At 46.9% G+C, this 72089-nt stretch overlaps 1 protein-coding gene across 4 annotated transcripts; it reads left to right on the top strand.

Annotated features, from left to right (window-relative positions):
* The first annotated feature begins 35469 nt into the window (after positions 1-35469).
* Positions 35470-52479, top strand: LOC144683624 (methyltransferase-like protein 27). Of its 4 annotated transcripts, none has more exons than XM_078546832.1 (6): positions 35470-35972; positions 36207-36326; positions 41450-41578; positions 49257-49395; positions 49701-49793; positions 52000-52479. In XM_078546832.1, the coding sequence occupies exons 2-6, from the start codon at positions 36207-36209 to the stop codon at positions 52200-52202; spliced, it is 684 nt and encodes a 227-aa protein (XP_078402958.1). In that variant the 5' UTR covers positions 35470-35972; the 3' UTR covers positions 52203-52479. The 4 variants fall into 4 exon arrangements, with proteins under 4 accessions (XP_078402958.1, XP_078402960.1, XP_078402961.1 ...); XM_078546834.1 differs by having other exon boundaries at positions 35827-35955; XM_078546833.1 differs by having other exon boundaries at positions 35884-35997.
* Positions 52480-72089: the final 19610 nt, after the last annotated feature.

The following is a 72089-nucleotide window of genomic DNA, read 5'->3' as shown; positions in this document are numbered from 1 at the left end:
GCCCACCTCCTGCCAGATCAAGGGGGAACCCTAGCAAGGTGCCAATGACCACTGCTCCCTTCTTTCTAGTGAGTCTGCTAAGATAGAGTAGCTCAGCATGTACAGTTTTTAGGTGCACCTCTCAGCGTATTTCCAGAATAAATGTTGCTCAAGTGTTGCTGAAGTATTGACTAGGTGTCCCAGAAAATCTCCTGGTGTCTTTCAGAGAGATTCCATTTCACTGCTTCTGCAGCAAGTGACCATGAAACAATGAGAATCCCTTTAAGTAGCACTTGAACTTGACATTAATGTTGGGTTTCCTCCCTGTCGGTCACTGTTAGGAGAAACAACAGCCACCAAAATAACATGGTGTTTCTTTACTGAGCATGAGCGAACATTTTAAGCTGTAAACAAGCCTCAGGTGACCTTCCCTGGTAGGGATTCTTTCTTACTTTAAACATGGACGTCAAAGCCCACTTTGGCCACCTCAGAGAATTGCTAGTGCCTGCACTTGTTGCCAAAATTGCCCACACAGTTTTTTGGAACACAGACTGGCCATTCAGCCAAACTACTCTGTGCTGGTGTTTAGCTTTTATATGAACCACTTTCTACCTCATTTCTAACCCTATCACCATTTCCTTCTAATCCCTTCTCCTTCATGTTCGTATTTAGCTTCCCTATAAATCCATCTGTGTTATTATATGCAACTACTTCCTAGAGTCTTCTACAGGCTAGTTATGACTAGTAAAGGGAGGGATGGGGCTGATTAGGAACCAGAAAGAGACAGACAGCCAGGGCTAATGACTCCCTCCATGGCTTGCTGCATGGACAGGTCCATGGCCAGGCCCAGGAACAGACCCATGGGGAGGTCCTCTAATCCACGCCTTCCCCCACCACCCACCCCCCATTAACGTAGAGGTGCATATGCTCAAGTCATTGAAGGTGGCAGGGCAGCTTGAGAAAGCAGTTAAAAAAGCAGGCAATGTTATGATCCAGAACACCAGGTGGTGTAGCATAGAACTGGAGCTAGTATTTCCACATTTTTATAAGCATTTGTTTACAGAATGTTATGATGTGGCAGGGGATGTGTGCCACATGGACCAAATCCACAAGGGAAACTTGGCCACACTATCAGAACGGTTTTGCAATTCGTATTCATTATGAGAAGATTTGTGCACTGAATTCAGAAGTAGAAAGTCCACTAACGCCTTTAGAGATTTTAAAAATTAAATTAAACATTTAACAAAAGAAAAGAATTCAAACACGGACATAAGATTTCAGTTACTTAATACTATACCAAATCCCAAAATCCCTAATTAACCCAACTCCCAGCTACGCATCCCCTTTAAGGCAACAGTCCAAGTTAGTTTTTAAATTTAAATAAGCAAGGTTATCACATCATCCCTCGACAGTGGAATTCCAAAGGCTTTTAACACAACTTTAGATACTGGACACAGCAGACTTCTGCAAAAGTGGCTAAAGGCTTTTTCCCAAGGCTGCTTTACATGGTATATCTTTCAAGATGTTACACGGCCACCCCCCACATAACCTTCTATCCTTCTTTATGTATGTTTCTCTCTCTTTAATGTGTAAAATCCCATTGTTCTATATATCTTCGGAAATTTACTTTTCCCAAAGTATAAAAATCTTTCATGTTGTCAATATGGCCTCTTTCCTTTTGGGAAAAATAAACATAATGGCCTTGCCCTATTTATCTTGTTAGCTGTAAGCACCCTACCATCCCTTTGAAAATCAAACAGCCCCTTCACTTGTCTAAAAATGCAAATGTTCTTTACACCCTATGTGTGGAGCCATCATCCTAGCATATCCATCTCCATTTCAAAAGTCTATTTTACGCCTAACTCTTTTGACAATTTCCACCTTGCAGTCTATCTGACTCTAATTCAATTAAATCAGTCACACAGACAGGACCATCCACACTCACAACCATAAAACTACCTTACGATATCCCACAATGCTATTATGAAAAATATGATAGTTTCGTAACAAGAAATACAAATTACAAATGTGCACCTCCTAACTTCCCTCCCCAACCAAAGTTTCAGTCAGTTCCTATCTATAAGGGGACGATTGAATCACAAGTTAATGCCCGTCACATAGAATTAAATACAACTAGGCCTGAATTTTCGCTCTTGCATCAGGTATACAGAGTTGGGAGAATTCCTCACTCTGCAAACATGACTGCTGAAAAAGCGGCCTGGAAGTTCGGATTTTCAATCGGAGAGGGCCCTGCTTTATGGAAGTTGGGCCCACCGCCCTTGGAAAGAATTTGTAGGCAGCCACAGAGACTGCCGTGTGAGGAGGTAGGCTGGGTAGTTAGCCGGCCTCAGTGTTCCGACACTGTGTCCCAGCTTTGAGAAAAAGAATGAAACAAAAAACAGCTCTGCAGCACTCACCCCTCACACCTCCTTACCCCCCACACACATACCCCATGCCCCATCCATGAAAACCAATGCTGTCCCATGCCCAGCACCCCCACCTAGCCTCCAAGGCCCTTCATACCCTCCATGCCAGCCTATGCCCCTCTGTCAACACCTCATGGGCCTTCATACTTCATGTCAGCCTATACCCCTCCACCCAACCGCATGGCCCTTCCTAGCCCATGTGGCAACTTAATACCAACTCATCCCACCCCATTCCCTCATCCACAACCCTTTTTCCTTACACCCTCCATGTCAACACATCCAGTATCCAAAATGGCCAAACTTCAGGGCCCATGCTGAGATTAAATAAAGTTCTTAAGTGTTGATTGATGAATTCACTATTTAAAAACATTCTCATTGATAAAAACCCATACACTACATTTAGCTTTCTTTATTCCCTTATAAGAGCAAGCATTTTTATTCATAACTATACTTCAAAGACTTTATAGGCACTTGGAACTGTCAGTCAAACAATGAACTGACAGGCATCTCACAGTGACTATTATAGGCTGTTGTGCAGCACTAATCCTGTAATGGTATCCCTCAGGCTTGAGTCCAACAGACAGAATAAAATAGCAAGCACTTTCTTTTCCTTTCAACACTGCAGGCAGTTATTTTTAAATATATAAAGGACAGGAGGAAAATGCCTTGACAGCTCCCTTTGGTAACTGCCTTGATAGTTGTAATGAGCTTGACATTTTCAATGAATTTATCCACTTTTTATGCATATTCATGTCTAATTTTAACAATCCAAAAGGGCACCTTACCTCTCCCAAAAGGCACCTGACCTCTCCCAATGATGCCCTGGGACAATATCCAAAGGAGTACCTTACCTCTCCAGCAAGGAGAATTCCGATATGTTTAGACCTTCTCCTACCAGGCCTAATATGCATATATCATATTTCCCACTCCCTCCTTGTGAAAATCAGATGAGAACTGAAGGTAGATGAATCTTAATTTGTGCAGCTGTCTCTGTGAACCACGCATGTCCAAAACTCAACCCACCCTTGTTCCTGCTGCAAAATGTGGTGGGCGCTGGGTTCGGGTCAGGGCTTCCAGTTTCAAACCTCCAGCAGCACTTTTGCAAAGACTGGAGCCTCTCCATCTGCATGAAAATTCAGGCCTTAGCATGCAATTGGCCTGTAGGCTCCTGGGCTTTATAAATAGTGGCATAGAGTATAAAAACAAGGAGGTTATGATGAACCTTTATAAAACATTGCTTTCACCACAAATGAAGTATTGTGTCCAATTCTGGGCGCTACATTTTGGGAAAGAAGTGAAGGCTTTAGAGAGGCTGCAAAATGATTTATGGGAATAGTTCTGGGACTAAGGGACTTTAATTATGGGAATAAATTGGGAAAGCTGGGGCTTTGAGCAGAGGAAGTTGAGAAGAGATTTGATAGCGTGTTCGAAATCAGGAGGGATGTAGACAGAATAGATAAAGAGAAACTGCTCAGAGGACACTAGTTTAAAGTAATTGGCAAACGAATGTGGAATGTTCTATCACAGGGAAACATTGACAGATGATAGATCTTTAGATTATGAAAGCATTTCACAGGGTAAATAAAGATAAGATGTATCCATTTGTGGTTGAGAATGAATGAAGGGACACAAATATAAAATAGTCACTAATAAATCCAGAAGAGAATTCAGGAGTAGCTTCTTTATAGGAGAATGGTTAGCCTGTTATCCCACCATAACCTTGTTCACTGGTGCCCTCCCCCAATTTTCCCATTTACTCAGTTGCCATAAAAGTCCAGCTGTTTCATTCATGTCCATAAGGGAATGGGAACCTGCTACCCCTGTGAGGTTTGGCTTATTTATTTCTCCAACAACCTGTCACGACTTCTAATTCCGGGCTCTAACAAGCCAATCAGTTGTAAACACACCATAGATTGCATATTTAAGTGCCAAGGGAGTGGGGGCTGCGGACTTTGGAAGTGGACTTTAGAGTTAACATGAATTAATAGTATCCGGAATGATGCCCAAATAGCAATAGCCTGAATATCTTTTGTGAAACAAATAGAGAGGCTGGTGCACTGAAGTCATTTGTTGCAAACTAATTTGTTTGAATAAAACGTGTCAATTGGTTTAGACTTGTCTGCTCAAAGCAGTGTATTTTTTTAATGAAAATGTAAGAAATATAATTTATATTTAAGTTACAGAAACTGATGAGATTAGCCACCATTGACTTCCAAGGCTACAAATCTCAGCAAAAACAAGCATCAAAATCATGTAAAATAATTAAATATAAATGCTGCTAAACTAAACTGCAATATGAAGTTAATGTCAAAATCACAACAACCTCAATAGAAGGCAATTGGTTAGAGCATTCTGTTAGGTAACTTGGCATAATAGATTGCACATTGGCAACTGTAATTACATGGATCAGCATGGCTGAATGGGGAACTAGTGAATCAGAACAATGGAGGGTTGCCATTGGTGGAAGGGAGGAAAACCAAGAACAGAGATTATCACAGATTATGCCTGTGAAATAATGTCCAGCCTGCGAGTCATGGCATAGTGCCTAGAATGAGAGTTTTTCCTGTAAAAATATGTTGGGAGCAATTTTCCCCACTGAAGCATTGACAGTTTAAGTCAGGTCATATTAGGGAAGGCCAACAAACACACATTATTAGCTAAGTCCCTGGCTACTGCTGTATGGGGGTCCAATGTGCTCAGAGGCAGCTCAATATGTAGGTGTCACGAAGCTACTAATGCATATAATATTATTGGAAAATATTTTTCTTTTAAAATAGAGGTTTACCCTGTGGGTGTGTCTTAATTGGATTAAAGCCAGCTAGTCTGGGTGCTTTGATGTGTACTAGTTTTGATACATAACAGAGATAGAGTTCATTTGCATTTTTTGAATAGAGCATTCAAGAAGTGAGGTGAAAACTGATATCTATCTAGCAGAAACCCAGCAATGTGTTTATATTACTAATAAAATTGGTACTATGAAAGGGGTTTTATTGTTAGAAGAGGCTGGTGATACAATGAGAATTTACATTCAATGAGCAGTGGTAGGTATAACTTCAGTAGTTTTGTATGTGCAAAGCAGAGGCAATGTGAGAGCAAAAGGCAGCTGTAAGCCTTCAACTGTCTCCACAGGAACCAAAGTGAAAAGAAGTTCAGTTTGAATTCGTAAGGTGAAAATGCTTTGCCTGATGTCTGGTTAAGTCTGAGTTGCTGTTGCCTTAATGGAGATTAGTTTGGGAATTTGTTATAAGTTATGATAGTAGTAATTTGAAGCCATGTGTATATATATTTTAACCTGTGTAAATTAATAAAATGTTTCATTTAGTTTAATGTAAAACCTCGAAAATTGGTGGTCTGATTCCTGAATTTAGAGTCGCATCTCAAACGTAACACTTAAACTTATAGGTTATGACAGTTGTTTATAGTTTCCCTCAGGGATTTTTAAATAACTCCGCTTTACCAATTGCATCGGTCATAACAATGGGTGCATGTGTCCATGCTTCGTAAACACTGGCATACATCATACAGCAAAACCCCTGCTATTGACCAGAAAGATGAGCACTGTCAAAGGTAGCCTTCCGCAAGCATTACTTTTTCTAAGATTGCATTCACAGCCGATGTCCATGTTTCTGATCTATTTCTATATTAGCTCTCCCTGCGATAGATATTATTGCTATCTCAATTGTGACTTCAGTTATGGCTTTCACAGTTTCAATGTGTTAATGCTTATGTTTTTCCTCTTCTCTCCCTATCTACAGCATGTTTCACCCATCACTTGGAGACGAAGGGGTTGAGTGGGGAGGAGGTTTCGAAGGAGTTTGGAAGGCTGAACAATCACAGGGAAGATCATGGAACTAAACAGAAAGTCAAAGTTAGCCCAAGGTCAATCAGCAGTATCGTGTAATGATAAAGTACAGTTATTCATGTTTGCTCCCTTTTTTCCAGCAACAAACTCGGTGCAGCTTTTACTGAAACCTTTATTCTGAGTTTTATTTCTTTGGGGTCAATTTTCTATTTTAATTATGTATAGTTGCCATTTTCTCACAATAAAATTTGCACAGCTTTTACGCAAACTTTTATTCTGAGTGTTTTGTCTGGAACCACTAAACCTGCAGAATCACACTTATTAATCCTGAGCGTCTTCATCTACACAAAAACACATTGGAAGGGGACTGCGTACTTCCAGTTTTTGACATCAGTTGATGCGCACTTGAGTCCGCACAAGCAATAATTGTAACCAGCAATGAAGACCACCACATAACCTGAAAAAAATAACCAATTTGGGCTAGTACTAGTCATATCACCAGTACTACTGGCAGTTCCTACTGGTTTGTCCATATTACTGGCCCTATAACCAGTGTTACTGGCACCATCACCAGTATTACTGGCGCTTCCTTCTGGAGTGACCAAGATGGGGTCTTTAACTGCAGCACTTTATTTGCTCACCTTAAGCACAAAGCAGAGGTGTCAGCTGTGGCTCAGTTCATAGCACCCTTGCCTTTGAATCAGAGGGTTGTGGGTTCATGTCCCACTCCCGGAAACCAAGAACTGTGATTGTACTCGAAAGAGTTGCAATCTGTGACTGTTGATAACTCGAAAGAGTTTAAGCACAAAGCACTAAATTGATAAAGGAGTTTAAGCATGGTCACGCTGAGGATAATCAAACCTCAGATTACCAAATAAATTGGCTCTTAATACTCAATTAAGAGGATGCACGGCATCTTGTTGGATGCATGCTGCACTTACTAATGTCTCCTCACAGGAACTAGCTGAACAGGAGTGAAAGATGTTGCTGGTGAAGATTGCAAACACTGCTTAAAGCCATGCTCAACTTTCCCTGGTCATTTGTTGATTGAGATTGACTGATTACACTGCTTTGATGAGGAAGTCTACACACTGAGAGACTTTCTGGGTCACACTGTCAAGACCTCACAACACTCTATTAGCATTTATTCAGGAAATTCTCAGCACTTCACCTAAAACGAAAAACATACTATTGCACCTAAACGGAGAGTTTATAGGAGTTAGGAACACTGGGAGCTAGGAATGATTGGTCTTAGGGATCTAGCTAGGGGTCCCCCTTAGTCTTGGGGAGAAAGGAAGGAGGAGTTGAGGCCAGGCAGTGCAATAGCAGGAAGAGAGAAGAACAGGAGAATGAGGAGTGCTCCTGGTTCATGGTGACTGCTGCATACTCCATAATCTGTTGATCATAAGAGACCACCCATTACCAACAGCAACTGTGTCAGAGGATCGAATATAGGAGACACAAGAGGAAGGGGAAGCGGAGGAGGAAAAGGAGGTGGAAGTTGAAAGGAACCACATGGAACACTGAGGGTTTTGGGTAGATGGATCACACCTATTGACCAGAAACTGAACTGGACTAGCCATATAAGTACTGTGGCTACAAGAGCAGGTCAGAGGCTAGGAATCCTGTGACGAGTAACTCACCTCCTGACTCCCCAAAGCCTATTCACCATCTACAAAGCACAAGCCAGGATTGTGATGGATGGCTCCCAAAACACTAAAGAAGCTTGACACCGTTCAGAATGAAGCAGCCCACTAGATTGGCAACATATCCACAAACATTCACTCCCTCCACCACCGACGCACTGTAGCAGCAGTCTATACCATCTACAAGATGCACTGCAAGAATTCACCAAGGCTCCTTAGACAGCACCCTCCAAACCCATGACCACGACCATCTAGAAGGACAAGGGCAGCAGATAGATGGGGACACCACCACCTGGAAATTCCCCTCCAAATCACTCACCATCCTGACTAGGAAATATATCGCCGTTCCTTCACTGTTGCTGGGTCAAAATCCTAGAACTCCCTTCCTATCAGCATGTGGGTGTACCTACACCACATGGACTGCAGCGGTTCAAGAAGGCAGCTCACCACCACCTTCTCAAGGGCAACTAGGGATGGGCAAAAAATTCTGGCCCAGCCAGCGAAGCCCACATCCCATGAATGAATTTTTAAAAATCTAATTGAAAGCTGCTTTGGAGACATGCTCTCTGTCAATGTCTTATTAGTTACATTGTTAAGGTTTAATGTCAATTAGATTGTTAAACAGTGATGGGTATTGGAACACCTTTAAATGGGGACAACTGGGACACTGGTGTGTGAACCGGGGACACAATCTCAGAATAATGGGCAGGCCACTTAAGACTGAGAAGAGGCGGAATTTCTCCATTCAGAAGGTGGTGAATCTTTGGAACTCTCTACCCCAGAGGGCTGTGGAAGCTCAATCATTGATCATGTTCAAGGCAGAAATTGATAGATTTCTGGAGGTTAATGATATCAAGGGATTTGGAAAGTGTCGTCGAGGTAGACGGTCAGCCATGATCTAACTGAATGCCGGAGCAGGTTCAATGAGCTAAATAGCTTACTCCTGTTCCTATGTTCCTATTGTTGTGGTATCTTTGACAAATGGACCACAGGAGGCTCAGTTACAGGTCACAATTGTTTATTCGAACAATTGCAAGGAGAGAACCATCTCAAGGCAGCTTGAGATAGCACTTTGCCAAACTACAAGCTTTCAGCTTATTTATACACTACTGATCACGTACAAGGACAATGTTCAAGTTCCAATCTTATCAGCATATAGATTATATCATACATGCTCTTTCACACTGGCAGTGATCTCTCCCTCTATCTAGACTGGGGTCATATGTTCTTTCCTTATCTGTTGAAGAGCGCACTTAATCTATGCTGTTGTCATCCTCTGACTCCAGTCCACCTCCCAAGGCCTTTCTGTTGTTTACAGGTCCTAAGGCTGTGCAAGGTTCATCTGGCAACTTTTAACTGTTAATGTGCTTGATAGCACTGACTGCCTGGAGATTTTAACTAATTCATTCCCTTTCAATAAATTCTTACTGTATTTCACCTAACACTATGAATAGTGTTGACTGTGAACTAAATCAATAAACTCTGCATCAAAGAATGATGCTGTGTCTTAGTTTTAACTTCACCCACTGGCGTTGATCCAGTTAACATCGGTAGCAGAGAATGGTTAGCCTAAAGGTGGCGTCTGGAAACTAAGTTACCTTTTCAGGCAGAAGATTGTAATTGGAGTTACTTTGGAGAAGAATGGCTGAAACCAAGTGTAAAGTATCAGGGTGTGATTTCCCACCATTGTTCTGTGCAGCTGAACCTTATGAACAGTGGAAGAATGAAGTGGATTTATGGACATGGGTTATGTCCTTACCAAAGAAAAAGCAAGGTATGGCCTTGGTGCTTTTGCTTCCCACCAGAAGCAGGGTCAGGTGCAAAGTGTTTTCAGAGTTAGAGGTTCATCATTAGCACACTGAGGAAGGTTTGGATAATCTCTGAACATGGACAAAATTTATAAGAAAGATGATCTATTAAATGCAAATGAGGCTTGGTCAGGCTTTGATTTAATCTAGAAAGATGGACCATTATTCCATAGAAGAATATGTTGTGGATAAAAACCACTCAGAGTCTGCAGTAAGCTCAAAGTAGCAAATTTTATTACAAACATGCAGGGGGATGCTTCAACAAACTGAAGCAGCTCAAAGACCATCAGTAAAGCAAATTATTTATACAATAATTTCAGAAAGTACAGACACATTGAGCAGAATCATTCCAGATTTCCAGAAGTGCATTAGCAGGTGGATTTTCACGCTGTATTGCCCCATTCCCAGCACGTCCCGTCTCATTAAAAATGTACTCTCAGGAAACACGCTGGTCACTGGTGGGAAAACATTTGACTTTCCCACCCCTTCGTCACCTCAGGCCTTCAGTAATCTCGGTGTCTTACTTAAAGGGTGCCCCTGCACAGAGCTAGCTCTCTCTAAGGAATCAGAAGCTACTGGCAAGTCATGGCTGCTAAGGGAGGAAACATGCTGCCCCCAAATTTAGCGACGCCTCCCTCAGATGCCTACCGGATGCTGTGGAGGCCTCTGTGAAGTCCTCTACCCCCACCCTGGGTGAAGACCAGCAAGCAAGGTCACCAATCCAGAATGGGAGGCGGTGGCAGCGTTGGTCAGCGCCAATGCCCTGCAAAAGAGGACAGTCATCCAGTGCCGAAAGGGGATGAATAATCTCCTCCGTTCCACCAGGGTAAGTCACTCTTCTCACCTCTCTCAATTCACACACTCACAAACCTATCACACATCCACAGGGATCTCACTCACTGCCAGTGCAAGGGACATCACCATTCACTCTCTCACACACACTTTCATCTGCCCTGCAGGTCATGTTCTCATCCTGTCCATGGCACCACTCACCACCTACACATGCCAAGCATCCTTATCATCTGGCCTGGCAGGCATCCCGCTTACACTCTCTCCATCTGTCTTCATGCAGGCAAGCTGGCAAACCACAAAAGGGAGAGGTCGCAGACTGGTGGAGGAACGCCTGACATCAAGATCCTCACAGACTTTGAAAATAGAGTCATCCAGCTGGCTGGTGATGATCTGGACCGTTCCTGTTCTGATGGTGAGGTCAGCGGTGCTCGCCCAAGTAAGGATCTAGCAGTGCAACATCCATCAGACAACCATGTTGTGAGTCAGATCCCCTGTTCCGCAGTCCCCTGCCATGCACTAATTATCTCTCCTTGCTTTCACAGGCACATCTGGGGGGCAGCCAAGGGGTCCACAACCCAGGTCCTTGACATAAGCCTTGAAGACAACTCAGAAGAAGAATCTGATGACACCCTAAATGAAGGCCTGCCACAGCGCTCACCCACACCCTCCACCAGCACAGAGACACACACCTCAGCGGGACTTAGTTCTAGAGTAGCCTCAGGATCACAATCTGGTGAGTACATCGCACTGTCTGATCCACAGCAGGTGGTAGCAAGGACTTCCCAGCTTTCTGGCACAGTATCACAGTATCTTTACAGTGCAGAAGGAGGTTATTCAGCCCATCAAGTCTGCACTGGCTCTCTGAAAGAGCATTCCACCTAGTCCCACTCCCCTGCTGTATCCCCACTCGGAGGACTACTGGATAGCAGAAATCTGCTGAGTCCGAGTCAGATGATGAACCTCTGGATTCGGTCATGTCACAGTTGCTGGAGCTGCAAAGGCAAGCTCGGGAACATCAGGAAGGGATGTCCGCTGCACTCCTCAGGGTGCAAAGCACGATGGAGGAGTCCGTCCGCCTTCAGTCTGATGTGATAGCGCCAGCATGCCAACGCACCGAAGTCAACACTGGTAGGATGGTGGCCGCCATGGAGACCTTGGTCCAGGACATCGGTCCTGCACTGCTGGGCTGAACTCCATCGCTGATGCCATAGTTGGCCTCCAACATGATCGGGGTGTGGAACAGCTCGATCTCATTTTGGCTTCCCCTTCTCCTCAAGGAGTCAGTAAGAAACCCTGGGGCACCTGCAGGGAGGAGGATCAGTAGGTGCACACCCCGGGGCCATCCAACCAGGTGACTCTGGGAGTGTCCGGCCCATCCGAATCCCCTCTTCCTGTGACCCCAGCAGCTCCAGCTCCACAGGCCGAGGAGGGTGTCACTGCCACACAGCAGAACCCTGAAAGCAGGCATTGGCCCTCCAGGTCTCAGGGAACACCCGTCAAGGTCATCACAGAGAGGGCATCACAGTCAGAAGGCTGCCTCCACCTCCACTGTGGATGTTGGGGGGGCACCAAGATGTCGTGGCAAGATTAGAAAGGTTAAGACAATGATGGGCAGCCTAGACACGGGTGTTAATCACTTCTACATAATGTTCTCTATTGTAAATAAACTCCTAAGAATGTCTCCCTGCCTGTGGCTCCTTGTTCTGATGAACAGTGTTCGTATCATTCAGGTGTGAAACCTTTCTGCACAAGATAAAGGCAGGTGTCTCAGTCCAGGGCCTCTTCCCTGTGCAGTGTGTAACCTTCAGACCAAAGTGATGGTCCGGCCTCACACACCCTGGACACATTAGTGATACTTGCACCTTGACGGTGCTGGTCATTGCTGCCAGAATGCCGTGGGCAGGCGCCACAGAGTTCCATCATTCTCTCTGTGTGCTCTCAGCACCTTTAAGTTAGGGCTGGCCCCCCATCTCTTCAGCATCTGTGACCAGTGACACGGTGATCCTGAAGGGCTCAGGTGCTGGAGGCTGACAAAGGATCAGGTGCATTTAAAGTTTCACAGCTGCATCTCCACGATATGACCCTGATCACAGAGCTCAAGCGAGCTGCCCTCAGCCAGACAGGAGTCAGACATTCTCAGAGGCTTTGTGAATATCTATGGAGTCTCCTCACTGCATGTTGTCATCATCCTCCGGGAATCTAGCGACCATTATGGTCTCCACTGTGTCTCCATGACATGAGCCTGAGCTCTGAGGGTATGTGCACTGCCATCAGCCACACAGGAGTCAAATGTTCACAGATGCAAGATGAGGATGTCAGGACTGTCCTTGCTGCATCTCATCAACATCCTTCATGAATCCTATGGCTATGAGGGCCTCCTGAGCGCGCCTGCCTCATCTGGCCAGTGCGATGGCCTCATCTTCGGCATCATCGCCTTTGAGGACCTCATCACCCTCGTCCTCTTTGATGTCCTCCTCATCGTAGGAGATGTACAACTCTTCCATCTCCTCCTCAGCCAGGTCCTCACCCCCCCTCTGCAACACCAGGTTGTGGAGCACACAGCAAGCAACGATGATGTGTGACATAGTGTGGGGAATGTATTGCTGTGCTCCACTGGACCTGTCCAAGCACTGGAACCTCATTTTCAAAATGCTCATCATTTGCTCTACCAAGGTGCGAGTTGCAGCCTAAGCCTTGTTATACCTTCGCTCTGCTGCAGTCTGAGGCTACTGCATGGGTGTCATCAGCCACGTCCTCTGTAGTAGCCCTTGTCCCCGAGGAGCCAACCCTGCAGCCTCTGTGTACCCTGGAAGGCGCCAGGGATCTGAAACCTGCTGAGGAGTAGGAGTTGTGGGCACTCCCTGGGAACTGTGCACAGACCTGCAGGATGTGTTTGAACATTCAGCGAGTGGAAGCCTTTATGGTTGACTTAGTTGACTTCTTGTTGCCACGGAGATCTGAGCGCCATGTGATTGCAGTCGATGGCTCCCTGCCCCTGTGGAAAACCTGAGATCTGCACAAATCCCAGAGCTTTTGCTTCCTGGCTTTCTTTAACCCAGTCGGAATGCACAAAGTTCTGTGCCTTCGCGAAGATGGTGTCTGTGACCTCCTGGATACACTTGTGGGTGGAGGCTTGTGGTACCCCACAGAGGTCACCTGTGGAACCCTGAAAGGAGCCACTCGCGTAAAAATTAAGCATCACGGTCACTTTCATGGCCACTGGCAGTGGATGCCCTCCATGTCCCCGTGGCGCCAAACCCTGCAGCAGGTAGGATATGTGACCGACCAGTTCCCTGGGCATGCGCAGTCCTCGGCGACACTGGTTCTCAGTCATGTGCAGGAATGACAGGCGGCATCCAAAGACTCTGGGTCTAGTGAAGCACCTACGAGCAACAGCTCTCTGTGGATATTCAGCTGCACGCCCAACAGACCCTGTTGACCGTTTATCTTGAGGGAGATATTCTTTCCTTTGCCAAGCCAGGCACCTCCACCGCTCTCTTCTTCTCTGCTCTCTGTAAGCCATGAGGTATACCGCTAAATCACCAGGCTCCACGATCCTGATATTCTCCTGCAGGATCAAAGAGAGAGACGCGTGAGTTAGCATAGGTGTACTAAGAACCTCTCCGGTTAAGTCTGAAGGCCCCTTCATGCATACAGGAGAGTGCTGGCCACTACTTGGATGGCCAGTGTGTAGTGTGCCCATTGGCTGTCTGAAACCCCACCCACTCCACTTGACCGATTGGCATTAGCTTCGGCCATTGGACTGCAGACTGTGCTCTCAGATCAGGCATAGGCATTCTCCTAACCCACACTGCAAGGCTGCACTGTTAGCTTGAACCACGGGGGAGACTGGTCCAAACCTGAATAAAGACATTGCAAGGGGCTGTGAGAACCTCCACCAGTGACTGCTCCATGGCCAGCTTTCTCAAGGGGATTCTACAACTTGCCCAGTTGGCCAGTTGTTCTGCTGCCCCCTAAAACGTACACTAATTTGCAGCCTGCGCCCAAGGGCTGAAACGTTCTGGAGCATTTGGTGATACTTTCATGCTTTTGTGTTGCTTGAGTGGGCAGAAAAGCTTCAGAGGCCTGATTCCAAGCATGTCAATGGAGCTGCTGCTGAATGGTCTCAGCTGCGGAAGAATGCTCACTTTTGACAAGCTTTTCCAAGTAAGTGGCCACTTCCCTTAGTACCCCACCTTCCCACAATTCCCCGGTATGTGCTTGTGTACTTCCTTCAGTCTGTGCTGCCTTGGGCCCAAATCCCCGCCCCAGTCTGACCCACACAGGAGCCCTTGCTCCAGCACTGCCCGGAAAGCCAGCCGGGAAGAAGGGACTTGCCTGTGCCCCCCGCGAATGTGCGGCGCCTCTTCCTTAGTGTCCTATGGGCGATGCTCATGAGCGCTGCACAAGGTTGTGTGCGCTCACCTCTGAGTTTGCCTCAAAGTTCTGCTCACCAGGTGCACGCCTTTTAAAGGCAGTTGTGAAGCATGCCGTCCTGAAGTCACACCGACATGGACTTGAAGGTAAGGGATAAGGACAAAAACATTTTTCTCCTACACTTCAGGGAATGGCAACTAGATTCAGTCTGTCAACAATAATATATAGTAAAGACAAAAAGGTAATTGTGGACAAGATAATGGAAAAATGGATGGGAACTGGACTGGGAGAGCCAGCTAAATTCCTAACTGACAATGGGGGGCGGGGGCGTAATCTGTCAATAATGAATTTAAAAGTATGTGTGAAAATATGAACATCATGGTAATGAACACAGCAGCGGAAAGTCCCTTTAGCAATGGGATTTATGAAAGAAATCATGCAGTAAATGATGAAATGCTTCACAAAATCTTAGCAGACCAACCAGGTTGTAAATTGACATCTGCCTTGGCTTGGGCAGTCCACGCAAAGAATTCACTTCAAATGGTTGAGGGCTTACAGTCCCTATTAATTAGTTTATGGGAGAAATCCCAAAATAACTTTGGTGATGTGGGATCATCCCCCGGCCTTGGAAGGGGCTATGATTAGTTCAATTTTTTCTGAACACTGCTTGCAGCGAGAAAAGCATTGATCAAGGCTGAGCCTTGAAAATTCAGCAAGCCACGGCATTGCCTAAGGCAATCAAAAATACATTTTAATCCAGGAACATGGTATATTACAAACGAGAAGGGCACAAAGAATGGCAAAGCCCGGGTAAATTTATAGGCAGTGATGGAAAAACAGTAATTTTACAACATGGGTACATTCCTTGAGGTTAATTGACATGGATTATATGTTTACAGAATCTGAGCAGGGAATAGGGAGTGAAGAAGCACCATGTACTTCATATGTGCACAGGCTGGACAATTATGAGGACCAGATTATGGTTGATAAAGGGGATGACTGAATATGAACAGAGTGGCACTGGAGCGCAGGGTAAGGCTAATTATCCTGTAGGACAACTATCCAAAGTTGGCAATAGAGTAACAAAAATGCCAGTGGGGGCCAGTGAATGGAGGAATGCCACCATTATAGGCAGAACAGCAAGAGCCACTGGCAAATACAAACATTGGTTGAATATACAAGATGAGGGACAGGAGGTAAGACTTAAAGATTGGCAAATGAGGTAAAGATGTGGAATGCCAGAAAACGGAGTGAGTTCTGAAAGTGGACTGGAAAGCGGTTACGACTCTAGCAAAAGATCACGGACTTGTGAAAGGGACTCTGATCATAGGAGGGAGAGATTGTGCAGCAGTTATTGAGAAAGAGATAGAAGGATGAGTAGGGTTCAGAGTTGGACAAGAACAAGGACCATAGAACAAGCCAGGAATGCCACTAGCCATAGAAGCCCTTATGATCGAGAAGTTTTAGTGGCTACTAACAAATTAGAAGATACGTTGATAAAGGCTGCCAAAAAAAAAGGGTTGGAAGGAATTTGGCATTTACACTGAATTACCAGACAGGGGACAAGCAATCTTATCACACGGCTGGATACGCACAGAAAAGATACTTCCGGATGGCATGTATAAGGCTAAAGCTAGACTAGTAGCTCAGGTTTTCAAAGAGAGATTTGGAGGTCAAGATATCAGGGTGGATTCCCCTGCTGCAGGAAAAGTGAGCTTGAAGATTTTCATAACTCTTTTAGCAACATATTCCTGGGAATGTAAATCAATTGATATAAAAGCTGCATTTTTGCAGGGTGAGAAATTTCATTGGGAATTGTTTTTAAAACCGCCTAAAGAAGCTGGCGACATAGAAGGGAAACTGTGGAAATTGAACAAGTGTGTTTATGGGTTGGATGATGCATTAAGGGCATGGTTTTTCTCTGTCTGTCCTGTTAAAACCAGGTTGTATTCAGCTATAGACAGGCCCAGCAATGTTCTACTGATATCAAAATGAGAAACTAACAGGCATCTTTATAATGCATGTTGATGATTTTCTGTGGGGAGGTTCTGCAGAATTTGAGCAATGGGTGGTAGATAAAATAAAGAAAGAATTTAAGATTGGAAGTCAGGCTTTGGGGACCTTTAAAATATATAGGATTAGACATTAAGCAGAATAAATCAAGAGTGACCTTCAGCCAACAGTCTTATTTAGAAACATCAATCACATCCCAATAAATTGGGCCATGTCCTCACAAAGAGAGGATCCTGTATCCAAGGAAGAAACAGGCCGATTTAGAAGTTTGATTGGACAGATGAATTGGTTGCGCACTCTGACTAGACCTGATACTAGTTATGCCTTATTGAAACTGAGCATTATGATGAAACATGCTACATGAGGAGGTTCTGACAGCAAATAAAACGTTAAAGAAACTAAATTCAGAAAAATGCGTACTCAAGTTTCCAGCCTTAGGTGATCCTGAAGATATAAGGTTAATGATTTTTAGCGATGTTTCACATGCTAATCTTCCGGATGGATATTCTCATACAGCAGGGTTTATTATATTCTCGGTGGGAAAGAATAATAAATGTTGCCCATACACCTGGGAAGTGAAGAAGTAAAAAGGGTAGTTAAAAGCACCTTAGCTGCTGAAACACTGGCATTAGTGAAGGAATAGATATGGGGGTATACTTATCTAATATACTGAAGGAATATACAAAGGGCAATCTGAGAAAAGTTTGCCCATAGAATGCTATGTGGATTACTGTTGCTCTATGGGACAACGTTCATTCGACACAGGGTGTTGCTGAAAAAAGGTTGAGGATTGACCTTGCTATCATAAAGGAAACGTTGGAAAGAAGAGAGATTTACAAAATAAAATGGATCGATGCAAGTCACCAATTGTCAGACTTACAAAGAGAGGTGCTTGCTCCAAGAAATTGTTGGATGTACACCTTGTGTTATGATGAGAATATGGAAGACCAATATTTTCTTTGATTGCTTTGTAATTATTTATATATGGTAAAGAAGAAAGGTTTTGTTTAAAGAATGGGAAATTTGGATTACATATTAAAAGTTGGCTGTAGTATAATGTGAGACAGAGAAAATGAAAAAATATATATAATTTTGTGTCTTTTCGATTAGTTTCAAAGATCGTTCTTATGTTTTCAAAGGTTGTAACTTAAAAGAAAAGAGGGGAACCTGTCAATGTCTTATTAATTACATTGTTAAGGTTTAATGTCAATTGCATTGTTAAACAGGTGATGGGTATTGGAACACCTATAAATGGGGATAGCTGGGGTACTGGTGTGTGAATCATGTTGACTGTGAATTCAGTCAATCAGCACTCTCTCCACCATTAGAAACAGTTGCTGTGCCTTAGAGTTGATGAGGAACTGCAGGGAGGGTCTCTATGACTCTGTTCAGTGGCCTTCTCTGCAGTCTTGGACTCTCCTGCCTTGGAATTCAACAATCTGTTCTTACTATTGCTGCTGCTGTTGCTGCCTGGAAGCTGCTTAACACAGAGTCTGCTTCTGTTGCTGCTGCTGCCAGGGTTGCTGGGACCTGGATCCTGCAAGGCCTGAGGCCTAAAGAGTTAGAGGAGATAGGGAAAGGTGCTGGAAGGCAGGGAGATCAGGAGGAAAGGACTTTGATTCCTACACCAGAGGTGGGTGTCTGGACTTTTGTTTGGTGGGTGGCTGGAGAAGAGCTGTGTCTTTTTGAGGAGGAGGGCAGAAGATAATCCACAGGACTTGGGGAGAAGGGGTGTGTGAGAGACCCTAGCCACCAACTCTCCATCCCACAACTTTGTGCTTAAGTCCAGGTAGGTGGTGCTGCCTGGTGAAGAAGGAACACATTGAACTTCTGTGTGGACAACTGCTTGCCAGGCAGTACCAGATGTCTGGCAAAGACATCTTCCTCCCATTACCAGAAGAATGACGGCAACCAGCAAGAACCCCCCCACCCCCACCACCCCCACATCCAGTGACACCCATCCACCCTGTATCCTTTCTCATTCCCTCCTGTCTCGCCCTGTCCTTTTCCCTTTCTCTCTCCCCTCCTCCATGCTTGCTACTAGGAGGGATATATTACACCACCTTCTTCCCCTTTCCCCCAAATGGCTACACTGCTAAATAAAACAAGAAGACCTTGGGGTGGATGTAGTCTGTGCCCCATGGCAGAAACAGCAGTGGCAGTGGAGGGGCCCCCAAGAAAGCATATGCAGGAGCAGCTTCTCCTGCAGCACTGTTGTTGTTTCACCTCATCACTAAGACCCTCAATGTCAAAAGATAACCCCAGCCATAGCCTTTACGCATGCCTTTAATGTCATCTTGGGGTGGGTGTATCGGCCCATCAGTCATAGTCGCAGCCTCACAGATGTTTGGGAAGGTGGTATTCTTCCTGAGGTCTGAGTGGGTGGTGCATCTGACCCTGGCCGAGGGGCATACTGTGGGACGTATTTGGCAGTGGACCCCTTGGAGGCCAGCATGCAGAGAGTGCTGTTGTCCAGCATCCCACCCTTTGTCGCTGGTGAGCTCCTCCTCCCCCATTTACAACTCCCTGGGGAGGTTAGGTCCAGGGCCTCAGGGAGCTGAGTCTCTGCCATATCTACTCCTTTCGGCACCAGGTTTTTAATCAGCCTGGCCCGAGAGGAGGAGGTGATGGAGGGAATATTCACCTTTCAGCATGACGGAAACCATTATGAAGTCTTCTGGTCTGTGGATGGCCTGCAGTGCCACCTGTGTAAGGAGGTGGGCCACTTGTGTAAGCGTTGGCCCATTTGCAAAGGTCACTGCTGTTGGCCCCCCACCCCCCCGGCTAAAGAGACCACCGTAAAACATCCCTCTTAGCCCAGATCCCAAGCCCAAAAGGGCCATCCCAACCCTGGGCCCAATGGGGAACCTCACGACCCCAGCAAAACAGGCCTAGGGTTCATTAAAACAGTGTGGGACCCCACCTCAAACACCCGCCGCATCCCCCACGCGGCCCTGAGCCTGTTGTAGTTCTAGAACAAATTGAAACGCCAAAATCCCAGAGGGGAAAGCATCAGCGGGAGTAGTGAGGAGAGGAAAAGAAATACCCCACCAACATTAAGGCACTCTCAGCCCCAAACTGCCCCTGGAAGAGGTGCCACCACTTGGAGGGGGAGGATTTTGCAACATATGCAATTAAGCACATTGCTGCCCCACACCCACCCCCACCCCCAACCGATGAATAGGTGGCACCTGGGAAATCATCATCCCATCCTTGGGAAGGGGTAGAAGGTGGGGACACCTCCTCGCAGTCCTCCGAGCCAGGCACCCTGGGAAATAGCATGGATGAGGGCCCTGAGGGCACATCCCTCCAGGAGTCGTACTGCAATTCGGAGTGCTCCTGACAACACATCCAGTGGCTGTGGCGGCCCCCCCATCCACTGAGTCACTGGGTGACACTGGCAAAGGGGAAGGCCCCCTCACCCACTCCCCTGATTTAACGTCAGGCGTTCTGGCACTTCAACAGGACTACTTTCCTGAGACTCCGAGTGACCTGGTACCGGGAGCGGGGCGGGACCCCAAGCCATGGCTACCCAGCGACTCAAAAAACCTGTAGTGGAGACCAGAGAGGAGCCCTCTGCCATTGATCCTGAGGGTAGTATTGGGGCAGCGGTAGAGTGGAATGGCAACTCTGAACCAGCCCCCGCACTCAATGTGAGGGAGGGGACAGTAGCTGGAGGTGATGATCCAGAGGAGGATGGAGCTTCAGTGGTGAGTGCCGGGGATGAACTAGAGTCATCATCAGGTGAGGTGGTGGAACCCCTGATGCCCCCCACCGATTCTCCCCTAGTCCCTGAAAGGGAGCTCCAGGGCTTTTTGGCGAATAATCGCGGTCGCCGAAATAGAGTTCGGTCATCTCTGGACTGATGGCATTCTTTTCCGCTGGTCCAACTGCACAGCCCTAAAAGCCCCTGAGTTGGATCGGAATGCCAAGCGGCAGTTCTACAGGTTTCTCGCTGGACTCCTGAAGGAGGGGAAACATTAGACCCTCCCCTCCCACACTTTTAGTAGGTAACAGTGATGGGTAAAAATACTTCTGACATGAAGGCGACCATAGCCAGTCTCACCAACAGCAGCAGGTTCCAGAACTTCTCAGTCCTCAGGGACGGGAAGTATGCACTGTGCTTCCTGCAGGAAACCCATACCGTTCCGGGGGGAAAAGCTACCGGGAGACAAAACTACGTGGCTCCTGGAGTGGCGAGGGGAGGTCTACATGAGTCACCTAGCCTCCAATTCTGGCGGGGAGGCTATCTTGTTGGCCCCGCATTTTCAGCCGGAGATCTTGGGGGTCAAGGAGCCGGTGCCAGGCCGGCTGCTGCACCTGACTGTGCGCCTGGGGGGGTCGGCGCTTCACTTTGTGAATGTGTACACTCCCCTGGGCACGTAGCAGCAAGCGAGCTTCTTCGAGGAAGTGTCCACTCATCTGGGCTCCATCGACGCGGGCGAGTGCATCGTCCTCAGGGGAGGTTTTAACAGTACCCTTGGGGCCAGGGACTGAATTGGTAGCCAGTGCCACATGCTAGGGGTGCAGAGTTGAGACCTAGTTGTGCCCTTTAACTTGGTGGACGTCTGGCAAAATCCATCCAGACTCCAGCGTTTTCACCTTTGTGTCACCTGGAGTCGGAGTGTCCAGACTCGACCGTCTTTACATTTCGAGGGCGTATGTGTCCTGCGTTCCGGCGGCTTCTGTGCAGCAGGTGCCGTGCACGGACCACCGTCTGGTGTGGGTGGAGCTCGCTTCGTTCTGTGCTCGGACGGGGTCTGCGTACTGGCCCTTTAACAACCTGCTACTGAAGGACGAGCGGTTCCTGGACTCGTTTCATCGTTTCTGGGCCGGCTGGAGAAGGAAGCGGGGAGGCTTCCCCTCTTTGAGGCTCTGGTGGGACGTGGGCAAGACTCAAGTCCACGTTTTCTGTCAGGAGTACGTGAGGGGGTCGACAAAGAGGCGGAAATCCAGGGTGGAGGAGTTGGAGAAGGAGGTGCTCGACCTGGAGGCAGGTCTCTGTCAGCCCGACGCGGACCCGGCCCTGCGGTCGGTGTACAATGAGAAGAAGGGCGCGCTGCGGGACCTGCAACTCGTCGGGTCCCGGGGCCCGTTCGTGAGGTCACAGATCCGGTTCCTCAAGGACCTGGATCACGGCTCCCCCTTCATTTACTCGCTGGAAAAAAGGCACGGGGTCCGTCAGCAGCTCCTTACGCTGCTGGCCAATGACGGATCCCTTGTCTCGGATCTGGAGGGCATCAGGGCCATTACCAAATCCTATTACACTGCCCTGTTCTCTCCGGATCCATCCAGCGAGGATGATTGCAGAGTTTTGTGGGAGAACCTGCCGCAGGTCGGCCCGGAGGGCACCGGAAAGCTTGACTCCCCTATAAGTCTGGGGGAGGTGACCGGCGCCCTCGACAATCTCTCCAGGGGCAAATCCCCAGGACTGGACGGGCTGACCGTGGAGTTCTTCAGGGCGTTCTGGAACGTCCTGGGGAACAACTACGCGGGGGTCCTGGGGAAAGAGTATCACAACCGGGGAGATGCCCCCGGTAATTGTCTTACTGGCTAAGAAGGGGGATCTCCGACACCTCCAGAGCTGGCGCCTGGTCTCCCTCCTCAGCATGGATTACAAGATCTTTGCCAGTGCAATGTCTTCTCACCTTGGCACCGTGCTGGACCACATGATCCACCCTGACCAGTCCTACATGGTCTCAGGCCGTACCATTTTCGATAACATCCATCTGGTCCGGGATATTATCCACTTTTCCCAGAGGACTGGTCTGTCGAGCGGCTTCCTGCCTCTTGATCAGGAGAAGGCGTTCGACAGGGTGGATCACGAATATTTACTCGGAACTCTGCGAGCATTCGGGTTCGGGACGCGTTTTGTCGCCCGGATCCGACTTCTGTACACTGCCGCGGAGTGTCTAGTTAAAGTTAACGGGTCCCTGACAGCGCCCCTTCGCTTTGGGAGAGGGGAGTGCGTCAGGGCTGCCCCCTGTCTGGCCAATTGTATTCTATCTACGTGGAGCCTTTCCTGCGCCTCTTGAGGAGGAGGTTGTCAGAATTGGTTCTGCACGGGCCGGGCATCGGGGTGGTCCTCTTGGCTTACGCCGATGACGTGCTCCTCATGTTCACCAACCTAGCTGACCTGTGGAGGATGCGTGAGTGCCAGGAGGTCTACTCTGCTGCACCCTCTGCCAGATCAACTGGGGCAAGGATTCTGGGCCCCTGGTCGGCCCTTGGCAGGTGGATCCCCTTCCCGAGGAACTCAGGCCTTTCACCTGGAGCAGGACCGGCCTCCTCTACCTGGGAGTCCACCCCTGCCCTGCCTCTGTCCTGGCCGTCGAACTGGCAGGAGCCGGAGGCCAAAGTCATCACTCGTCTGCGGCGCTAGACAGGACTGCTCCAAGTGCTGTCTTACCTGGGCCAAGTTCTGGTCATAAACTGGCTGATTGCCGCCGTGCTGTGGTGCCGGCTGATTGCCGCCGTGCTGTGGTGCCGGCTGATTGCCGCCGTGCTGTGGTACCGGCTGATTGCCGCCGTGCTGTGGTACCGGCTGATTGCCGCCGTGCTGTGGTGCCGGCTGATTGCCGCCGTGCTGTGGTGCCGGCTGATTGCCGCCGTGCTGTGGTACCGGCTGATCACTTTGACCCCTCCCCCAAAAATCCAGAGAATGCTCGTCGACTTTGTCTGAGACAAAAGGCTGCACTGAGTCGCTGCTGAGGATCTGAGTCTCTCGCTTAGGGAACGTGGACAGGTGCTGGTGTGCTTACGCAGCTAAGTGGCAACTTTCCACCTTCAGGCCCTACAATGAAACCTTTACATAGAGCCTCCTCTGAGATGGTGTGCCATGGCGACGTATTTTCCTTCACCAGGTGCACAGCCTGAATTATGATGTGCAGCTCCTGTTTGTAGGCCTGAGGGGCCTTCATGACTCCTTGCAGGTGTTGCCCGTCTTTTACCAGGATCTGATCAAAGTCTGGAACATGGTCGTCTCACGACGCAGCTCTCCCCCGTCAGGAGTAGTGGCTGTACGTACCCCTGCTTGGACGGAATTTCACATTGCCTCCAGGCCTTGAACCCTCCCTCAGGAGCCGGAGCCCCGCAACCTGAGTTGCCTCATGGAAATGCCCCCCATGCCTTCTAGCGCGGAGGGGTTTCCTGTATGGGTTGATAGTTGGAGGCCGGACCCATGCTCAGCCTTGCCCACGTCCCACCATAGCCTCAAGGAGGGGAGGCCTCCCTGCTTCCTTCTCCAGCCGGCCCAGAAACAACGGGATGAGTCCATGTCCTCCAGCAGCAGGTTGTTAAAGTGGCAGTACGCGGACCCCGTCCGAGCACAGAACGGAACGAGCTCCACCCACACCAGACGGTGGTCTGAGCATGGCACTTGCTGTCAGAATGCAGGACATGAATGCCTTAGAAAAATAAAGGCATTCGATTCTGGATGCTCTGACTCCAGGCCTCACTAAAGTCAAGACATTGGAGTCAGGATGGAGATGTTGCCAGACGTCCACCAAGTCGAAGGACCTGATCAGGCCCCTTCCCCGCTGATGCTGAGTGGCACGTCGCACTGGCATGATCCTGCTCCTTGGGTGCAGTTGAAATCCTTCCCCCACCCCCACCCCCACCCGAGGAAAATGCACTCTCCTTCATTCGGAACTAAGTAGAGCGGACACATCACCAAAGAATCTCATTTGCTGCAACCCAGCCTGGGGAGCGTACAGTACAGATTCACAACGTGAAAGTCACACCCCCCAAGCGGACAGTGTGGTGCAGCAACCGGCCTGGCTCAGGCGCTTTGAACCCCAAGATCTCCGGCTGAAACTGTGGACCGACAAGATAGCCAGAATTGGAGGCTAGGTAACTCATGTAGACCCCCCACCCCCGTCGCCACTCCAGGAGCCACATGACTTTGTCTCCCGGAACGGTATGGGTTTCCTGCATACTTCCCATCCCGGAGGAGCGAGAAGTTCTGGAACCTGCGCTGTGTTTCTCGGCTGCCGTTGATGTTAAGGTTGATTCTGGTTATGTTCGTTGTCAGGAGTATGTGGTACCATCACCAGCACCGAGTGTAAGCGCAGGAAGAGAGGGCTTTTTAAATTTACCTCTCCTTCAGGAGCCCAGTGGGAAGTGACTAGAATTTCCCCCTAGTATTCCAGTCCAGCCTGGGGGCTTTATTTGCCACACGGATGGACCAGAATATCAACAAAAGGCAATGCCACTGGTCCAGGGCCAGCTGGACTCTGGTTTGGTGACCCAGATTGCTCTGGAGAAAATCCTGGAGTTCCCTTGTGGGGATGAGGGGGGAATCAATGGGGGGAACCAAGGTTTCCACCACCTCACCTGACCTTGACTCAAGGTCATCTCCGGTACTCACCATCGACACCCCGTCCTCCTCCAAGTTGTCACCTCTGACTGCTGACCACCCTGATGAAACCGATGAACCCTGGGCCTGGTACATCAGGCCCAGGGTTGGGTCTTTGGAGGGGGCGCAGTCTTTCCAGGCTCAGGCTCAGGGCCAGTCATGGTGCCCTCCAGGAGCTGAGAGTTCTCCTCAGCTCTCTAGCTCTTTTCTTCGGTTTGTCTTTGGGTGGACACTCTCGTCCACCCCCTTCAGTGGTCTTGGTGGGTGTGACCACTGGCACAGACCCTCCAATTGGGGCCTGGGGTTGTTCTCCAGAGGGAGCCTGGGCGATGGGGGGGGGGTGGGGGTCTGCCAGCCATGGCCACCTTGGTGGCTTTGGCAGCCTCAGTGGCTTTGGCAATGCTTCAGCATGTGCCCCACCTCCCTATAGGCATGGCACTCCGTCTGCCGACCAAATAACCTTATAACCAGTCCCCTCATTTTCTAACAGGAATCCACCCTCCAGTACCCCCTCCTGGGCCCCGTTTACAAACACACACTCCTTCCGGTGCTATGTTGCGGAGGCTGTTCTTCCTTGAGGCTGAGCGGGATTGGCATGACCCCCGGACCTGACCTCCTCAAGATGATGTAAGGAGCTCACCGGTTACAAGGGGTGGGACTTTCAAGAGGATGATTCTCTGTGATGCAGCCTCAAGAGGGTCTACCAGCAGAAACATCCTGCCCATGGTGAGCCCCCTGGCCGGGGCCAGATGCACTACCTGCTCAGTTCTCAGCAAAAAGACCGCCTTGCCATACCTTTGGGAGGGGGCAACAGTGGCTGAGGAGCTGAAGACCCCAGCCATGGCTTTTACACACTCCCAGATGGTCATATTGGGGTGAGTGTAGCTCTTCATCGCAAGGCTCTTCATTAAATGTTTCAAAGATGATGGAGCTGTAGGAGCAGCTGGGGTGAGGAAGCGGCTACTCCCACATAAGACCTGGGGGGGCCCCGCCATTGGCAAAGATGGTGTCGCCATTTTATTTGCAGCTACACCCACTCCAAAATTTTCTAATATAGGAGCAGTATTATAGGTGGGGCGGGGGGGGGAAGAGAAAGGTGGTAAAGTCTTTCCCCCTAGATGTGGGCAGAATAGGAATGGGGGTGGAATGAGAGATAAAGGGAACAGGAGGCGCAGGGTGGATGGGTACCACCGAGGGGGTCTTGCAGATGTCTTCTCCAGGTTGCTGCTAGGCACACAGTCCTCCACACATTGTTCAACTCTTTTAATTTCTTTCTTCACCGGGCAGCACTGGCTACCCGGACTTGAGCACAGAAGGTGGGTGGGGGGGGTGGGCAGGGTATGGTTTGGAGGCAGGGTTCTTACACATAGCCCCCATTCAAAGCCTTCTTAAAGTGTCTTCTTCTCCTCCCCCTACAATCAGACCCCACCAAATATTCCGGCACCCATCTCTTATTGTTATAAATAATTTCCCTTCTTCTTACAGATGTTGCAGTTTGTCTCCTGGTCTCTCTGTCTCTGGCCCGTCTCTCTCACCTCCAACTCCTGGGCTTGTAGGCCTCTCAGGCTGCTGATCCCGCAGTGGAAGCAGCAGTTGCAGCAGGCTGGAGAGCAGGTTCAGGAAAGCAGCAGCAGCAGCAATTAGGCCTCCAGGTGTTTCACTCTGAATTGCTTGCTTATTTGACTGTACAAGAAATCAGCGGGTTGCTGGGATTTAACCAGCTCCTAGTTATTACTCTTGCAATCTTTAGGAAAGCTTTGTCTTGAGGTAAAATAAAAAGAAAGAAAAGTTTTGTGTCCTTTCTCCCACACCGTATGAGAGAAAGAGAGTGTGAGACCGTTGAGTGTTGAAGCAATGTAACTTGTTCAGGCTCACAAGTTCCCTTCCCATACAACCCAGTGTCCCAGCTGTCACCTATTCATATATGCTCAAAGGCAATTAATATCCACCACCTGTTTCTCTTAAGCTTAACATTAGCAAATCTTAAAAATATAATTGACAAGGTTTTAACAACAGTCACAGAGCTCCAGTAAAACACAATGTATACAGGTAGTGGATTAGCTTTCTGGACATTACTGAGCACCAATACCTCAGGTCACTCAGACTTTCTGTCAGCTGGCTGCTGATATTTGTCATCTCCTCGAAGAATGTCTCCGACCAAGTGGACACATTGCCTGTGATGGTCAAGTTCACTACAGCTCTGAGTTTCTTTGCATTGGCTTCTTCCAGGAATCTGCTGAAAATATTTGTAGAATCAAACAACCTGTTGCCAATATGTGTGTCTCCCAGGTGACTGGCATGTTTGACAGTGTCGGCACTTGTGTGCACTTTACCATTGATAAGTTCAGGCAGAATGAAAGGCAATCAGATTTGCTGTAGTCATAGACTACGCATGTTGTTATGAACCCAGCTGATGTTAATACTGGACAAGTCTGATCCCAGAGAGAAACCTGGTTTGATAGATCCTAATTTTTTTTTGAGGAACTATAGCGGCCACTTACTGAACACATTCACAAGAGTCTGTCAGTGTACTTTTAACACAAAGAACAAAATGTACATTAAATAAGAAAAAATGAACTATATTATACTAGACAAAAAGGTTGGAAGGATTTCAATACAAACATTAGAAAAATGGTTCAAACTCTCACTTTTCCTTTCATCCCAGCAATACCCTTATAGACACAAATCCCTTGGGACCATTAGCTCAACACCAAAGCTTCTTGCTTGGGCTGGCTCAGTTGCAAACAGTTTTCTTCCAGCAGATTTATGAGCATTCATTGGATGCTTTTCCCCAGCTGCTACCTCTCCCTGAGGCACCCAAAAAAAAAAATTGCAACATGAACCCACTGTTACTTTAACTTCCGAGCAAAGACAAGTTCCCTAAACTCAGTGCTCCAGCAGTCTTGCAGGATTTCTTACTAGAGAGTTTAGAACTACTGCCTTCACTGTCTGGTATAAACACACTGACTGCACTGCCCTTCTGTCTTTCCCTGTGTCCCTGGACCCCTGTCATGAAGCAACAGCACAGTGTTTTCCTACTTTATGCTTTTTTTCTAAATTCACTAAACTACTAACCCCTTTGCAACCCATCTCTTCACTTCAAGGCTTGTAAAAGCCTCATTAAAAATGCATGTATACAAACATAGCCTCCAGACTTCCTGGAAACAAGCTCTCAAAAAATTCTAAATGAAACTAGAACCACATTCCGTCTTTCTTAACAAACAAATATAAATTAAACTTAAAGTTATACATTATTCCTAACAACGTGCAGCAAATCAGGGTGCTCCCAGGTCAGCTTAAAGTATTCATGAACAAAAAGGGATTCCACTCCATCAATGGTCAGTGATATGCAGACATCAAACTACCAATGAGTATGTCTGTACAAGAATCTGAGGAAGCAGCAATGATCCTTCATCCTGTGCCAGCCGAGTTTCCCATAGATATTCACACCTGCAAGCAGAGTCAGTGGGTGGTTCCTGTTTCAATCCCCATAGATCCCCAAAATTGATCCGAACTTCCAGTTGATAGCTGAAAGAATGCCAGTCCAAGATTTCACATTTTAAAACTTTTACTGTAACAAATGAATAAAAGCATTTTGACTAAATACACGGTGTTCTTTTGGTAGTCAACTTAAACTTTAAACTACAGAGAGGATCATTCCCCTTTTATACTTACCACACACCACACTCTCCACAGAATTATAATCCTCATTGCAGATGGTTCACTCTTCGACTAGAGACCATCTCTCTCCTGCATTTGGCTATGGTAGATCACAAAGCCAAGCAGCCTCTTCTCACTGCTGACCACACAGATCTGTCTGTGATATTCATTCATTTTTAGGGCAGCCTATAACCTGATTTTAAAAATGGCTTCCTCTGCGCCCTTCCTCATGGTAACATGAAAGCACAATAATCTTGCATCCAGGTAGAAAGGCTGATTAGCTATTCTTGACACCAACATTCTTTCAATATAAAAGTATATGGCCAGTTTACAGCATAACTATTTACAAACTGACATCTACAACACCTTTCTGGGACTTTGGACGATGCAGGCTCTATCCGTTATGAACTCAGAGGGTGGGATTTTCCACACCCTCCCGCTGCTGGGGTCTTCTGATCCCACCGCAAGTCAATGGACTTCTGGCTGGGGCACTGCCTCGCCTGTGGTGGGTCCCACCAGGATGGGACCAGAAAGTCCTAGCCAGAGACTGCTGCCATTGTCACCCAGTGTAAATGCCTTGCAGTTTCTTCCCAGTCAAACAATCTAAGCCTTCCTTTGATCTCTAACAATCAAACCACCCAGGCCTACCGTCAGGCAGACTGCAGAACAAGTCACATGACCCTCTTCATTTACCTTAAATTTAAAGATACAGTCCCAAAACATTGTAATATTATAAACCTTGTAATTGTAACAGGAACATGGGAATCCTGAGGTGGTTAGCGCCTCTGTAACCACCTACCTGGTTGCCAGGGATGCCCACTGCCCAGGACAGATTGATTCAGGCATGCTTCAGTTCATGTGAAGCAGTGCAGGTCTCAACCCACTGTGGCCCTCGTGCGGCCCCCAACACAAAGCACTTCCACAATCAACAATCCCTCTCTCTCAGTGACATCCATTGGTCATATCCTCCCCTTGTCGTTTTCCTCAAGGTAGAAGACAAAGAAGGCCGCAAACAGCAATGGGGAAGATGAAACAATGGAGATGTGACAAATTAACCCTGTCTTAAACACCCAAGTGAATATCCTTGTGCAATCTCAGGTCCTTGTTTAGCTTTCCCCATTACTCCTGTGTGCTGCAATTCCTGTGGCTTCAGCAGATGTGAAGGCAGGTTGCTCGTTCCCCTACTCTAACTGCTCAGATGTTCTTGGCCAATGTCTTTGGGGTTTTGTAGCCCATGAGTATCCCTCAAAAGACTGCCCCACCTGGGTCTGTACGGGGCAGACTCAGCATGTGCGGCTCTGACTGAGACAGGGAAAGGAGGTGAGAAGTTGAAGCACTTAGGGCCTTGTGCTTGAGGGGGGTTGTGGATTGAGCCAGACAGGGAGACAGGGAGACTGTGGATTCAGCTGGGGTGGGTCATAGATTGATCCGGTGGGGGCCATGGTTTCAACCCTGGGGGGGGAGGGGTGGGGGCTGTGGATTGATCCAGGTGGGGGAGGGGGTGGTCTGTGGATTCAACCTGGGAGCCATGAATTCACCTGGGGGGCCATGGATTCAGTCGGGGTGGGCCATGGATTGACCTGGGTGGGGGGTGGGCCATGGATTGACCTGGGTGAGGGGTGGGCCATGGATTGACCTGGGGTGGGGGGGGCACAGATTGATCCGGGTGGGGGTTGGGGGCATGGATTGACCTGGGGGGGGGTCACGGATTGATCTGGGGTCGGGGTGGGGGGGCACAGATTGATCCAGGTGTTTGGGGGGGGGGGGGGGCATGGATTGATCCGGGGGGTTGGGGGGGGGGGTGGGGGGCACAGATTGATCCAGGTGGGGGGGGCATGGATTGACATGGGGGCGGGGCACGGATTGATCCGGGTGGGGGGCGGGGCACGGATTGATCCGGGTAGGGGGGAGCATGGATTGAAGTTGGGGGGATGGGCCGTGGATTGAACTGGTGGGGCATATCCGGGGAGGCCTTGGATTCAGCCGGGGTGCTGTGGATTGAAACGGGCCTGGGGGGTGGAGGGGAATCGTGGATTTAGCCGGGGGTCTCAGAAAGTATAATCAAAGTCATAGAGTGCGTGAGTTATCAGAACTCCAACCAAGTGAATCAGTCTGGATTAGAGACCTGAATAGAGAAGGCCAGTACAGGAAAAAACACAGGCTGGGATTGTCTGCCCCTGTTGGTGTTGGGTATCATGACAGGCAGTGGGGGGGCAGCATGGCGGGAAGGCCAAAAATCGGTTTCACACATCGTGAAGCTAGTTTGTGATTGTCCGCTCCACCCACCATCGGGGGCCACGTTTCCCATTGCCGCACGCTGGGAGCGTCATTTTTATACATCTGCATATCCTTATAAACCCTGCTCGCTAGAATCAACCCCACAATTTCAAATTTACCGCCCACATCGGCAGGAAAACCTGTCAGCCAGAACACGTCTGGACAAGTGTGACATGCAGAGGTTAGGACTTACCATTAGGGCCTTGCTCACATTGTGCACATCTGAGGAGCAGAAGATGCTGCAGCTCAACAGCTACCGAACCCTGGAGGAACACCTGCACTGCATGCTGGGCGGATTCCCATGGACATGGCTCCACCGCGAAGCAGCTCACGGAAGCTGGGTGATCTTCACTGATGCCTCGGGCCTGCTTCAGAACATCACAGTCTTGGCCACGGGCTGCTCTGCTACGGGTGATCAGCGAGAGGGGGGAGAGGAAGGTCCAGCTGTGAGTGGGAGAGGAAGGTGTACAGGGTTGGGGGAGGGGGTGTGGAGGTTGGGGTGGAGGAATGAAGGCGTCAAGGGGAGGTGAGGTTGGGGGGTGGGGGGGACGGTGGGGGAAGAGGATGTAATGGAGGAGAATGCAGCAACTGGGGAGGAGGAAGATGTGAGGGAGGGAGTTTGGAAAGGAGAAGGAGTTTAGAGGGGGAAGGATTTTGGGGGAGGAAGGAGATCTGAGGGGTGCAGGACTTTGGATGGAGGGAGGAGTCTGCGGGGAGGAAGGAGTTCAGATGGGGGAAGGAGAGAAGGTGGAGGAAGGAGTCCAGAAGGAACAAAGGAGTTTGGAAGCGGGAAGGAGTTGGGGGTAGAGGAGGGAGTAAGGGGGGATGTCCAGGTGAATGTACAAGGGAGGTGTCTGTGGAGTCAATGACTGCCTCCCGGGGAGCAAACTGAGGGTGGGTGTGGTAGGAGGGAATGATGAGTGAGAGGGGGCAGAGTGAGCTGGAAGGGTGGGAGGGTGAGAGTGTATCGGTAGCGGTAGAAGGGACTCGGAGGCAGACACGGACCCTGGGGGTGGGAAAGAGGAGGTGGGGGGGACTGGCAATGAGGATGGGGGTGGGATTCTCACGAAAGTAGGGAATGTGCACGTTCACCTGGACATCCTGAATGGAAAAGGGTTCTGGTTGGTACGTTATGGTGGGGAGGTGGTGGCCAGGGGGGTCGACAGTGATGGAGGAAAGGACATGGGTGACTGGGGGAGGGGAAAGGACGGGGGAGCTGAAAACAAACCTTGTTAAAGCCATGTTTCTGAAATGGAAAGTGAGTGGAGCCTTGTGTTGTACGGGTACAGCTGCTGCATGGAAGCGCGATCAGTGGGTGGGTGGAGAACAGCTCAGCTCAGATGGTCAACTGAAAGTGAACCTCAGCAGGCAGCACTGGAAATACCCGGGACAGTGAGATGAGTGTGATGGAGGGAGGATTCGTGTGTGTGGGAGAGTGCTTGCTCGAGGCTCTGAAAGGCAGACATTTCTCCGTCTAGGATCACTCGTGGGCCAGCCACTCCCAGTTGAACTACAATTGGGGGAGATGCAGGGGGAGGACTTACGAAGCCTGTCAATGAAGCTGAAAGACACCATTACACATTATTCAGAGAAAGTGAATATATTTTTCGATTATAAAGTGACAAAATGTGTTCACCTGTGCAACCACTTGTGATCAGAATTTCTTAACTTTTCTAGGCCTACCACTTCTTCTAGGTGCTGCCCTGACATCCGCAGCAGGGGTGGAGACAGCCTGTGCAATGGTTGCCCTGTTGCCTCTGATAACTTTGGCCTGGGCCTCTAGAGAGCCCAGGCCTTGAGGGCCCCGGCTTGCTTTGGCTGTCCTCCTGTGGCCAGCTGCTCCCTCTGCAGTGACAGAGGATGAGGTTGAGGGGGTCACAGGCAAAGGGGAATTGGAGGGAGAGGACAGCCTCTGAGATTCCTGGGTGGATGACCCACGGGGATCCAGCTGCCGCTTCTCCTCCCTTCAGGTGCCCGAGGACCCTGGCCTGACTCCATGAGGGGAAGGAGCACCTGGAAGAACATTGAGGTGCTCCGTTTCCCCCTCGTGTTGCCATTGCAGGAACACACCCATGGTTAATGCGATGGAGCACAGGTCTGCACACATCTCCGCACTCTGCTGGACAGGGTCTCCATGGCATCTGCCATCCTCCCCATGCATACCTCCATACGTGCACATGTGGGCACCTCCTCTGACTCGCGTGTCACTCTGTTGTGGGCTTCCAACAGCTCTGCATGATGTTCCCCCACCTTCTGCTGACTCTCCAATGAGTTGGAAGGCCAAATCCAGAGGCTCGTCATCAGACCCAGACCTCACAGATGCCTCTTCCTCAGCAGTCCTCTGAGTGACAGGGAGTTCAGCTGAACCTGCCTCCTCTTGCTGCAGATACGTGTCCGTGTAGTGACCACCAGATTGTGAACCCGAGTCTGCTCTACATCTGAGTCCCATGGAGGTGTGTGTCTCTGCGCTGGTGGAGGGTGTGGTAAGTGCTGTATAGGGGCTTCTAGGCTGCTTGTTTCCAGCTCTTCAATGGAGGAAGTGAGGACATGGATGGAGCTGAGGGACTGGCTGGCTGAGGGTGTCGGTCGCTTGGCCAAGGTCCCTGTGAACCAAAGTAGAGGTAATCAGTGCCTGTCAGAAGAGTCAAAAGCAGGAGAGAGAGCACTCACAGTTGCGTTGAGAGAGGGATGATGTGGTGCAGGATCCTCAGGTGGGTATTCACAGCCGATCTCAACGTCACCGCAGGCACGACCCATGTCGTCACCAGTCAGCGCAGTGGCACGCTCCTCAAATTGAGTGAGGAGCCTAATGTGGGCCACTCCACCCCAGGTCTGGGACCTCTCCCTGCTGTTGTGAGCAGGCTTCTCCTGCATGGAAACAGATGGAGAGAGTGTGAGCAGGGCATATGGCACAGCGTGGAATGTTTGTGGGGTGAGCGGAGACATGGATGGGATGAGGATGTGAGCTCCAGAGGATATGACCTGATGGAGATGTGACAGTGTGGTATTGTCCCTCGAGGTGCAAGATCCCTGTGGATGTGTGATGGGTTTGTGAGCCTGAGAGTTGAGAGTGATGAGAAGAGTGACTTACCCTGGTGGAACGGATGAGAGCATTTATCCTCTTTCGGCACTGGGAGGCTGTCCTCTTTCGCAGAGCGTTGGCACTGACCACCACTGCCACCGCCTCCCATGCAGGATTGGCGACCTTGCTTGCTGGTCTTTGCCCAGAGCAGGGGTAGAGGATATTGCGGTGGGCCTCCACTGCATCCAGTAGGCGCTCGAGGGAGGCAATGCTAAGTCTGGGGGCAGCATGTTTCCTCTCTTTGGCCGCTATCAGCTCCCAGCAGCTTCCTATCCCTTGAACGCTAGCTCTGTGCAGGGGTGGCCTTTAAACATAGCATCTGGTTTACTGAAGGCCTGAGGTGACAGCGGGGCGGGTGAATCAGAGGACACCCCATCAGCGTCCCAGTGTGTTTCCCAGGAATTAATTATTAATGAGGTGGGACATGCCGGGAATGGGATGATATGGTATGAAAAGCTGTCATTGTGGCTGACAGGTAAAACATCCTTTTTCTTGCCCGCTACCACATTTAGTGCAAATCTGGGATGATTCCACCTACAGTGTATAAGATCTTATCTTGTAGAGACAGAGAATGGGATAGAGAAAAGAAACAGAAACATGTATCAGCAAGAATTAGACCATCAATTGAATAGACTAACTACACATATGATCAGGAAGACAGGCGGAACAGAGGAACAATAGTCTCTGAAATTCACAGAGTCCCAGGGAGAATACAGAAAACTTGAATCCTATGTAACCTCCGAGAGAGCTGAGAATAAGCTCGGGCAGATTGGTGAAAGCAGCAATCTCTGTGAACCAGAGATAAGGGCAGAGAGCTCGGGGGTAGATGTAGGATAAAGGATTAATGTTAAATATATAGCCTACAGCATCAGTGACGTAAGACCAACAATGACATCTTCCTGGAGCTTCGATCACATGACCCCCACAACCTCCCCCGTCAATCAAGCAACCAGTTTTTCAAGTTTCCAATATTTCTATGCTAATAAACAAAGGTATTCAAAGAAAATGAAAATAAAACCATTGTTTTATTTTATTTCCATTTGTTTTTCCCCCTGAGTTGCACACAGCAATTTCCTGGAGATTATTTTTGAATTTTTCTGGACTCCAAGGTAAGCCTGGCCGGTTGACAACTCTACAGTTGACTTTGACTACAAATTCCTTTTTGGTTGGTAAATAATGTTTTCCGTGACATAAAAGCTCAAGTTCTCTGCTGTGGCACACGCTGTGTCCAACCTTTTTTTTCAAGCTAATTAGAGACGAAGTATCTTTTATCTGTAAACCTGAAAACCAAAAACATCCAAAAATCAGCACTTTTTTGGAACTTCATCAGCATTTAGCGCAGGAAGTCTAGTTGTTTGGCTGCACTGTTTACCTTGCGATTTTTGTGGTAAATGTGTCAAAAAGAAACTTATTTATTATTCAGTGGTATATTTTACTTTTCTAGCCATTTTACTGACTTCAGACTATAGCTAGCCTAGGCTTCGGCTATTGTAATGTAAGTTTCTATGTGGTATCTGAAAACTGAAATTATGTGAAATCTAAAGTGCAATTGGCCCCGGGGGGTTTCAGATAAAAGATACGTGACCTGTCGTTACTCATTAATCAGTTTAGTTACAGAATGCAGAATAGGATCATTGGGGCGATCAGGTCTCAATTAAGGATCATTCATAAGGCCATCATAGGACGTGCATCTTAATTTCTTCGCTGGGAGGGTGAGTGAGTTTACACTGAGCATCTGTGAGTGTGAGCAGCAGGTGAGAACTTTCCAGCCACAGCAATGTGAGCATTCCTCTTTGTGCAAATTTAAAACATTAAAGTAACATCTGAAGGTAGTGATCTGATTTCCAAGTGCATTCCGACTGTGCACAGTTTGTACAGGCTGGATGGACCTGTCTCATTTCAAATCCTTGTGTTTAGAATGAAAGGATTTTTTATGAAATATTTTATTCTAACCTTCATTTTACTGCCTCATATTCTTTGTCCCACAGATGGATAAGTCTGAAATTGATGTGGCTGCTGCCACCACAAACCTCCTCACTTTATACAGCGAAATGGAAACAGAAGAAAATGTGAAATTTTACAACTCTTGGGCTCAGGACTATGAGCAGGTAGAACATTCACATCTCATTTTACCACCCATAGAACTGACCTCTGGGGGACGAATTGCTCTTCACATCTGTGTAGCAACATGGCCATTGTTACCATGGGTTAGTCTGTTTGGTGTCCCCACACATCCATCAGAACTGCATTTATCACTTTACATCAAAAGCCAACAAGAAAAAATGTCCTTGTTGTAGTTGTGGAGTCATCACCAAGAGAAACCAGAGGAGTTCTTTCTCCATCATATGACATTTTTTTTGTTCGTGGGATGTGGGCATCACTGGATAGGCCAGCTTTTATCCCTAATTACCCTTGAGAAGGGGGTGGTGAGCTGCCTTCTTGAACCACTGCAGTCCCTGTGGTGTAGGTACACCCACAGTTCTGTTAGGGAGGGAGTTCCAGGATTGACCCAGCGACAGTGAAGGAACGGCGATATATTTCCAAGTCAGGATGGTGAGTGACTTGGAGGGGAACTTCCAAGTGGTGGTGTTACCATCTATCTGCTGCCCTTGTCCTTCTGGGTGGTAGGGGTCACGGGTTTGGAAGGTGTTCTTAAAGGAGCCTTGGTGAGTTGCTGCAATGCATCTTGTAGATGATATACACTACTGCCACTCTGCATCAGTGGTGGAGGGAGTGAATGTTTAAAGTGGTCCATATGCTGCTGATCAGATGGGCTGCTTTGTCCTGGATGGTGTTGAGACTCCTAAGTACTGTTGCAGCTGCACTCATCCAGGCAATTGGAGAGTATTCAATGACACGCCTGACTTGTGCCTTGTAGATGGTGGACAGACTTTGGGGGGTCAAGAGGTGACTTAATCACCTTAGAGTTCCCAGCTGCTGATTTGCTCTTGTAGTCACTGTATTTATATGGTTGGTCCAGTTCAGTTTCTGGTCAATGGGGAATTCAGCAATGATAATGCCATTGAATGTCAGGGAGATGGCTAGATTTTTTTCTTGTTGGAGATGGTCATTGCCTGGCACTTGTGTGGCACAAATGGTACCATTTACTATCATCTCTGGGTCTATATTTATCTACTGTCATGTCAATATATATTAAAATAGCAATAGGTGCAAACTGATCCATTGGGATCTATGTTCATGCTACTGTAAAATTCCTATTGAAGATGACCTCAGCTTCTCTCTTTCAGCCAGTTTCCACCTCTTGCAACACCCTTTAACTCCTAACCTCAGCCATGACTGTTCCCAGGTACAGTAAAAGACAGCAGTAGGTGTCCATGCAAGCTGAGTGGGGGTGGATAGCAAGCAGGATAAAGAGGCTGGTTAATAATAGAACAGTCAAAGAGAAGAGAGGGCAGGTGGAGTGTAAAGACAGAAAAGATGGAATTAAAATCAGCATGGTGAAGGAAGGAGGTCAGGAGGTGAGATCAGCATTGTCACAAAAGGCACAATGAACCCAAAACTTTTCATGGGTTTAATTATAGGATTATTGCTAGGGCTGAGTACCCCAGCTGTATCAGAAAATTCTCCATCTGTTGATTGAGTGGGTTGGAGATGACAGGCTGTTCATGTGCGTTATTATAATAGGTGCTGCTGGATGCCAAGCTCCCTCACATAAGTCTAACACATACGAACATACGAATTAGGAGCTGGAGTAGGCCACTCGGCCCCTTGAGCCTGTTCCCCCATTCAATAAGATCATGGCTGATCTGATTGTAACCTCAATCCCACATCCCCGCCTACCCCCGATAACCTTTCACCCCCTTGCTTATCAAGAATCTATCTACCTCTACCTTAAAAATGTTCAAAGAATCTGCTTCCCCTGTCTTTTGAGGAAGAGAGTTCCAAAGACTCATGATGGTCTGGGGGAAATTTTTTTTCCTCATCTCTGTTTTAAACGGGTGACCCCTTATTTTTAGTTCTAGTTCTAGATTCTTCCACAAGAGGAAACATCCTCTCCACATCCACCCTGTGAAAACCCCTCAGGATCTTAAAGGTTTCAATCAAATTGCCTCTTCTTCTAAACTCCAGCAGATACAAGTCTAACAGACAACCCGCCTATTCCAGGTATTAGTCTGGTAAACCCTCTCTGAACTGTTTCCAACATACTTACATCCCTCCTTAAATAAGGTGACCAATACTGTACACAGTACTCCAGATGTGGTCTCACCAATGCCCTGTATAACTGAAGCATAACCTCTCTACTTTTGTATTCAATTCCCCTCACAATAAATGATAACATTTTATTAGCTTTCTTAATTACTTGCTGCACCTGTAATCTAATCTTTTGTGATTCGTGCACTAGGATAGCCAGATCCCTCTACATCTCAGAGCTTTGCTATCTCTCACCATTTAGATAATATGCTTCTATTTCATTCTTCCTGCCAAAATAGACAATTCCACATTTGCCCACATTAAACCCCATGCCAGATCTTTGCCCACTCACTTAACCTATCTATGTCCCTTAGTAGCCTCTGCAGGGGTGCCCCTTTTCCCTCAGGGACCCTCCCCACACCCAAGTTCATGATACCAGATTCACATGTGTATGGCTTGAACAGAATGACCAACAATACAAGTTTCTTCTGATAATTCATAATCACGTTATTGAATCACCCACAACATCACAGTACAAAACACCCAAATTTTAAACAACCTGTTCCCAGTACCCAACACAAAGTCACCGCGACTCTGGCTTAAACATACAAAGGTGTTAACTCCAGCCGAAGTCTCCACGACTCGGTTTAAACTTACAAAATCACGGGTAAAACACCACGGCTTGTCCTGAAACCTTAAGAAAATACCCTCAGACCAATATCACCAAGCTGTGGCTGAAACAAGTTACAAATTACTGGCAAAAAACACCAGGGGATGAATTTTCACCTTGGCATGTGGGCACACGTCCAACATGCACAAGCATGAAATAACGCGCAATATTTCAGTCAGTGGGCGCGCGTGGGAGTCGGCACCCTGCCGACAATTAAGAGGGCTGTTAAGCCCATTAATTCATTAATTAAACTGAATTTTTCCCTGCCTGTCCAACCTTATGGTTGGCGGGCGGGCGAAGAGGCCAAGCGGCCTTTGGATTTTTGAGGAAACCTCATACGTAGGCAGGATGAGGTTTCCGATATTAATTAAAATTATATAAAAATATTTAAATCTCATTTCTAACATAGCCCTACTCATGTGACAGAGACACATGAGGGGACATGTTTCCTTATTTTTACCATCTTTATTTGTAAAGTTAAAAATCTTCACCTCCATGAGGCAGCTCTGTGTCTTCAGGGAGCTTTCTGTGAGCACATGCGCTGACTTCCGCGTTCGCCCTCCTCCCCCCCCTACCCAAGCAGTGCTGAGTGTTTCAGCGCGCGATTCACACTGGCTGGCTATTAATTGGCCGGTTAGTGTGAAATCGCGGTTGGGGCCCGATCGTGGGCCGGCGGACCATTGCGCAGCCACTCCCAAGCCCGCCCGCCCGCCTGATGAAGGGAAAACCCTCCCCCAAGTTTTTACCCCAAACCTTCACAAAACCCTAAGACCAATATCACTACAATTTGGCTGAAACTTACAATCACCAACACAGCTGCTATGTCTGGTATAGAATGTAGGTGTGAGTCAGGGTGGCCAGCCCTGACCCTCGTCCCGACTGCAGCCCAGGTAATCAGATCTGCTCTTCCTTTATAATAATTTAACTCAGACATGTCAAAACATATTTCCTGTTGTTCCAATGTCCATTTAGTTGATTCCACGCAAAGTCCAGACAAATGTCATCACCTCCTGGTCGAAACAATATGGGGTTTTCCATGGAAGATATATCCAAATGAATATTAGCAGTTCTCATATGAGCAATTCTCCTACTGTTTGAGGTCACACAGTAACATCATCCTGGCTCCAAAATGAATGAGGGTTTGAATGATCCTATTCCAGTACTATTGTCTGTGATGCAGACCTTAATTGCATAATCCCTTGAATGTATTGCATTGATGATATGCTCTTTGTGCCATTGTATTAGGTTATCAGACTTTTTGACTGCATTAGTCAATGGCAGCTAATGGCATTTCCTGGTACCATTGTTCCCTGATAGCAGTCAGTCAATTTCCAAACCCTTTTGACAAGTCACTGTTTTTGCTAGATGTCCAAATTAACCCCTTGCTGACCAGCCCTGTACCTGCTGACTGCAGCTTGGCTTTTGTAATTTATAGTTCCAATCATATGGTCAAAACATGTCTGTGGGCTTGAAATTATATTCCATAAATTTCCCAGCTGGAGGGGATTCCGATCCTACATTTCCTTATGTTCTCTTCAGAACTTACTTTCCTACCTATCTTTGTGTCATCAGCAAATTTAGCAACAATGCCATCTGTCCCTTCGTCCAAGTAATTTATATAAATTGTGATCCCTGTGGCACATCATTCGTCACATTCTGACAACCAGAAAAAGACTCATTTATGCCTACCTTTTGTTTCCTGTTGGTTAGCCAATCCTCTATCCATACAAAATCACAGAATCACAGAGTGCAGAAGAGGCCCTTTGGCCCATCGAGTCTGCACCGACACATGAGAAATACCTGACCTACCTACCTAATCCTATTTACCAGCACTTGGCCCATAGCCTTGAATGTTATGACATGCCAAGAGCTCATCCAGGTACTTTTTAAAGGAACACCATGAGCTTTTATTTTCTGCAATAACCTTTGATGTGGCACCTTATCAGATGCCTTCTGGAAATCTAAATACAATGCATCCACTGGTTCCCCTTTACCCAAAGCACATGCGACACCTTCAAAGCACTCCAATAAATTGGTTAAACATATTTTCCTTTCACAAAACCATGTTGACTCTGCCTGATTACCTTGAATTTTTCTAAGTGCCCTGCTATAACATCTTAAGTAATAGCTTCTAACATTTTCCCTATGACAGATATTAAGCTAACTGGCCTGTAGTTTCCTGATTTCTGTCTCCCTCCCTTTTTGAATAAAGGAGTTACATCTGCTATTTTCCAATCTAAAGGAACCTTTCCCGAATCTAGGGAATTTTGGAAAATTGAAACCAACGCATCAAATATCTCACTGCTCCAGTATCAGCTCCCTCTCACCCTGTGCTCTAAGATACAGACTATACAGAGAAAAACTCTTCAGTAGCCAGACTGTATGAATTAATTATCTTTCTGCTCACAGCATATGAGTGTGATGGGTTACCAGGCTCCCAGGTTCGGTGTGGAGACTGTGGACTCTGCATATCTCGGAAATCGAGAGAGTGCACTGGTCCTTGATGTGCCTTGTGGAACAGGACTAGTGGCTGAAGGGGTAAGAGATGATGAAACTGTAATCAAATACCACGGAGATATTGGTATAACCAGTGCAAACTGCTCTCACTATTCATTGCTCTGTGCAATAGTGAGAAGTTTCTAGAATGCCTATGTTTCTTATTAATGATCAGCATTGCTATTGTTGGTGTGGTGAGGAAGGGAAACTGTGAAGTGGGTGAAGTTGACAACTTCCCCACAAGCATGTTAAATTATTCTGACAAAGGTCACAGTGTATTCCAGGAAGAAAATATCCTTTTATCTCCCCCAAAGCTTTGAGAGCAACTCCATTGGAATAAGACAGGCTGACGTGGGCTTTCCAGAATTACCCAGGACAAAGGAAAGTTTGTATCTCTTAAACTCGAATAAAGCTGCAAAAAAAATTCCAGCCAATGCTTTGGGATGTTTGTATTTGAATTAAATAGCTGGGCCTCTCCCTCAGACATTACTCGCTGACATAACAGGAGAGAGTTTCCTGGCATTGACCATGCTTATTGCTCATTACCACATCTGGGCAGGAACATATCAGAAAATCAGGCAGATTAGAGCACAAACTCAGAAAGAAACTACTTAATTATCATTGCAGGAACATTATAGAATCACAGAACAGTCCAGCACAGAGGGAGTGCATTCGGCCCATTGAGTCTGGAGTGGCTCTATCAAAGAGCAGTGAATCCCAGTCTCCATATCCTTTCAATCAGCTGGGTCTTTTATAGACATGAGCTCTGATCTACCTCATCTTCCAAAATGTTTAAATTATCCTCAACCTCAGGATGTGAGCAACTCTGGAAAATTCACACTTATTTCCCAGCCCTAGGGCAGAATTTTCTGGTCCTGCCAGCAGCAGGTTCCATGGCGGGCAGGAGCCGAAAAATTTAGAGTGAGGCCAAAAGTTAGATTTCTGCCGACCGAAAAGCAAGTCGGAGTTTGCCCCTTGCCACTTTCATGGCAGGATGGTGGTGGGTCAGATTTCCCACTGATCCATGTCGCAAACACCATTTGCATGCATTACTATGTCATGAATACTCATTAAAAACGCTACTCACCAGAATCATGTTCCCTCTCCCAATTACATGCCAGGGCAGTGGGAAAGTAGATTGGTCTAAATCAAAACTGGATGTAAGTGGCATGCAGCTATCTGCTCTCACTTCACTTGTGACTTCGAGATGAGTGCAACATTCGAAGCCCGTCTGCAACAGAGCTGCTCCAGTTCCTCAGCGATCCCAGCATTATGCCACATTGGTGGGTATATGGTGGGGCTGCTCAAGGTCACTGCCCCAGATGTTGAACTGGGCTGCTCATGGTGGTTGCTACACTACTCCGCCAGGACAGCATTTTGTGTTACGATTCTCAGGCGGAATGATCTCTAAAACAGATCAGAATGGCGGCTGGCTGGGGGTGGGGTGGGGGGCAGCTGTGGGGCTGGTGGGGGCAGAGACTTGAGGATGAAGGGGATCTGGTAGAGTTGAACAACGGGGAGATGGCAGAGACATGAGGGTGAAGGGGTATGGTAGTGTCGAAGTGGGAGAGAGATTGATGGCAGGCAAGAAGGAAGATTGGAGGTGGGGAAGCTGGAGCCTGACATGGACCAGTAGAATGCAGACACAGAAAGGGCAGATGGGATTCGATTTGCATGAATAGGAGGGGATGCACACAGACGCTAAAAGGTTGGGAGTTAGTTTGGCATAAGAGTGAAGAGTTGCACAGAAACTCATGAGTGGTGTGGGGTGGTGGTGGGTTTCAGGCACAGCTTGGTGTGTGGGGTGTGGTCATTGTCTCACACTCAGTGGTGACGGGGACATTTGGCTCAGTACTGGGCTGCAAATGGGGTTGTCATGGTCAGGGGAGGCATCTGCAGCCTGTGAGTGGAGAAAACGTAATAAGGGTGGTGGGAGGGGTTATATGAAGCTCTCCTGTGGGGCATCGCCTCTGCATCTGATTGTGCACACAGCATCAAGATGGGGAGGGTGAGGTCCTGAGCCCAAGTTGTTGGTGAGATCCGGTTAATGACCAATAATGTTTTGTTTAATGTGGACAAAGTTTGAGATCTAAACTACTAAGTGCAGAAAGCCACAAGATTCTATGGGTTTTGAACAAACAAAAACAAACTTAACTATACACGGTTAGAAAGATAAATCAATTTACACAATCTATCATATACTCTAACGATCAGGCTAAGTATGAGGAACATTTGAATTAGCAGGGGAACGGTGGTCGGACACACTACACTGCACAATAAGTGACAGATGCAACCAAAACAGGTTCCATGGATTTCTCAATAACCCACCCAGATGTCTGTAACACCGTGAACCACCCAATCCCACCGAAATTTCGTCTCTCTTTCTCTCTCACGAAGGTTTCCAATCTCCACATGTGAAGATCTGACCTTGGAATTCTCTCCAAACTTCGCTCCAACTTGGATGTCTGTAATGATGTCCACCCTCACAGGGTTTAAATCTCGCCTTCTGAGACTCCATTTCCCTGGATTCCAGGGTAGGCTCAAGTATCAACTTCCAAGCACAATTTCAGATCTTTGGCCATGCCTAGTTGAACACCACTGCTCCAAAGGGGTACCTTTACCCCAACGGCCCGCAGCATGGAGTCATCAACCTTCGGCTGCCTTCTTGGATCTTCAGGGTCTCTCTTTAGCCATCATTGATTACCAGAGCTTCTCCCGAGCCCACTTCATTTAAGCGCTGCTCACCATAGCCCTTTTTCTAATGGAGCCTGTTTCACTGCTCCTCTCTTTTTCCTAACTTAACTGGTACCTGTTTCTATCCCCTGTTTCTGGCCCTTACCTGGGACTTCCTGTTGGGACCTCTCCCTGTCCTTTTCCCTCTCTGTGGGACACTTCTTGACTCTTCTGATTAAAACTGACTGGCTGAATAAAAACTGATTCCCCAAGAACTGCTGGTCATTGACCCTTGAACTGATCTGGTGACCTATCACAACAACACTCCAAGAGGGTCCCACCCTTGTTACTAAGCAGGATGAAATGTAATAAGCAATGGAACATCTTGTACCTTAAATGTTACAATCTCCATAGGGTGCTAGCTTAGCACATGGAGTCACAGAAGAAATAAATTTCATAATATAAAAACAAAGAAATTTGTCAAATTTAAATCAAGTATTTCTGAAGAAAGAGACTTTGTTGTCAAAACTTTTCATCTTGCACTCTTCAGAACAATTTGTAAGAAAATACCAATGTGAGGGGAAACAACATATTCATACTGTATGAGAAGAAAGTACTGATTGGTTGGCAGGTAGACTCTGATTGGTAGAGCAATTTCCATGGAGATAGCACAGTTGATTGCGTCTAACAGTTAACTGCCAAGCATTGTTTGAAATTTAAACCAGGCAGCTTGACTCTGATTGTTCAAGACATTGCCCTGAGGAATGAACCAGCAAATGGCTGTCACTTATTTTGTTTAGCTGAAAAAGGCTGCCTGCAACTTGCTGTCTGCAAAGAACAGGACCCTGTGTATTAATATACGTAGCTCCCAGTGTACGTAAATGTGCCACACTGCGAGCCTGACTGACAATCTTAAATTCGTTGTCAGCGTAATTTTTAGCGCATTGAGGATTATTTAATAAATATTGTTCAATCGTGGAATCACATCTAATATTGGACACTGTGCCTTGAGTTTTGCAAGCACAGGATGGTTGGGTACAGTCTGTACCCTGCCCATTGCGAACAGCGGCTAGGACATGCTGTTTGATATAATCTGCCAATCTTAGGGACGTCCGGCCTGCAAACCTAGCATCACACTGGCACTGAAATTCATATACCACATTACTCATTTGTGTGATAGGCAGAATGTCTTTTTGGCTTGATGACAGCATCCTGTTAGTGGTGAATATCACTCGTGTTGCTACTGCATAGTAGCAGCATGAAACAGCTAGCTTCACCTGTTGCTCAAATGTTTGAGATACCTTGCCCTTCCAGGGTAATCTGAGGTAGACTGGGCACTTCTCAGGGCCAAAAGTGATGGTCTTGAGCCCATTCATGAGCTTGTGTGATATACAGTGCAAAATGATCTGACCAGGTAACCATTAACCCACAGGATGTCTTTGATGTACCCTTCTTCACCATCAAGCTTGCATGGTGAGCAAATGGCTCAGGCTTTATTTACGAGGTTGTCGATAAGACTAATCTTATAGCGCGTGGAACTATAAGAATCCCAATGCATGTATTGACCAGTGAAGGTAGGCTAGTGGTAGGCCATGGTAGAGATACCTGGCAGTTTTCTCAGCTAGTGTATCAAGGAAAGGGAATTCATTTGACTGTCCCAAAGACTGGCGGATCATTTCAAACAGCATGTCCTTTCCGCTGTTCACAACGGGCAAGGCACAGACCGTACTCAACCAGCCTGTGCTTGCAAAGCTCAAAACACAGTGTCCAACATTAGATGTGATTCCACAATTGGACAATATTTGTTAAATAATCCTCAATGTGCTAAGAATTATGCTGACAACCAATTTGAGATTGTCAGACAGGCTCTCAGTGTGATGTATTTGTGTGTTCTGGAAGCTACATATATTGATACACATGGCCCTGTTCTTTGCAGACAGCAAGTTGCAGACTGCTTGTTTCAGTAAAACAAAATAAGTGACAGCTGTTCATTGGTTCACTCCTCAGGGTAATGTCTTGCACAATCAGAGCTAAGCTGCCTGGTTTAAACAATGCTTGGCAGTTAACTGTCAGTCACAATCAACTGTGTTTCCTCCATGGCAGTGCCTCTATAATCAGAGTCTACTTGCTAACCAATCAGCACTCTCCTCTCATTTATTTGTTTCCCTGACATTGGTATTTTCTTGCGAGTTATCCTGAAGAGTGCAAGACAAAAATCTTTGACAAAAAAAATGTCTCTTTTTCAGCAACACTCAAGTCATGTACTACCAAATGACTAAATTTAAATTAAAAATGTCATTCAGCCCAGTGGTCGTGGAAAACGTCAAGTGTACCAGTGGACACCGCCTGCTCCCTCTACAGGGAAACCCAGGTGGGGATGGAACCACAGAAAAGAGGCAAACAGCTGGGTTGAACAACCCCCTCAACCGTCGGCTGCTTGGACCTGTTTATGGCCACCTTTGACGTGTCTCTTCATGCGTGCTCAAATAATGAATACCATCCACTGTTTATCCTTACCCTTAATTTATGCAATTAACATCTTGCAGTGTCTTCTAGATCTCACAGGGTAGGAAACAAGCTGGGCATTTTGTTGTTAAAGGGACTGATTTTTGAACCCCATGAGAACAGTAACAGAGAGAGAGAATCCAATCCATGATACATGGGAGAGTCAAATGCTTCATTTTTCTCACCAATCCACTTTCAATAAGTTGCATTGGTGCAAGTGTCCAAGTCCTGGCCTCCCAATCATATTGTGGAGCAGTGTAGATGCTGGCACAGTGGCACAGTTAACCCTTCATGTGCTGCTTGATAAAATCCACAGGAGACAACCTCTGAGTTAGCTGAAGTATACTGGGAAACTAGGCTAGAGGATAGATCAATAGAGAAGCAGTGGCAGACATTTAAGGGGATATTTCCGAGCATTCAGATAAGTGCATTCCCATTATAAAGAGAAATTCTAAGGGGAGGACCCACCATCCATGGTTAACTGAAAAAGTTAAGGAAAGCATCAAACTTAAGGAAAAAGCATACAACTCCGCAAAGTTGAGTGGCAGGACAGATGATTGGACAGAATATAAAGAACAGCAGAGAATGACTAAAAGATTAATCAGAAGAAAGAAATTAGAGTATGAGAGGAAGCTAGCTAGAAATGTAAAAATGGACAAGAGTATTTAAAAATGAAAAGATTAAGCAAAGTGAGCGTTGGTCCTCTAGAGAGTGACAGTGGGGAGTTAATAGTAGATAATAAGGAAATGGCAAAAGAAATAAACAAATATTTTGCTTGTGTGTTCACTATAGAGGATACAAAAACATTCCAGTAAGATCCGCAAATCAGGAGGTGAAAGGGAGAATGGAACTTGGTGAAATTGAAATCACTAGGGAAATGATACTGAGCAAATTGATGGAGCTGCAGGCTGGCAAGTCTCCGGGTCCCAATGGATTACATTCTAGGGTCTTAAAAGAGGCAAGGCGGCTAATCAGATAGTTGATGCTCTGGTGTTAATTTTCCAAAATTTACAAGATTCTGGAAAGGTTTCATCAGATTGGAAAGTAGGAAATATAACCCCTCTGTTCAAGAAGGGAGGGAGGCAGAAAACAGGAAACTATAGGCTAGTTAGCTTAACATCTTTCGTGGAGAAGTTGTTAGAATCGATCATTAAGGAGGTTATAGCTGGGCACTTAGAAGAGATCAAGGCAATTGGAAAGAGTCAGCATGGTTTTGTGAAAGGAAAATCATGTTTAACTATTTTTTTGGAGTTTTTTGAAGGAGTAACATGCGCAGTGGATAAAGGAGAACCTGTAGACGTACTGTACTTGGATTTCCAGAAGGCACTTGATAAGGTGCCACATGAAAGGTTATTACGGAAAATAAAAGCGCATAGTGTAGGAGGGTAACATATTAGCAAGGATAGAGGTTTGGCTGGCTGGCAGAAAGCAAAGAGTATGCATAAATGCGTCTTTTTTGGATTGGCAGGATGTGACGAGTGGAGTGCCATAGGGGTCTCTGGTGGGGCCTCAACTTTTTATGATTTACATCAATGACTTAGGTAAGAGCGGTGAAGACATGGTAGCTAAATTTGCAGATGACACAAAGATAGGTAGGAAAGTATATTGTGAAAAGGAGGTTGCAGATGGATATAGATAGGTTGAGTGAGTGGGCAAAGATCTGGCAAATGGAGTTTAAGGTGGGAAAATATGAAGTTGTTCACTTTGGCAGGAAGATCAGAAAAGCAGAGTATTACTTAAGTGGAGAACAGCTGCATAATTCTGAGGTGCAGAGGGATCTAGGTGTTCAAGTACATGAGTCACAAAAAGTTATATGCAGGTACAGCAAGTAATTAAGAAAGCTAATGGAATGCTCTCCTTTATTATGAGAGAAATTGAACATAAAAGTAAGGATGTTATGCTTCAGTTATACAGGGCATTGGTGAGACCGCTTCTTGAATACTGTGTACAGTTTTTGCCTCTTTATTTAAGGAAGGACATAAATGCATTGGAGGCGGTTCAAAGGAGGTGATACCTGGAATGAGTAGGTTGTCTTATGAGGAAAGGTTGGACAGACTGGGCTTATTTCCACTGGAGTTTAGAAGAGTGAGGGGTGATTTGATTGAAGTATACAAGATCCTGAACGGCCTTGACAAGTTGGATTTTGAAAGGGTGTTTCTTCTTGTGGGTGAGTCCAGAACTAGGGGGCACTGTTTTAAAATTAGGAGATACCCTTTTAGGACAGAGATGAGGAGAATTTTTTTCTCTCAGAGGGTTGTGTGACTTTGGAACTCTCTGCCTCAGAAGGTGGTGGAGGCAGGGTCACTGAATATTTTTAAGGTAGAGGTAGATAGATTCTTGTTAGGTGAGGGAATTAAAGGTTATCGGGGTTAGATGGCAATGTGGAAATCGAAACACAAGAATATAAGCCATGATCTTATCGAATGACGGAAAAGGCTCGAGGGGCCGAATGGTCTACTCCTGTTACTATTTCTTATGTTCTTAATAGACAATCAGATGCCTGTTGGGTAATACCTAATATGAACAAGTCTGTTTTCTTTAGTTGCAGAAAGTGGGATTTAAGAACTTCCATGGAATAGATGGTAGTGAACGAATGTTGAAGATAGCTGAATCCAAAGGCCTGTATCAGAGTCTGACACATTGGATGGTAACTGCAGATAACCCACTGCCTATAGAATCAGGTAACCAACTGAGTCTATCTCATCTAATTAACACCCATAGACCACAGGGATTCAAGTTCTCCATTACTCTGTCAATCAACTTTCTGATGTTTGGGTCCTTTGAGGAGCTGGTGTCCGAATATTTCAGAGACCTTTGGAATTCCTCCACTGGTGGAGAAACAGGATCTTCAACCTGACTGTTTGGATTTAAAGGGAACTTGAATTATATGATCAAGACTTCCTCTATGTTTGTGATTTGAGATGAGATAACAGTTTGCCTGTGCAGTGTCTAACAAGCCTCTTTGTTGTTGATTGAATTGTTGTAGGTTCCTATGATTTAGTGACAGTTGTTGGTGGATTGGCTCAACAACACCTGCCGTGGGACATCCTTCCAGAAATGCTGAGAGTCACCAAATCAGGTGAGCAGAAAAGTCCATCTGTCATGAAGCTATTAATGTATATAATAGTTTGGAAAGTATTTTTCTTTTAAAATAGAAGTTTAGTCTGTGGGTGTGTCTTAATTGGGTTAAAGCCAGCTAGTCTGGGTGCTTTGATGTGTACTAATTTTGATATGTAAGAGACTTGGCGTGCATTTGCATTTTTTGAATAGAGCATTCAAGAAGTGGGGTGAAAACGGACACCTATCTAGCAGCTACCAAGCAATATGTTTATATTACTAATAAAATTGCTACTATGAAAGAGATTTTATTGTTAGAGAGGTTTAGTTCAGAGGTTGTTGATGCAAAGAGAATTAGCATTCAATGGGTAGTGGAAGATATAACAAGACAACCATTCTGTGTATGTAGGGCAGAGGCAATGTGAGATCAAAAGGCAGCTGAAAGCCTCCAACTGACTCCACAGGAACCAAAGTGAAAAGAACCTCATTTTGAATTCGTAAGGTGAAAATGCTTTGCCTGGTGTTTGGTTAAGTCTATGGGCTGCTGTTGCCTTAAAAGAGATGAGTTTGGGAATTTGTTAAAAGTTATGATAGTAGTAATTTGCAGCCATGTATATATATATATATGTATATATATATTAACCTGTGTAAATTAATAAAATGTTTCATTTAGTTTAATGTAAAACCTTGAGAACTGGTGGACTGATTCCTGAATTTAGAGTCACATTTCAAACATAACACTTAAAATGATAGGTTATGGCAGTTATTTCAAGTTTCCCTCTGGGATTTTTAAATAACTCTGCTTTATCAACTGCAATTGTCATAATACCATCCCTGTCAGACCACTTGGCCCATCAGTGCAGCGCCCACAGGAAGTATCAACCAAACAAAATGGCTGCCACAAGGTAACAACACCAGGTGCAGGTAAAATTCTGGATAGGTAACTCTTCAAACAGAAACAGGCAAACAGAAATAGGAGCAGAAGGATGTAAACGTTACAATCACATTGTTCACTTCCTTCAAATGATGGTTGCGGTTATTGGAGGTCAATCATCTCAGCTCCAGGACATCACTGCAGGAGTTCCTCAGGGTAGTGTCCTCGGCCCAACCATCTTCAGCTGCTTCATCAATTACGTTCTTTCCATTATAAGGTCAGAAGTGGGGATGTTGGCTGATGTTTGCACAATGCTCAGCACCATTCGTGACTCCTCAAATACTGAAGCAGTCCATGTCCAAATGCAGCAAGACCTGTACAATATCCAAGCTTGGGCTGACAAGTGGCAAGTAACATTTGCGTCACACAAGTGTCAGGCAATGACCATCTCTAACAAGAGAGAATCCAACCATCACCCCTTGATGTTCAATGGCATTACCATCACTGAATCCCCCACTATCAACATCCTGGAGGTTACCATTGACCAGAAACTGAACTGGACTAGCCATATAAATAAAGTGGCAACAAGAGCAGGTCAGAGGCTAGGAATCCTGTGGCGAGTAACTCACCCCCTGACTCCCCAAAGCCTGCCCACTATCTACAAGGCACAAGTCAGGAGTGTGATTGAATACTCCCCACTTGCCTGGATGAGTGCAGCTCCCACAATACTCAAGAACCTTGACATTGTCCAGGACAAAGCAGCCCACTTGATTGGCATCCCATCCACAAACATTCACTCCCTCCACTACCGACGCACAGTAGCAGCAGTGTGCACCATCAACAACATGCACTGTAGGAATTCACCAAGGCTCCTTAGACAGCACTTTCCAAACCCACAACCATTACTATCTAGAAGGACAAGGGCAGCAGATAGATGGGAACGCCACCACCTGGAAGTTCCCCTCCAAGTCACTCACCATCCTGACTTGGAAATATATCACCATTCCTTTACTGTCACTGAGTCAGAATCCTGGAACTCCCTTCCTAACAGCACTGTGGGTGTACCTACACCACATGGACTGCAGCGGTTCAAGGGGGCAGCTCACCACCACCTTCTCAAGGGCAATTAGGGATGGGTAATATATGCTGGCCCAGCAGCGAAGCTCACCTCCCACGAATGAAAAAAAAAATATTGTTTATAGAATAATTGTGGCCAAATTTTCAAACAGGTACCCACTGTTCAAATATCCTGAGTCTGCTATGCAGCATGCAGGTGCAGTCTGAGTGGATTCTTGGGAAATGTTTGTCTTACCAGTGCTTGCTTCACTTGGATCTGTCTGTTTCTTTCTTATAGGTGGCTGTATCTGCTTCACACTGAGAGCTGAGGAGAGTGATCACAGATGTAAGCTGCTTGCTTCAATCCAAGAGTTTGTGAACAAAGGGCTGTGGGAGAAGGTTGTCGAGCGCTATGTGGACAAGTGGCAGAAGGAGATGCTGCCGACAGGGGTGGCAGAAGAGTACGTTGATGGGGTAGTGGGTGTCTACAGGAAGAAATAATGATGCTGTCACGAATCCCTGAATAATCTGGGAGCTTCATGTTTGAAAATTGTCAATTGAATAAATTCAATATGAAAATAAATTAGTGCAAACTCACTAGTGCAAAGAAACCACTAATCTTCCCCGTCTGTGTGGTAAAGTGGAGTGCCATGTACCTTTAAGAGAATATAATTAATTGACCACGTGACTGTATTGACCAATCGCTACACAGCACGGGCTTCTTGGGTAACTGTAAGTCTAGAGCTGGAGGCGAATAAAGAAGCACACATTTTCAGTGTTTTGTTCTTCGTTCCTGTAAACTATCAGTGGTTGTTCAGTCAGTCAGTCTCTCTGCCTATATTGTTTCAAGCACCAACTAATGTGTTAATATCAAGGGCGCAGCTGGAGGCTGATAACACCCCCGATACGAAGACTTTTGGCAAGTTAGTAAACATTGTCAAAAACCACCTGAAGCCAAAGCCCTCAGTCACTATGCAGAGTTTTAAATTAAATTTGGGGAATAGGCTTCCAGGAGAGACAATCGCTGGCTATGTAGCTGCTTTAAAGGAATTTTTTTGGAACTTCAATTAATGATATATTGAGAGACCGATTGAAATGCAGAATCAGGGATGATGCTATTCAAAAGCGATTGCTATCTGAAACTAATCTAGATTTCAGTAAGGCATTAGAATTGGCAACAGCCATGGAGAGGCTGTTAGAGACTCAGAGCCAATAAAAGATACACAAAATGGCACCGTCCATCTTGTAGGGCGGGAAGGGCCGGTAACAAAAGGAACAAAAACGTTGGACTCCACAGAAAGGCGGAAAACGCCCACAATGTACAGACCATTGAAGAACAACAGGACAACACTGAAAACCCACAACATTAATGATAGAAATGCATACAGGCAGCCTGTAGGCAAACAACAGTTCAGAAATATCGAATGCTTTTTCTGCCACTGCAATGGTCACATAATGAGGCATTGTCAAGATTGGCTGAGACAGCATTTTAAAAACAAAGGTAGAAATCACAAAATCTGTCTCGTTGAAGGACCAGAGGAAGCAGAATCTGACATCTATTCATTACACAGCCTGAAAGTGGGTCAAACTGAGCCAAGCCAGGTAGTCATTAGAGTCAATGAACTACCCATCAAGATAGAGGTCGATACTGGGGCATCAAAGTCTGTAACAGGACAACATACGTTCAGATACTTGAATAAATGAATCCGTCCTTTAAGTTTGGAAGAATCAGACACTAAATTACAAAAATATACGGGCGAAGAAATAAGAGTGAAAGGGATATGTCAAGTCCTGATGCAGTATGGGGATCAGTCTGCAAATTTACCCCTTATAGTAATAGCTGGGGTGGGCCCTAGTTTAATTGGTCGCAACTGGCTCAAAAAGATTAAATTGCCGAGATTTTTCAAATCAGAATGAGAAACTTACAGGAATTGTTACAAAATTACACTTCCATTTTCAGTGACGAGCTCGGAAGGATTCTTGGGCTACAAGCCAAAATCCACGTAGACCCTAATGCAACCCCTAGATTTATCAGAGCCAGACCAGTCCCTTATGCTCTATGGGACAAAGTTAAGACTGAGCTAAACAGGCTGGAAAAGTTGGGAATCTTACAATTGGTGCAATTTTCAGAGTGGGCGGCACCCATAGTACCCGTACTGAAGCCAGACCAAAGTGTTCACATGCAGTGACTACAAGTTAACTGTAAACAGAGTGGCCAAACTTGATAGACACTCGATACTGAAGATTGACGAATTATATTCAAAATTTGCAGGGGCATCACATATTCAAAACTCAACATGAGCCATGCCTACCAGCAGGTAGATTTGGAAGAAGGCTCTAGGGAATTCATGACCATCAATACACATCAAGGATTGTATCAATATACTCGACTACCCTTTGGCATCTCATCGGCGTGTGCAATTTTCCAGCGTACTATGGAAATCTACTTCAGGGACTGCCCCATGTCATTGTTTATCTGGATGATGTCTTAGTCACTGGACTAACTGACAAAAAACACTTAGTTAATTTGGAGGAGGTGCTCAAACGCTTCTCACAAGCGAGGGTGCGCTTGAAATGAGAGAAATGTATTTTCCAAGCCAAAGAGGTAGTTTACTTGGACCATAAGGTCGACGCGCAGGACCTGCATCCTGTGGAAGAAAAGGTCAAGGCTAACCGTGAGGTGCCTGCACCGAGAAACACTGCAGTACTAAAGGCCTTCTTAGACATGATAAACTACTATGGGTGGTTTCTCCCAAACCTATCAACCGTACTGGCTCCGTTATACACATTGCTTAAGAAAAACCATAAATGGATTTGGCAAACTCCACACCAGGATGCATTTCTGAAGGTAAAGCAATTGTTAAGATCATTGGCCCTATTGGTCCACTTTGACTCAAAGAAAGAATTGATTTTAACTTGTGACGTATCCCCTTATGGGGTAGGGGCTGTATTTTCACATTGGATGGTGGATGGCTCTAAACGACCCATTGGTTATACATCTCGCACGCTCAGTACTGCAGAGCGATGATATTCTCAAACTGAGAAGGAGGGCTTGTCTGCTGTGTTTGGTGTTCAGAAATTCCATCAATATCTCCACGGTCGCCATTTTCACATTATATCCAACCACAAGCCTCTGCTGGGATTATTTGGAGAGGATAAGGTGATACCCCCCATCTCATCTACTCGCATCCAGAGGCAGGCACTGATATTGGCTGCTTACGAACACACTTTTATTCAGCGATTGGGAAGCCAGGTCACACATGCTGACACTTGAGCCGCCTCCCCCTGTCAGATAACAACGTGAAGGTTCCAATTCCCCAGGAACTTGTCTTAGTGCTAAATTTTTTGGGATTTCCAAACAAATCCATGAGTGGACAAACCGAGATCCACTTTTACCTCACGTCCGGAAGCAGGTCTTGAATGGATGGTCAGGCGAGCCAAAATCTGATAACATGAAGCCTTATCTCAATCATAGATATGAGCTCACCTGTCAGGATGGCAGATTGCTCTGGGGAGCAAGGGTTATTGTGCCCTCGAGAGGGTGAAGGCCATTACTGGCCGAATTACATAGCGTTCACTCTGGCATTAGTAGGATGATGATACTCATGCGCAGCTTCTTGTGGTGGCCAGGGATGGACGCGGGCATTGAAACCCGAGTCAGAAGTTGTCTTCAAAGCCAGCAGGCACAAAAGCTATCCTGCTTAGCTCCATTGCACCCCTGGGAATGGCTGGGGCGGCCATGGGTACGCCTCCACGTCAACTACATGGGCACAATGTTCCTCTTACTAATAGACGTCCTCTCCAAGTGGATGGATGTCTATGAAGTCCAGTCACCCAAGTCTGCTGTCACCATAGACGGTTTGCAACAGAGTTTTGCAGTGCACGGGTTACCAGAGGTGCTCGTGTCAGACAACAGGACTGCATTTACCAGTGGGGAGTTCCACAGGTTTAAAACCCTCAAAAGAATAACTCATATAAAAACCTTGCCTTACCACCCCACCTCTAATGGTTTGGCTGAGCGGGCGGTCCAAACTTTTAAGTCCAGGATGAGAAAGCTGGATGGGGTTTCCATCAGCACCAGATTGTCACGGTTCCTGTTCACATACTGGACAACACCACATATGACCACCGGTATTGCACCCGCTGAATTACTAATGAAGAGACGTCTCTGCACCTGTCTAACTCTTATTAGGCCGAATTTAGGGGGAAGGGTGGAGAGAAGCCAAGAGGCCCAGAGGACCAGACATGACGGCCATAATCATGAAAGAAATTTCACGGTGGGAGACACAGTTCTCGCGAAGAACTTTGGAGATGGGCCCAATTGGCTATTAGACGAAGTGAGTGCCGTGACAGGACCTCTTTCCTATAATGTCTCGGTAAACGGCCGAATAATTAGACGACACGTGGATCATCTTCGGAGAAGAGAGACAGTCCCGCAAGAAGGAATGCCGTCATCGTTTGCGTTTGAGTCTGCACCACACGTGGAAGAAATGTCACATGATTTGGAAGTACTGGTGGGGCCTGTTGGACCCGAGAGGGTGGAAGACACAGACTTGCCCATTTCCACCGAAGAGCCTGGTGGACAGTTGGCCCCTGAGAAGGGGTCTCAGAAAAACCAGCCGAGGTTGTTGAGCTACGATACTCGACACGTCTGAGAAAGCCCCCTGAGAGACTTGACTTGTAAATAGTTATTCATGTAAATAATTGGAATGTTGTGATTCTTGTCAATTGTACTTTCAAGTAGAGGGAGAGGGATGTGGTAAAGTGGAGTAAGAGAATGTCGTTAATTGCCCACGTGACTTTATTGACCAATTGCTATACAGCGTGGGCTACTTTGGTAATTGTAATCTAGAGCTGGAGGTGATCGAAGAAGCACACATTGTGTTAGTGCTCTGTTCTTACTTCCAATAAACCACCAGTGTTTGTTCAGTCAATCGGTCTCTCTGCCTATATTGTTTCAAGCACCAGCTAACCTGTTAATATCAAGGGCACAGCTTGCGTTCACTGGACAAAGCAAACCTGAGAACCAAAAAACATGAAATTGTTCTTGTCTCTTTGTTCTTCATTTGTCCTTAACGTGCTGCTGACATTGCGTTGTGTGTGCATATAAAGAGATGTGTTCACATATATACAGCAGTTCGCTGGCCCATTCTGGGTTCTGGATTGTTCCCTGTGCACAGCTCTGGATCAGTGACGGCTACAGTCTGTGTGCATGTTATTAAGGGAATCTGTTGACAAGTGATGGAACAGCACAAACAGCCTCCCTGCTCTCTCACTGGTTGGGTGGATGAACTGGGTGTGAGGAGACCTGATGTGTCTGGCTCTCCAGGGGGCTGTGCTTAGAGAACAGCAGTAGAGCATGGCTGGCAGAAGGTAATAATGGAACTCAGTGATGTGCAGACTAATTCCTGGGAACAGATATGGAAAATGTTGACACATGTCAAGGAAGCTGCAAGACTATGCAACAACGATAATATCAACCATTTATTTAACAGCTTAATGTGATATATTAAGGCATTTCACAGGAGTTTTATACCAAGCCAGGATTGGCACAGAGCCACATAAGGAAACATTGGATAGGTGGGATTAAAGGAGCACCTCAAGGGAAACCAGAGGGGTTTATAGAGAGAATTCCAGAGTGTAGGATCTAGGTAGCTAAAGGCACGGCCACCAATATTGGAGCGATTAAAATTAGGGATGTCCAAAAGACCAGAATTGGGGGAACACAGAGATCTCAGAGGGTTGTGGAGGTGGATCATCAATTCATAGAATAGTTACAGCAGAGAAGGAGCCATTTGGCCGATCGTATCTGTACTGGCTCTCTGCAAGATCAATCCAGCTAGTCTCAGTCTCTCATCCTTTTCCTGTAACTCTGCAAATTTTTTCTCTTTACATGCTTATGCAATTTCCTTTTAAAAACCACAATTGAATCTGCCTCCATCAGCCTCTCAGGCAGTACATCCCAGATCTGAAATACACACTCAGTAAAAATGATTTTCCTCATGTTGCCGTTGCGTTAATTGCCAATCAACTTAATTCTATGAACTCTGATTCTCGATCTTTCCATCAATGGGAACAGATTTGCTCTCTCTACTCTGTCCAGGCACCTCATCATTTTGAACAACTCTGTCCTAACTCCTCTCAGCCTTCTCTTCTCTCTAGAGAACAGCCCTAGCTTCTCCAATCTATCCACGGAACTGAAGTCCCTCATCATGGAAGAATTCTGGTAAATCTTTTCACCCTGTCTAAACGTTTCATATTCTTCCCAAAGTATAGTGCCCAGGATTGGACACAATACTCCAGTTGAGGCTGAACCAGTGTTTTATTAAAAAATCATCATAACATCCTTGCTTTTATACTCTATGCCACTATTTATAAAGCCAAAGATCCTACATGCCTTTTTAGTCACTTTCTCAACCTGTCCTGCCACCTCCAACAATTCGTGCACACATACCCCTGGGGCCTCTCTGTTCCTGCATTCGCTTCAGAATTATATCCTTTATTTCATATTGCCTCTCCTCATTCTTCCTACCAAGATGTTTCACTTCACACTTGTCTGCATTAAATTTCATCTGCCCCTTGTCCACCCATTCCATCAGCCTGTCCATGTCCTCTTGATGTCTATCATTATCCTCCTCACAGTTCACAATACGAAAAGCTGTGAGTCATCTGCAAATTCTGAAATTGTTCCCTGCACACCCAAGTCTAGGTCATTGACATAAATCAAGAAAAGCGCTGGTTCTATTCCAGATCCCTGGGTAACCCCACAATATACATTCCTTCAGTCCAAAAAAAAACAACCATTCACCACTACTCTGTTTCCTGTCACTCAGCCAGCTTTGTATTCTTGCTGCCGCTCTCCCTCTTACTCCATGGGCCTCAACTTTGCCCAAAAGCCTGTTATGTGGAACTTTATCAAATGCCTTTTGGAAGTCCATGTACACCACATCAAAACTACTAGCCTCATCAACCCTCCCTGTTACCTCATCATAACACTCAGCCAAGTTAGTTAAACATGATTTGCTTGTGTCAATTTTGTATCCATTTTCCTGAAGTAATCCACATTTATCCAAGTGCTGGTTAATTTTGCCCTGGAATATTGTTTCTAAAAGTTTCCCCACCATTGAGGTTAAACTTGACTGGCCTCTAGTTGCTGTGTTTATCCTTGGACCCTTTTTTGAACAAAGGTGTAACATTTGCAATTCTCCAGTTCTCTAGCACCAGCCCTGTATCCTTGGGAGATTGGAAGATTATGGCCAGCGCCTCTGCAATTTTCTCCCTGACTTTCCTCAGTATTCTCACATGCACCTGGTGACTTATCAACATTAAGCAGCCTTTCTGATCTAATAACTGAGGCATGGGTTTTCACAAAGCAGGTGTGCAGAGTGGGGAACAAGTGCATCGAATGTTCCGGGCTGGTGGTGAATTCATGCTGGAGCTGGGACCGAGAGCCGAGGCAAGCTGGTTAAAAGGCACACCTTGGTACTTTGTCCCAGCAACGTTGTTAAATATTAGGCTGTCTTAGCCCCATCCCTCACACCCCCTCACACCCATCTGCTCCCCATGCACCATCCATGCAAACCCTGACCCCCACTCATCCCTATGTCCCCCTATAGACTAATTTAGTGCTAGCTCATGCCAACTTCCTCCACACACCAACCTGTGCCCTTACAGCCTCCATGCCAACTCACAAAGTATGCGGCACCATGGTGCGGGAAGCCATTTAACCTGGGGAGCTAATTGGAATGTAGTGGCAGTCGGAGACAGCATAATCAAGGGAATAGATATCTTACGCTGCAGCATGAGGCCACTGGGTGGTTGCACAAAGTGCAGTAGCAGGTGGGAGAAAGGAGGTTTTACCCACCGACTGCAATGGCAGCTTTTCACACCATATTTGTCCCATTCCCACTGCATCTTGCCTCATTAATAGTGCATTCCCAGGAAACACGCCGGGTATATGGCGGGGCAGCCTCTGATTCACCCACCATGCCCCGCCATCACCTCAGGCCTTCAGTAATCTGGGTGCCATATCTAAAGGGTGCCCCTGCACAGAGCTAGCTTTCTCTAAGGCATTGGAAGCTGCTGCAAAATCATGGCTGCCAAAGGGAGGAAACATCCTGTCCCCACATTTAGTGACGTCTCCCTCAGGCACCTTCTGGACATTGTGGAGAGCTGCCTTTATCTCCGCTCTGGGCAAAGACCAGCAAGCAAGATCACCAATCCAGCATGGGAGGTGGTGGCAGTGGTGGTCAGTGCCAATGCCCTGCAAAAGAGGACAGCCACCCAGTGCTGAAAGAGGATGAATGATCTCCTCCATTACGCCAGGGTAAGTCACTCTTTTCATCACTCTCAACTCACACACTCACAAACCCATCACACATCCACAGGGATCTCACTCACTCTCTCACACAAACCTTCATTGTCCTCATCCCATCCATGGGACCACTCACCACCCACACATGCCAGGCATATTTATCACCTGGCCTGGAAGGCGTTCTGCTAATGCTCTCTCCATTTGTATTCATCCAGGTCAAGCTATCAAACAACAAAAGGGAGAGGTCGTGGACCAGTGGAGGAATGCCTAAAATCAAGGTCTTCATAGACTTTGAGAATAATCATCCAGCTGGCCGGCAATGATCTGGACCATTCCTGTGTTGACGGTGAGGTCAGCAGTGCTCAACCAAGTGAGGGTCCAGTAGTGCAACATCCATCAGACAATCATGCTGTGAGTCAGTTCCCCTGTTCCGCAGTGCCCTGCCATGCACTAATTATCTCCCTTTGCTTTCACAGGCACATCTGGGAAGCAGCTGAGGGAGTCCATGACCCAGCTCCTCGACTCAAGCCCTGAGGACACCTCGGAAGAAGAATCTGATGAAACCCTCATCGAAGACCTGTCACAGCGCTCATCCACACCCTCCAACATTGCAGAGAAACACACCTTGTTGGGACCTAATTCTAGAGTAGCATCAGGGTTACAATCTGGTGAGCACATTGCACCATCTGATCCACAGCAAGCGGCAGCTTGCAGGTTTCTGGCACTCCGAGGTACCGAGGGTCAAAGGGGCCTTGGTGTGTATGTCCACCAGTTCCTTAAGGTAGCAGGACAGGTAGATAAGATAAGGTGGTTAAGAAGGCACATGGGATACTTGACTTTATTAGCCGAGGCATAGAGTATAAGAGCAGGGAGATTATGCTGGAACTGTATAAAATGCTGGTTAGGCCACAGCTAGAGTATTGCGTGCAGTTCTGGAATCCGCATTATAGGAAGGATGTGATTGCACTAGAGAGAGTGCAGAGGAGATTTACCAGGATGGTGCCTGGGCTGAAGAGTTTTAGTTATGAGGAGAGATTGGATAGACTGGGGTTACTTTCCCTGGAGCAGAGGAGATTGAGGGGGGACATGACTGAGGTGTATAAAATTATGAGGGGCATAGATAGGGTAGACAGGAAGGAACTTTTCCCCTTGGTGAAGGATCAATAACCAGAGGGCATAGATTTAAGGTCAGGGGCAGGAGGTTTAGAGGGGATGTGAGAAAGAATTTTTTTACCCACAGGGTGGTGGGAATCTGGAACTCACTGCCTGAAAGGGTGGTAGAGGCAGAAACCCTCATAACATTGAAGAAGTATTTGGATGTGCATTTGCGATGCCATGGCATTAAAGGCTATGGGCCTAGTGCTTGAAAATGGGATTAGAATAGTTAGGTACTTGTTTGACCGGCGCAGACTTGATGGGCCGAAGGGCCTTTTTCTGTGCTGTAGACCTCTATGGCTCTGTGACTGCTGGAGACCAGATATCTGCTGAGTCCGAGTCAGATGAGGAGCCTCTGGACTCGGTCATACCTCAGTTGCTGAAGCTACAAAGGCAAACTCAAGAACATCAGGACTCCTCAGATTGCAAGGCACAATGGAGGAGTCCATCCACCTTCAATCTGAGGTGATAGTGCTGGCATGCCAACACAATGAGGTCAACACTGGTAGGCTGGCAGTCTGCAAAGGGACCTGGATCCAGGATATCAATCCTGCACTGCTGGGTGGGCTGAGCTCCAGCACTGATGCCATAGTTGGCCTCCAAAAGTGTCAACGTGAGAGGGGTGTGGGTCAGCTCAATCTCACTCCAGCTTCCCCTTCTCCTCCAGGAGTCAACCAGGGGCCCTTGGGCACCCGTAGGGAGGAGGATCAACAGGCGCACACCCCGGGGCCATCCACTCAGGTGACTCTGGGGTGTCCGGCCCACCTGAATCCCCTCTTCATGTGACTCTAACAGCTCCAACTCCACAGGCCGAGGAGGGTGCCACTGCTACACAGCAGGACCCCGAACAGTCAAGGTCATCACAGGCAATCAGCTGGCTGCCTCCACCTCTGTTGTGGATGGCCAGGGAGCACCAGGATGTAGCAGCAGGTTTAGGGAGGTAAAGAAGATGTAGTTACACAGCCTGGGCACAGGTGTTAATCACTTGTACATAATGTTCACTATTGTCAATAAACTCCCAAGAATGTCTCCCTGCCTATCTCTCCTTGTTATGATGAGCAGTGTTAGTGTCACTCAGATGTGAAACTTTGGTTCCTGCACTAGATAAAGGCAGGTGTCTCAGTCCAGGGCCTCTTCCCTGTGCAGTCTGTAACTGTCAGAGCAAAGTGATGGTCCGGCCTCTCACTCCCTGGGCACATTAGTGATACTTGCACCTCAATGGTGCTGGTCATTGCTGCCAGGGTGTTGTGGGCAGACGTCACAGAGTTCCATCATTCTCTCTGTGTGCTCTCAGCACCTTTGAGGTGGGGCTGGCCCCCGATCTCTTCAGCATCTGTGACCAGTGACGCGATGATCCTGAAGGGGTCAGGTGCTGGAGGCTGACAAAGGATCAGGTGCATTTAAAGTTTCACAGCTGAATCTCCATGATATGACCCTGATCACAGAGCGCAAGTAAGCTGCCCTCAGCCAGACAGAAGTCAAACATTCACAGAGGCTATGTGAATATCTATGGAGTGTCCTCACTGCATGTTGTCATCATCCTCCTGGAATCTAGCAGCTAATAGGGCCTCTGCTGTGTCTCCATGACATGAGCCTGAGCACTGAGGGTATGTGCGCTGTCATCAGCCATGCAGGAGTCAAACGTTCACAGATGCAAGGTGAGGATGTCAGGACTGTCCTCATTGCATCTCGTCGTCATCCTCCTTGAATCCTGTGGCTATGAGGGCCTCCCGAGCACCTGCCTCATCGCCAGCATCGTCGCCTTCGACGACCTCCTCAACGTCATGCCGTTTGACGTCCTCCTCATCAGTGGAGATATGCAGCTCCTCCATCTCCTCCTCAGCCAAGTCCTCCCCCCACTGCAGTGCCAGGTTGTGTACTGCGCAGCAAACTACAATGATGCATGACACCCTCCACCAGACCTATCTAGGCACCGGAAGCTCATTTTCGAGATGCCTATCATTTGCGACTTGCCTGTGCCCCCCGCGAATGCGGGTGTCACTTCCTTGATGTCCTACAGGCAATGCTAGCGAGCACTGTGCAAAGTTGTGTGCACTCACCTCCAAGTTTCTCTCAAAGTTCAGGTCACCAGGTGCAGTCTTTTAAAGGCAGAGTGAAGCACACTGTTCTGAAGTCACACCGACGTGGGTGGTAAATTTCACGTGGGGGGATGATTCTGGTGAGCAGGGCTTATAATTAGATGCAAATGTATTAAAATTATGTTCCTAACTTGTGGCAATGCGGCCCACCATTCACAGCTGGAACAGACAATCGCAAGCTAGTTTCATAAGACCGATATTTGGTCTTCTCGCCTTGTAGTTCCCCAAGCCCCTGCCACCCACCCACCATGACATCCGACGCCAATGGGTCCGGAAAATTCTGGTCTAAGTTTCAGCAAGATTGGGTGGCTCACAGTGTTACTGATGCCTGGGTGGGTTGTCGAGAATTCCAAGGAATCTGCTTTGGTCACATCTGTCACTTATTGTGCAGTGTGGTGTGTCCGACCGCAGTTCCCCTGTTAATTCACATATACCTCATACTGATCCTGAACGTTAGAGTATATGGTAGATTGTGTAAATTGGTTTATCTTTCTAACTGTGTATAGTAAAGTTTGTTTTTGTTTGTTCAAAACTCATAGAATCTTGTGGATTTCTTCACTTAGTAGTTTGGATCTCAAACTTTGTCCACATTAAACAAAACATTATTAGTCATTAACTGGACCTCACCAACAACTTGGGCTCAGGCCAAGGATCATAACATTGTTTACTGTGCTTCTTTAAGTGGTTGCTAATTAGTTAATTAGATTGTTGTTTGCTCAGAAGAGTATAAAGAGATACAGTAAGATCAATAACAAAACAAAAATAAAAATACCTGGAAAAACTCAGCAGGTCTGGCAGCATCTGCGGAGAGGAACACAGTTAACGTTTCGAGTCCATATGACTCTTCAACAGAACTAAGTAAAAATAGAAGAGAGGTGAAATATAAGCTGGTTTAAGGGGGGGGTGGGGCAAGTAGAGCTGGCTAGAGGGCCAGTGATAGGTGGAGATAACCAAAAGATGTCACAGACAAAAGGACAAAGAGGTGTTGAAGGTGATGATATTATCTAAGGAATGTGCTAATTAAGGGTAGAAAGCAGGACAAGCAAGGTACAGATAGCCCTAGTGGGGGTGGGGTGGGGTGAAGGAATCGAAATAGGCTAAAAGGCAGAGATAAAATAATGGATGGAAATACATTTAAAAATAATGGAAATAGGTGGGATATTGGAAAAAAAAGAGGGGGGAGATCGGAAAGGGGGTGAGGATGGAGGAGAGAGTTCATAATCTAACATTGTTGAACTCAATATTCAGTCCGGAAGGCTGTAAAGTGCCTAGTTGGAAGTTGAGGTGCTGTTCCTCCAGTTTGCGTTGAGCTTCACTGGAACATTGCAGCAAGCCAAGGATGGACATGTGGGCATGAGAGCAGGGTGGACTGTTGAAATGGCAAGTAACAGGGAGGTCTGGGTCATGCTTGCGGACAGACCGAAGGTGTTCTGCAAAGCAGTCACCCAGTCTGCGTTTGGTCTCTCCAATGTAGAGGAAACCGCATTGGGAGCAACGAATGCAGTAGTCTAAATTGAGGGAAGTGCAAGTGAATGCTGCTTCACTTGAAAGGAGTGTTTGGGCCCTTGGACGGTGAGGAGAGGGCAAGTAAAGGGGTAGGTGTTGCACCTTCTGCGGTTGCATGGGAAGGTGCTGTGGGAGGGGGTTGAGGTGCAGGGGGTGATGGAGGAGTGGTCCAGGGTGTCCCGGAGGGAACAATCCCTACGGAATGCCGCCGGGGGGGGTGAAGGGAAGATGTGTTTGGTGGTGGCATCATGCTGGAGTTGGCAGAAATGGCGGAGGATGATCCTTTGAATGCGGAGGCTGGTGGGGTGATAAGTAAGGATAAGGGGGACCCTATCATGGTTCTGGGAGGGAGAGGAAGGTGTGAGGGCGGATGCATGGGAGATGAGCCGGACACGGTTGAGGGCCCTGTCAATCACCGTGGGTGGAAAACCTCGGTTAAGGAAGAAGGAAGACATGTCAGAGGAACTGTTTTTGAAAGTGGCATCATCAGAACAGATGCGACGGAGGCGAAGGAACTGAGAGAATGGCATGGAGTCCTTATAGGAAGCGGGGTGTGAGGAGCTGTAGTCGAGGTAGCTGTGGGAGTTGGTAGGCTTGCAATGAATAATGGTGGACAGTCTATCACCAGAAATTGAGACAGAGAGGTCAAGGAAGGGAAGGGAAGTGTCAGAGATGGACTATGTGAAAATGATGGAAGGGTGGCAATTGGATGCAAAATTAATACATTTTTCCAGGTCCAGATGAGAGCATGAAGCAGCACCGAAGTAATCATCAATCACAAGTCAGGAACATAATTTTAACACATTTGCATCTAATTATAAGCCCTGCTCACCAGAATCATCCCCCCACGTGAAATTTACCACCCACGTCGGTGTGACTTCAGAACAGTGTGTTTCAATCTGCCTTTAAAAGACTGCACCTGGTGACCTGAACTTTGAGAGAAACTTGGAGGTGAGTGCACACAAGCTTGCACAGTGCTCGTGATGGTCTGATGGCTCTCCGCTTCTTCCTCGAACAGAGGCCCAAACAATCCCCATCCACCACTACTCTCCTCCGTCTGGCTGAACTTGTTCTCACATTGAACAATTTCTCTTTTAACTCCTCTCACTTCCTCCAAATAAAAGGTGTGGCTATGGGTACCCGCATGGGCCCCAGCTATGCCTGTCTCTTTATGGGGTATGTGGAACACTCCTTGTTCCAGTCCTACTCTGGCCCCCTCCCACAACTCTTTCTCCGGTACATCGATGATTGCCATCAGACCATACCAGTTTGCACGTGGCTCAGGTAATAATCCAGAGATTATTACCTTTGAGGTTCTGCTTCTTAATTTTGGTTCCCAGCTCCTCACACTGACTATGCAGAACCTCTTTCCTTATCCTGCTTATGTCATTGGTACCTGCATGGACCACGACAACTGGATCCTCCCCCGCCCACTGCAAGTTCCTCTCCAGCCCTGAGCAGATGCCCTGAACCCTGGCACTGAGCAGGCAACACAGCCTTCTGGACTCTTGTTCTTTGCTGCAAAGAACAGTGTCAATTTCCCTCATTATACTGTCCCCTACTACCACTACATTCCTGTTTGGCCCCCCCGCATGAACGGCTTCCTATATCATGGTCCAATGGCCAGACTGCACATCCACCTTGCAGGCCTCGCTTTTGTCTACTCAGATTGTGAACACCTCAAACCTGTTGATAATTGCAGAGTCTGAGGCTGCTCCACTACTGTGCTCAGTCCCATTACCTGCCTCACTCATGGTCAGATCCTCCTGTCCCTCACTGCTGACCCTATTCTAAGAGGTGTGATCATCTTCTGGAACAAAGTGCCCAGATGTTTCTCCCCCTGCCTTATGTTGCGCGGTGTCTACAGTTTGGCTTCCAGATCAATAATCCTAATCCGGAATTCCTCTAACTGCTTACATTTTCTGCAGATGTGTTTTCCAGGATTGTCTTGGCATCTCAAAGCACCCACAAGCAACACAACACCTGTCCGGCCATTGTTTCCTCTGTTATTTAGTTAACTTAATTACTCGCTTAATTAACTTAGAACAATTCCTATGTATACCACACCTCTTTTCTCCCCATGCACCAAATTCCCACGTGAATTTAATTCACTACTCACTCAGTCTCCATCTCACTGTGATGAGTCACTAGCTTTTTTAGCTTTCTGGTACAGTAATTAACACCACTTGAACCAACTGCTTTCAGGTAACTGAGAGATAACTGCCACTCCAGGCAGTTCTCTACTTAACAAACTAGCCTAATTTACTTGAAGGTTAGCACTGTGTCAGATCTTGATTCTTAATCTATAGTTAAACTTGAAAAAGACTTACCAGAACTTACCACATGAACCTAATTTGCTACTCTCTTGGTCGCCATCTCACTCAGGCGTGGTTGCCTGTCTTCTTGTGCTCCCCTTACTGATCGCTGGCAAGAAAATCTACTGCTAGTTACCATCGATTTCCCTGATGAATCAGCACTCCTTCCTGTTGTACACCATTGGAAAGAAGCACTGAGGGTAGCAAGGGCACAGAATATACTCTGATTTGGGGTCTTCAATGTTCATCACAAAGAATGGTTCAGTAGTATCATCGCTGACCGAGCTGGCTGAGTCCTGAAAGACCTATCTACCAGACTGAACCTGCAGAAGGTGGTTAGGAAACCGCCTACTAGGGAACAAACAACTTGATCTTGCCCTCATAATCTACCTGCCTCAGACACATCTGTCCATGACAGTATTGGTGGGAATGAACAGTGCACGGAGCTTGTAGAGAGAAAGGTCCACCTTCACACAGTTATGGTTCCCATGGAGAGCAACAAACCAAAAGAACCAAATTTACTAAGTGACCCCTAACGAGAAAAATCAATGGACAAGATTTCACTTTTATAACTTTTACTTTAACAATCACACCAAAATCAATATAATTTAAACATGAATTAACAGGGACATTGTGGTCAATGTAAACTATAAATTTCACATTAAATAGCAGATACAACAAAGATAGTTCTCACATATTTACTCGACATCCACTTTGCATATATTGCACTGAATTCAGCCATAGGTCCACCAAAGCTCTGAACTTTGGTAGAATTCCAGCTCATTTTCTTCAAGAATTTAGCCCCGACCCTCAGCCGTCAGCAGTACCCATCTAACGCATGTTTCACAGGCACCGTCTTCAACCAAATGGCACACATCTCAAGAATATTCTCAGCTCTGCTCATGACAGTCTCATTGACCTGGATCTACCAGGAACACCTCTATCCAAACCCTCAGGAACAGCCCTGATCATGGTATGGCTACTCCTGGTGAACCTGTTCCTTTAACAATAACTGAAGCAGTGGCAGCAATTTTATTTTTCCTTATCTCCGCTCTCAGATCCAGTCTTCATGCTCTCTCTTTTCAACTGCATGACTGGGATCTGAGTTCAAATGGCTGTGTCTTTTTATGTGGTTTCAAAAAGTGTCAGTTCCCCCAGAAACCTGAGGTTTCCATTTCACTTCCAGTTTTAGTTTCCTTAGACACCTGAAGGTTCAGTTGCTCTTTCAGTTAGAGCTGGACTCAAAAGAAATACAAGCTTTGAAATTGGCTTCCATGGATTCCATCACATTCCCCCCACCCCTGGGGAAAAAAAGCTTTAGCATGTAAGTTTTCTCACAATAGTTTTGAATTGAAGCAGGTTCTTAATATCATATGCATTTTTAAAATTCATTCACAGGATATGGGCTTCGTTGGCTGAGCCAGCGTTTATTGCCCAACCCTAGTTGCCCTTGAGAGGGTGGTGGTGAGCTGCCCTCTTGAACTGCTCCAGCCCATGTGGTGTAGGTACACCCACAATGCAGTTAGGAAGGGAGTTCCAAGATTTTGACACAGCAACAATGAAGGAACGACAATATATTTCCAAGTCAGGGTGGTGAGTGACTTGGAGTGGAACTTCCAGGTGGTATTCCTATCTATCTGCTGCCCTTGTCCTTCTAGATGGTAGTGGTTGTGGGTTTAGAAGGTGCTGTCGAAGGAGAATGGTGAATTCCTGCAGTGCACCTTGTAGATGGTACACACTGCTGCTACTATGTGTCGGTGGTGAAGGGAGTGAATGTTTGTGGATGGGGTGCCAATCAAGTGAGCTGCTTTGTCCTGGACAGTGTCATGTTTCTTGAGAGTTGTGGGAGCTGCACTCATGCAGGCAAGTGGGGAGGATTCCATCACACTCCTGACTTGTACCTTGTAGATGGTGGACAGGCTTTGGGGAGTCAGGGGGTGAGTTACTTGTCACATGATTCCTAGCCTCTGACCTGGTCTTGTAGCTACAGTATTTATATGGCTAGTCCAGTTCAGTTTCCGGTCAATGGTAACCCCCAGGAAATTGATAGTGGGGGAATTCAGTGATGGTAATGTCATTGAATGTCAAGGAGCGATGGTTTGATTCTCTCTTGTTGGAGATGGTCATCGCCTGACACTTGTGTGGCAAGAATGTTACTTGCGACTTCTCAGCCCAAGCCTGGATATTGTCCAGGTCTTGCTGCGTTTGGACAGGGACTGCTTCAGTATCTGAGGAGTCGCGAGTGGTGCTGAACATTGTGCAACCATCAGGGAACATCCCCACTTCTGACCTTATGATGGAAGGAAGGTCATTGATAAAGCAGCTGAAGATGGTTGGGCCTAGGGCACTACGCTGAGGAACTCCAGCAGTGATGCCCTGGAACTGAGATGATTGACCTCCAATACCCAAAACCACCTTCCTTTGTGCTAGGTATGACTCCAACCAGCGCAGAATTTTCCCCCTGATTCTCATTGACTCCAGTTTTGCTAGGGCTCCTTGATGCCACACTCAGTCAAATGCAGCCTTGATGTCAAGGGCAGTCACTCTCACCTCGCCTCTGCAGTTTAGCTCTTTTGTCCATGTTTGAACCAAGGCTGTAATGAGGTCAGGAGCTGAGTGACCCTGACAGAAACCAAACTGAGTGTCAGTGAGCAGGTTATTGTTAAGAAAATGCTACTTGATAGCTCCGTTGATGACCTTTCCATCACTTTACTGACGATTGAGAATAGACTGATGGTGTGGTAATTGGCTGAGTTGGATTTGTCCTGTTTTTTGTGGACAGGACATATCTGAACAATTTTCCACATAGCCGGGTAGATGCCAGATGTAGCTGTACTGGAACAGCTTGGCTAAGGGCACGGCAAGTTCTGGAGCACAAGTCTTCAGTACTATTGCTGGAATATTGTCAGGACCCATAGCCTTTGCAGTATCCAGTGCCTTCAGCCGTTTCTTGGCTTCATGCGGAGTAAATTGAATTGGCTGAAGACTGGCATCTGTGATGTTGGGACCACAGGAGGAGGCCAAGGTGGATCATCTACTCGGCACTTCTGACTGAAGATTGTTGCAAATGCTTCAGCCTGATCTTTTGCACTGATGTGCTGGGCTGCCTCATCACTGAGGATGGGAATATTTGTGGAGCCTCCGCCTCCTCCAGCGAGTTGTTCAATTGTCCACCATCATTCATGACTGGATGTGGCAGGGCTGCAAAGCTTAGATATGATCTATTGTTTGTGGAATTGCTTAGCTCTGCCTATCGCTTGCTGCTTATGCTGTTTGGCACGCAACTAGTCCTGTGTTATAGCTTCACTGGGTTGACAACTCATTTTTAAGTGTGCCTGGTGTTGCTCCTGGCATGCCCTCCTGCACTCTTCATTGAACCAGAGTTGATCCCCTGGCTTAGTAGTAATGGTAGAGTGGGGGATATGCCGGGCTGTGGTTACAGATGGTGGTTGAGTACGATTCTGCTGCTGCTGATGACCCACAGCGCCTCATGGTTGCCCAGTCTTGAGGTGCTAGAACTGTTCAAAATCTATCTGATTTAGCACAGTGGTAGTGCCACACAACAAGATGGAGAGTACCCTCAATGTGAAGACAGGAATTCACCTCCACAAGGTGCAGTGGTCACTCCCACCAATACTGTCATGGGCAGATGCATCTGCGGCAGGCAGGTTGGTGCGATGAGGTAAAGTATACTTTTCCCTCTTGTTGGTTCCCTCACCACCTGCTGCAGACCCAGTCTAGCAGCTATGTCCTTTAGGACTTGGCCAGCTCGGTCAGTAGTGGTGATATTGAACCACCCTTGGTGATGCACATTGAAGCCCCCCACCCAGAATAAATTCTGTGCCCTTGCCACCCTCAGTGCTTCCTTAAAGTGGTTTTCAACATGGAGGAGTATTGATTCATTAGCTGAGGGGGTGGGGTGTGGCGCTTTGTGGTAAGCAGCAGGAGGCTTCCTTGCCCATGTTTGGCCTGATGGCATGAGGCATCATGGGGTTTGGGAACGATGTTGAGGACTCCCAGGACAACCCCCTCCCAACTGTATACCACTGTGCCTCCACCTCTGGCGGGTCTGTGCTGCCCATGGGACAGGACATACCCAAGGCTGGTGATGGTGGAGTCTGGGACATTATCTGTAAGATATGATTCCGAGAGGATGACTATGTCAGGCTGTTGCTTGACTAGTCTGGGAGACAGCTCTCCAAAGTTTGGCACAAGCCCCTAGATGTTAGTGAGGAGGACTTTGCAGGGTCGACAGGGCTGCATTTGCCGTTGTAGTTTCAGCTGCCTAGGTCGATGCAGGTGGTCTGTCCGGTTTCATTGCTTATCCAGTTTTCTGTAGCAGTTTGATATAAACTGAGTGACTTTCTCGGCCATTTCAGAGGGCACTTCAGAGTCAACTACATTGCTGTGGGTCTGGAGTCACACGTAGGCCAGACCAGGAAGGATGGCAGATTTCCTTCCCTAAAAGGCATCAGTGAACCAGATGGGTTTTTACAACAATTGACAATGTTTTCATGGTCATCATTAGACTTTTAATTCAAGATTTTTATTTAATTCAAATTCAACCATCTACCATGAAGGGATTCAAATCCAGATCCCCTGGGTTCCTGGGTCTCTGGATTACTAGTCCAGTGACAATACCAGGATGGTATGTTGCCTCCCTGGTGTCAGGCTCAAGGATGTCACAGAGCAGCTGAAAGATATTCTTCTGGGGGAGGGTGATCAGCCAGAGGTCGTGGTCCACATTGGTACCAGTGACTTAAGTAGGAAAGGGGATGAGGTCCTGAAAGCAGACTTTAGGGAGATAGGAAGGAGATTGAAAAGCAGGACTTCTGAAGAAATAATCTCAGGATTACTCCCAGTCACACGAGTATAGAAAGAGGAGAATTGAGTGAATAAATATTTAGTTGGAAAGCTGGTGTAGGAGGGAGGGCATCAGATTTCTGAGACATTGAGACCAGTTCTGGGGAAGGTGGGACCTGTACAAGCCAAACGGTCT

This window comes from Cetorhinus maximus, chromosome 8 (genome assembly GCF_964194155.1).
Source record: "Cetorhinus maximus chromosome 8, sCetMax3.hap1.1, whole genome shotgun sequence".
NCBI lineage: Eukaryota > Metazoa > Chordata > Chondrichthyes > Lamniformes > Cetorhinidae > Cetorhinus > Cetorhinus maximus.
Note: the sequence above shows the minus strand (reverse complement) of the source record. Positions and strands in the feature narration are given on the sequence as shown.

What these genes read in the sequence shown, in the direction of transcription:
- LOC144683624 (XM_078546832.1), top strand. Translation starts at nt 36,207, where the DNA reads ATGGATAAGTCTGAAATTGATGTGGCTGCTGCCACCACAAACCTCCTC. An exon ending in CAGGACTAGTGGCTGAAGGG is followed by an intron (nt 41,579 to 49,256) that starts GTAAGAGATGAT and finishes TGTTTTCTTTAG; the next exon opens with TTGCAGAAAGTGGGATTTAA. An exon ending in CCCACTGCCTATAGAATCAG is followed by an intron (nt 49,396 to 49,700) that starts GTAACCAACTGA and finishes GAATTGTTGTAG; the next exon opens with GTTCCTATGATTTAGTGACA.